The sequence below is a fragment of the Tenrec ecaudatus genome, chromosome 16 (assembly GCF_050624435.1).
Source record: "Tenrec ecaudatus isolate mTenEca1 chromosome 16, mTenEca1.hap1, whole genome shotgun sequence".
NCBI lineage: Eukaryota > Metazoa > Chordata > Mammalia > Afrosoricida > Tenrecidae > Tenrec > Tenrec ecaudatus.
The window spans coordinates 5,619,297-5,688,747 of record NC_134545.1 but is presented as its reverse complement, the minus strand read 5'-3'; the positions used below and the strand labels follow the sequence as shown (position 1 = coordinate 5,688,747).

At 53.8% G+C, this 69,451-nt stretch overlaps 2 protein-coding genes across 2 annotated transcripts in view; one reads left to right on the top strand and one right to left on the bottom strand.

Annotated features, from left to right (window-relative positions):
* Positions 1-29,293, top strand: part of HIP1R (huntingtin interacting protein 1 related) — a 37,668-nt gene extending 8,375 nt beyond the window's left edge. Inside the window, exons 2-32 of the mRNA XM_075534832.1 lie at positions 15,329-15,392; positions 15,872-16,014; positions 16,154-16,210; positions 17,073-17,153; positions 17,350-17,426; positions 17,529-17,590; positions 18,390-18,530; positions 18,747-18,804; positions 18,896-18,971; positions 19,053-19,193; positions 19,288-19,349; positions 19,504-19,576; positions 19,668-19,851; positions 19,927-20,015; positions 20,134-20,250; positions 20,323-20,424; positions 20,590-20,784; positions 21,564-21,711; positions 21,787-21,873; positions 22,341-22,448; positions 22,530-22,666; positions 22,751-22,861; positions 22,940-22,998; positions 23,131-23,161; positions 23,246-23,308; positions 23,445-23,545; positions 23,626-23,731; positions 23,811-23,934; positions 24,020-24,081; positions 24,166-24,372; positions 24,463-29,293. Coding sequence (XP_075390947.1) covers positions 15,329-15,392; positions 15,872-16,014; positions 16,154-16,210; positions 17,073-17,153; positions 17,350-17,426; positions 17,529-17,590; positions 18,390-18,530; positions 18,747-18,804; positions 18,896-18,971; positions 19,053-19,193; positions 19,288-19,349; positions 19,504-19,576; positions 19,668-19,851; positions 19,927-20,015; positions 20,134-20,250; positions 20,323-20,424; positions 20,590-20,784; positions 21,564-21,711; positions 21,787-21,873; positions 22,341-22,448; positions 22,530-22,666; positions 22,751-22,861; positions 22,940-22,998; positions 23,131-23,161; positions 23,246-23,308; positions 23,445-23,545; positions 23,626-23,731; positions 23,811-23,934; positions 24,020-24,081; positions 24,166-24,372; positions 24,463-24,507 — 3,111 coding nt within the window. The 3' untranslated portion in view covers positions 24,508-29,293. The remainder of the gene's footprint in view (positions 1-15,328; positions 15,393-15,871; positions 16,015-16,153; positions 16,211-17,072; positions 17,154-17,349; positions 17,427-17,528; positions 17,591-18,389; positions 18,531-18,746; positions 18,805-18,895; positions 18,972-19,052; positions 19,194-19,287; positions 19,350-19,503; positions 19,577-19,667; positions 19,852-19,926; positions 20,016-20,133; positions 20,251-20,322; positions 20,425-20,589; positions 20,785-21,563; positions 21,712-21,786; positions 21,874-22,340; positions 22,449-22,529; positions 22,667-22,750; positions 22,862-22,939; positions 22,999-23,130; positions 23,162-23,245; positions 23,309-23,444; positions 23,546-23,625; positions 23,732-23,810; positions 23,935-24,019; positions 24,082-24,165; positions 24,373-24,462) is intronic.
* A 10,464-nt stretch (positions 29,294-39,757) lies between these two features.
* VPS37B (VPS37B subunit of ESCRT-I) lies at positions 39,758-68,707 on the bottom strand. Its single transcript, XM_075534833.1, has 4 exons — positions 68,524-68,707; positions 42,363-42,534; positions 42,074-42,156; positions 39,758-41,672 (listed from the first exon to the last, which is right to left on the bottom strand). The coding sequence occupies exons 1-4, from the start codon at positions 68,698-68,700 to the stop codon at positions 41,199-41,201; spliced, it is 906 nt and encodes a 301-aa protein (XP_075390948.1). The 5' UTR covers positions 68,701-68,707; the 3' UTR covers positions 39,758-41,198.
* Between the last annotated feature and the right edge of the window lie 744 nt (positions 68,708-69,451).

Sequence of the window (69,451 nt, the reverse complement as noted above, 5' to 3'; positions counted from 1 at the left end):
CCATTTCCACCTATGTTGGCCTTAGGGGAGTCAGTGCTACTGCTTTGTTCAGGCTTTGCTTCCAAAGAACAAACCAATTGATTGCCACTGAGTCAGTGCCACCGGATAGTCACCCTACAGGACAGGATAGAACTGCCCCCAAATGTTATTAAAAGATAACATTGCCCCAGACTCTAAGAAGCCACCCCGAATATGTGCCTGCCACATAGTAGGTGCTGAGCCAGTACTCAGCAGACCTTTCTAACTCCCCACTCCCCAAAAAGATCGCTCTAAGCTTGAGCACTGTTGCTGACCTGCCCCTGGAAAGGGTACTGCTCTTTGAAGACTCAGCAGAGAAGAGGCTTGGAAGTTCCAAACAGGGATTCTGTGCTCTCCTCTTTCCTCCGCATCCTTGGGCTTCCGCCTCCCCCTGCAAGATCCCCGGTTGTGGTTGGGTGTGACAGAGTCAGTGTGACCCCAGGCGACAGAGGACTGCCCTGTGGAGTTGTCTAGGCTGTGTCATTGCAGAAGCTGAGAACAGGTCTCCTGCCTTGGGGGGGTTACTGGGTGAGTTTGAACCCTTGACCTTATGGTAAGTAACTGAGCGTAAGCCTCAGAGTCCAAAGGCCTCCTTTCAATTCAGGACGAGGGAAGAGGCCGCCAGCACCTCAGATATGGAATGCCTGTGTAAACCCGAGGGGGGCTGTTGGGGAGGTGGGGTGTGGGGGAGTGCTCAGCACAGCTGACTTCCTTTAATAGCTCCAACCTCCAGGTCAGTGCCAAGTCACCGGCGGCCTCAGGGGGCCAGAGCTTGGAAAGGAGCATTAACTGACACTCGGGAGTTGTCGGCCACAGCTGTTGCTGGGACAGGTGGAACGTGGACGAGCGGCCCTGGACTGGTTTGAAATAGTCTAGCAGCCTCATTCAAAATAAACCATCAGCTCTTCCCGTAGCGGCCTCAGCGGGTCTGCCAAAATGGTTCGCTGCTTACTTGACCCAGAAACCCCCACCAGATCATGCAAATTGAGAGGGTCATCTCTTAGGGTCCATTCAAAGCACACCTGTGGAACTGCGCAGCCATCAGGGATCTGCATATCCGAAAAGCCATCAGGTACCTGGAAGCTGTGCCTTTGCAGAAGCGGATGTGCTGCTCCACCTTTCTGTGGCAGACTAAGTGTGCGGGCCCAGGATGCAGGACGCAGGGGCCCATGTGCTTACAGCTGCAGAAAGTGAGGCTGAACGTAAGGGCTTAGATATGCCTCTGGTCACAGAGCACACGCAGGTGAGTCACCAGACTCAAAGCTCGTGGTTGGATCGACCCTCCCCCAGCCATGCTGAAATGATCCGTACTGGGAAGGACCAAATTGTTCTTAAACCAGAGTGAAGGCGTGGCAGTTACATAGTCTCCTGTTGACTTTTGAAGGGGTGGAGTCTACACTATCAATCAGGTCACAGCTTGATGAGCTCATTTGGAGGTGCTCCGGAGATAAAAAGCTACCCGTGAGATATTCTTGTTGACAAACCACATGGAGCTGCACTGATGGAACCAGAGCCCTGGAGCTGGACAAGCCACGTGGTGACCCCTCCCAGTGGTGAAAGGCTTCCACCGCCACTGGATCCACAAGACTTTCAGCCCACTGGCCTGTGATCTTCCTGCATTCAGCGTCATTGTATGTGTTGCGTGAGTCTGAAAGGAATTTATAAACTGGTTTCAGACATATGGATTAATATCAGACTAATGGACTTGATCTAGACTGGGCTGGGAATGTTTTCTTAATGTACAGTTACTCTGATATAAAACCTCTTTCGTATGCACATACGAATAACACAGAGGCTGCACAGAAGAAAAAGGTATTCCAGAAGAAGCAAGATATTTATGGCTCAGGAGTAAATTAAATTTAAAGCTTGAAAAAAAAAAAAAAGGAAACCACCGGCCAACGTGCCCCCAAATAGAAGGCACTCAGATGGCCTGGTGGTTAGCGCGCCACTCTCACTGAGAAGCCAGCAGTTTGAATCGCTATCCCCATTCCTGGGTAGAGAGACCCAGGCTGGTAAAATGGCAGTCTGGAAACTCGATGGGACAGTCCTACTTGCCCCCACGTGGTCCTTGTGAGTCACAATTGACTAGACGTCAGTCCCACCTCAGTTCCTAGCATTTCAATATGTAATCCCTGAAGAAGTGCTCCTCCTCTTCTTCAGCCTTTGAGTGCCTCACTTGTAAGTGGATGCTGTGGGCAGGCTGGGTCCCCCGTCCTGCCTCGGGTTCAGGAGGACCCACGGCCCTCAGGCCTGCGCCAGTGCTGCACATCGGCGAGGGGGGGGACATACCCACTGGGGGAGGAGCGGGGGGCGGGGTGGTAGGGCTTTTGTGGTGAAAATGTTCACAAAACCACCAAGTGTGGATGAATTCAATCATTTCCATACATGTATGGCTGTGACATTTGACGACATCCTTCAAGTTGTGCCCCCATTCAAGATGTGCAGACTTTCCAAAAAGCATCATTTCCCCCAAATAATTCCACCACCAGGAAGGCAAACCCTGTTCCACCCAAGCAAAGCTTGTCTCTGGTTTCTGGATTCCTTTGCAGCTGTCTTGTCTTGCTCAGCGGGACATCCCCCCCCACCCCCCCACCCCCCGCCAAGCTAAGCAGCAGGCTGCAGGTCACGGTTCACATGTTGTTTCTCCACCCGCTGGGCCTGGACATTTAAGTTGACTCCACCTCCTGGCCACTGTGAACCGTGCCACCAGGAACGTCGAGGTACAGGTTTCTGGTTGCGCCCCGCCTTCACTGCGGACTGTTCCCGGGCTGAGCTGGTGCCCTGATGGTGTACTGGTTACCGTCTGGGCTTCAGTCTGTGGTCTGCATTTCGACACCCCCAGCAGCTCAGGGGAGCGGGACTTTGTACTCTCATCAACAGAGGCTGTCTCAGCAACCCACGGGGCGGGAGTCACTAATGAGCTAGCATTGACTTGGTGGCAGTGACTTTGGTTCTGTGAATTTTTGGTTCGAATTTGCTGCAGCCCCCTGTGACAATTTGATGTTCACTTTGGGAGAAACCCTCAAACATTTCCCGCAGGGGCTGCACCGTGGGACACTCCGCCAGCAGTGGGTGAGAGTGCCAGTTTGCCCCTATCATCTCCCGCTTCTCCAGGCTTCGCCATACTCACCCACACTCTAGGAGCGGGCCATCTCTTGGCTGTTTCCATTTGTGGCTTTCTGCTGGCTGATGCACTCAGGTACCGAAGTGGTTATGCACTGCGCTGGTAACCGCAAGGTCAGTACTTCGAAACCACCAGCCACTCTGCCAGAGAAAGATGAGGCTGTCTGTGCCTGTAAAGAGCTGCAGTCTCAGAAACCCACAGGGGCAGTTCTACCGTGCCCTTTGAGGGTCGCTGTGAGCTGGAATCGACGCGGTGGGTTTAGAATGGCTACTGAAGACTTAGCCAACTGACCTGGCATTGGCTGGCAAACCCTCTAGTTGCTCCACGGCGCAGCTCCAAAGGTGAGGCAGCCTTCTTCTGGAAAGACTGACAGCCTCAGGTGCGGCAGGGCAATTCCACTCCACCCTCTAGGGTCACCATGAACTGGAATTACTCAGTGCTTCTGAACGGCCTCTTTGGGGAACTAGCTGTTCACGTCCTTCTTCTGTACTTTGATTGGATTGGCCTTTTGTTGTTTAGTTCCAGAAGTGTTTTGTTTACTTTCCATAGGAGACCTGTCATGGCTCTGTGCATTTGAAAGCAGTCACTGCTCTGCAGGAGAGAGCCTGCTGAGTGGGGACTGGGTTGGAGCCTAGGCTCTGATCCTTTTAAGAAGCTCCCCGCCAGCTTCCTCTCTTGGCCCTGCCCATGGCCCAGAGGAAGAGCTTGGCTGGCATCCTGGTTACACATGGGCTGCTTAACCAACAGAGACCATAGATCGAAACTACCAGCTGCTCCGCAGGAGAAAGAGGAAGCTTTCTACTCTGTAAAGAGTGAGTCGTCATACACCTTCCTCTAGATCTTTAATGCTTCTCCCTCCCCCCCACTACCATGGCCTCAGTTCTGTCTTACCAGTCTGACCAGACCAGAGCATGTACACCGGTACACATAAGAGCTCGAAACGCAGGGAACCCAGACAGATAAACCCCTCAGGACCAATAAGGGGAGCAGTGATACTAGGAGGGGAAGGGGAGGGAGGGGAAGTAAGGGGGACCCATCACAATCACCCACGAATGGCCCCATCCCAGGGGGACGGATGGCAAAAGAGTGAGTGAAGTGTAAAACATGAAAATAATAATAATTTATAAATTATCCAGGGGGTATGGGGGAGGAAGGGTGGAGAGGGGAAAAAGGAGGAACTGATACCCGGGGCTCAAGTAGAAAGAAAGCGTTTTGAGAAGGATGATGACAACGTATGTAAAGATGTGTTTGACAAGATGGATGCATGTGTGGAAGTGATAAGAGCTGTAAAAGCACCCAATAAAATAAAATTTAAATGAAAAATAAAAAGAATTACAGTCTTGGAAACTCACAGGGCAGTTCTGGTCTGTCCTACAGGGTTGCCTTGTATGAGTTGGCATTGACTCGGGGCAGTGAGTAGCCCGCAGGAGACACACAGACAGGTGTTGGGGAATGGGGGCCCGAGTTTCAGATGAGGAGAGGTGGTGAGGTGTTTCCGACTGTTCCAGACTGCAGCTGGCACCCGCTGCTCCCCCCTCATGCCCACCCAAGGTCCCCACCAGCACCTCTGCTCAGCGCCTCCTCCCACCTGCCTCCTGTGTTATGCTCTTACAGCCGTGCAGGGTCACCTGCCCTGTGCTCCAGCTCACCTGTCCCTGTCTGTCGGTGCAGTGGGGTGGTCACCGGGCTGCTGGAAGCCCATCGGCCGCTCCGAGGGAGAAGGAAGTGCGTCTGTTGCCGTGCTCGAGAGAGTGGACTCGTTAGCAGTGCTTGTTCTCTCTGTAACATTTCAATAGCCCTGGCTCCACAGTCAGCGGGCAGGGCCTAGTAGAACTATCCATTCTGTCCCCCCTTCACCCCTGAGAGTGAGGTCCATAGGGGAGGGTCTAGAGGACTTGAGAATGAAGCAGACAAGCCTGGGGGTGGGGGGGGGGAAGGCAGGTAAAGAGGAGCCTGTTCTTCGCAGGCCCCTTGGTGCCATTGTGTTCTGAGAGGACATCCCCCACACACACACACACATGCCCCCCACCCTGGGGCGACTTCCTTTTCAGTAGGGACCTTGCACAGGGGGCAGGCAGGCCTTGATGAATGAGCCCAGCCCCTCAATCCCACAGCTCACGGTGGACACGCTGGAATCGAGACCCGCTTGGCTGAGGCCCGGGGACAGCCAGCCAGGAACCCGAGCCGAGGGCCCCAGCCAGCAGCCCTGGGGTGGATGCCCGCCCGTTTCCAGGGCTGACTCAGATGTCACCCATTGAGGCAGCCCGCCACACCCCTCCGCACACTTGCTCCCGAGTTCTGATTACACTGAGTCTGAGTCCTCTTCTGGCCCCTGGCCCTCGAGCCAGAACCTGTAGGATTGTGGGGAGCGGGCAGGCGTGTCTGCCTGGTGTATCTCAGCTACAGCAGCCCAGCAGCTATAACCCCTTCCCCAAGCCCTCTGAGCCCCTTGTTCATAGCTACATTGTCCATCCTGAGCTCCCTTAGGCAGGGACAGTGTGCCCACAGACTCTGCATACGCATGCACTGAAGAGAGTGAGTGAGCGACTCAGTGAGTGAATGAATGAATGAATAAGTGACTGATTCAGGAAATGAACAGGTGAATGAACTCATGGGTAGGTGAGTGGGTGGGTGGGTGGCTATGTTGCCAGTGATTCTAGAATGACCTGGAAGCTGGCGACTCCCTTTCTTTGAGGCTGGGGGCGGGAGGGGGGTGCAGGGAGACAGTGACTCTAGTCACTCCAGTTGGTGACTGCCTGGGAGTGACTCGGCCCTGGGTTTGTCAGCTGGACAGGTTTTGTGGGTGATGTCACCGCCTGGGCTGGCTCCCTCCCTCCCATGAGTGACACAGCTGGCCGGAAGAGGGCTGAGCCCCTGCACTCCTCCTGTGTCACCCTCCTCTGGCGGGGCGGGGGGGGGGGGGGGGGAGAAGGGGAGATAGCAGTTGGTCGGCTGGCTGTGATTCTGTGAATGAAATCTCTGAGAGAGGCTGTCATCCCCCCTCGCGCCACCCCCCTGCCCCCCAGCTTCCCCCAGCCGCCTTTAAGGTACAGCAGTGGTTGACTGAGACCTCAGACAGCGCTTTAGACACACACACGGTAAACTGCTGTGTCCCGGGGCCTGGCTCTTGGAAGACACTTTTGCCCTGCAGATGCCACCGTGGGGCGCTGTGAGAGCAGCACAGCAGGTTGTGCTGAGAGCTGCCCTGGGTTTGCCCAGTCTTTCAGCGCCAGTTGTTCAGTCCCGGCTTGAGAGGGACCCTCGTGCCTTGGTTTCATCGAGTGTTCTTCTCTGAAAGCGCTTTTGTCCTTTTAAGAGCCCACACTTCCCACTCACCCATTAAAGATTTATTGACTACTGGGCATCCATAGGGCTGGAGATAGAGCAGAAACCTCGGCTGATAGGAACCCACCCCCCACCCCACCCTCGTGGTATACTTATGACCTCGGAGGCAGACACATCAGACCATTTCAGAGAGCAAGTGTTCCACGTGGACTGGGCCACCTGGCTCTGGAGCGGGGGATGTGTTGAAGAAACCCCCCAAGAACAGGATGTTCTCATGTGGAGTTGGGGGGCTGACGGTGACACTGCAGGGACAGCAGGAAGGTGTGAGTGGCTAGGATAAAGCTTCTCGAGAAGCCCAAGGGCCCTCTGGGAGCTGCACCAGTGCTGGCTGGAGAACCTGGTCCCGGCAGAGCTGCCACCTTGCCTGCCTCCTAGGGAAGGCGTTTCCGGTGACTGTGTCCTTCCTCTGCAGGCCCTGGGAGGCTCCCTGGGTGTTAACCTCAAGTAGCCCCACACAAGAGAGGCCTGGCACCTGGTTGTTGGGTCCCGTCAATTTGGTTCCGACCCATAGCGACCCTCTGTACAAAAGAACAAAACTGCCCAGGCCTGCACCATCCCCACGATGGCTCCTACAATTGTCCCAGTGTCCCAGCTGCCTTCCTCTCCACCTCACCCAGCAGGGTGTCCTTCTCTAAGAGCTGCCTCCCGAGATGATGTCTCTCCATCGCTGCTTCTCAGGAGCTCCCTGGCCATACTTCTTTTTTTTTTTTTTCCAGCTGTATGACAACTTTTATTTATTTATATTTATTTATTTATTTTAACAATTTATTGGGGCTCATACAATTCTTATCACAGTTCATACATATACATACATCAATTGTATAAAGGACATCTGTACAGTCTTTGCCCTAATCATTTGGCCATACTTCTTCCAAGACAGGTTGGCTTGTTCCTTTGGCAGTCCCTGGTAATTCTCAGTATTCTTCGCCAGCTCCATAGTCCAAATGCATCGGTTCTTTCTCATTCGGTGTCCGACTTTCACATGCGCCGGAGGCATTTGAAAATATCATGGCTTGGGGCAGACCCACCTTAGCCCTCAGAGGGACATCCTCGTTCGTCCACAGTTAAAGAGGTCCTTGTGCAGCAGACTCAGCCCGCGCAGCGTGTGTGTCCTATCTCTCTCCTGCCGCTGCGGCGAGCACTGACTGTGGATCCTGCCTGTGAAGATGGCAGCTTAGGAAGGCTGCTCTACTCCAATACCAGAAGTCACCATGAAGGGCGATGTAGGTGTTCCCTGCCTCACACAGCTCCTGGGGCTACCTGGTGTGGGTCATACGGAATGTCAGGGACAGAACGGACTGCAGTCTCCTGGGCCCGCTCTGTTCTGACCCCTCCCCGCCCCAGCGCTGCTTACCTCTGACTCTCCCTCTCCCTCTCCCCAACCATAACCACTCTTCTGCCTGCTGGCTCTTCCCTGAACCACATCTTCCAGAACATTCTGTGGCTCTCTACCTGGGGTCACTACAGGGTGCTGCAGTGTTTGTGCCAAGCACAGGAGGCCCTGCGGGCCGAGAAGGGGGTCGTGGTAGCATGGTGTGTCTGTTCCCTGGCTCCGTCTCTGTCTGCTGTGAACACCCGTCTGGCTGCCTGTGCCGCTCATGAGTCCCCTGTCTGAGACCTGGGTGGCAGGCAGCTCAGGGCCTTACAGCCCCCTCTGCCCCTCAGGACCGTAGGAGGAGGCTGGCCCAAGGGCTTTGCCCCTGGAGCTGGAGTCTGTGTGCCCAGCTTGATTCTAGCTTCCTGCATGGGGGAGGCGCAGAGGGGACCAGGATGTGGGCGGGACCTCACTGGCGTGGTGGCAAGAGGAGCAGGGCCTCCCCAGGAAAGGGGGTGGGGAGGGGAGAGGCCTCCCCCACAGGGAAGGAGTCCTGAGTATTGAGCTTTGTTCCCCATGGGTTTGAACAAATCCCGGATCCAGAACTGGCGTCAGATTTGGCATTGGGCCAGTCCTCCCTGAGCCCGGGGTAGTGGGGGTTTCCTTTCTCCAGAGGAAGGGGGTGTTGGTGTGAATGCCCAGCCTGGCCCCTGGGGAGCCTCCAGAGCCCTTCCCTTCCTGCTGGCCAGTTGCTCCCCACCCATGCCTCATGGAGTGCTTGTGAGGATGGAGTCTGTCGGAGGCCAGGCGAGTGCTCAGTGGCAGTGACCTTGGGCAGGGGCTACCATCTTTAGACCTGCTGCTGTCCTCCCCCTTCCCCTACCACTGGGTGGGCAGCGCCAAGAGCTTCCACCCCCAAGTGGACTGACCCCAGGAGCTTCCTGACACAGGGAGCCCCCACCGCTCCATCCAGTAGGTCGGCCTACTGGTGGAATAAGGGCCAACGGCAGAGTCTGGGGTGCTGTGGCCCGGGGAGGGGGCGGGGGGGAGGGTCAGGGAGACTGTACTTGTAGCTTCCAGTATAGCTAGTGCTCCTGCACAGTCTGCCCATCTGGCTGCCTGGCCGCAGCTCTGTGGAAGCACATGGGCAGGCCCTTCCTCCACAGCACAGCTGGGTCACCACAGGACCCACTTTAGCTAACACTTGGTAGCAGGGTTTCAAACAAATCACTTGAGCACAGCACACGCTCCTGGAAAAGGTGGGAGCACGCTGGCAGTCCCCAGGCAGGTGAATGGACCAATACTCATCTGTAAAGGGACACAATGTGAGGGAGGGAGCTGCTCTCTGTGCGAATGAACTGGACTATTTAGGTTGGGTACAGCCTCCAGAGGCTGCTACAGTTGTAGAGGCTGCTGTCACCTGGAACTCAGCCGTGATACCCACCCCACCCCCAGGACTTGGCTGGGGTTTCTGGCAGGAAGTGGGGGCCTGTGTAGCGGCCACAGACTCGCACTGTGTGAGCACTGAGCCTCCTTGTGCTGGGGACCCCGCCCACGCACAACGGGGCTGTGTTCCCCGCTGAAGGATCCCTTCTTTTGCTCGGGGCGGGGCCCCTGCCTCCATAGGTGCCAGCACCCTGGGAACCCCAGGTGCCGGTGGCTCGGGCGTGGCGCCATCCTCTCCCTGCACAGCCACGAGCACCCCCCCCCCATGGGAGCCTGCAGGTCCATACAGTAGTGATGGCAGGTGCCCAGGGAGGTGACCTGACAGGGGTGTGTAAGCAGGCCTTCTGAGCCCCAGCACCTCTCCTAACACTGGGTACATAGCCCCCCCCCAACAGGGACTGGGACATACAGGGCTCCGGGCTCACAGGCGCCCCCACCATTTGTTTAGGGGGGGCTCTCTGTTGCTGCTCGTGGCAGGGAGGGGGCAGCGCACAGGAAATGTAGTGAGGGAGGAAGCTCTGTATGGGCGGGGCTGCCCCTCCCATCTCCCTCGAAATCTTCCTGAGCAGGTGGCCTTTGTCAAGAGAGCCAGCTCTGGTGTCGGCCTGGGCGCCATTGACGCGGGGTGGTGGAGTGAGTGGAGTGTTGCCTGAGATGGGGACGTGTAAAAATGGAATTAAGATAGTAGACTTTTCCCATCAACTTTGTGAAGCCCCCCTCCTGCGACAGTTCCTACGTTTGTATTCTGTGACACTGGTTTTTCATGTTGTGACATTATTGCTCTCCTCTAAAACAAAGAGCCCTGATGCCATAGTAACTATGCTTTGGGCTGCCAACCACAGGTTCAGTAGTTCAAAACCACCAGCCGCTCCTTGGGAGAAAGGTGAGGCTTTCTACTCCTGTTGAGTTAGTCCCACAAACCCAGTTCTGTGGGCTGTCGGGCCACCATGCATTGGAATCGACTCGATGGCAGTGAGTTAGATCACTATTAACATTAGCCCACTGTCCATAGCAGTCAGTGCTCCCTCCACCCTGTATTGCTTTCCACCCTTGGGGCCACCAGTCAGCGTGGTCTCCTCAGGGTGTGCTTGTGCTGGGCCAGCATGATGGCGTGGTACTTGTCCTTTGGAGACAGGCTTCCGAGGGGGCTTGGTGGGGAAGTGATGAATAATTAAAAGAGAAGGATTTCTCCACGATCCTTGTATTTGGCTCCATGAGGTACTTTGAAGGGCCCTTGTGTGCATGGTAGAGTGGAAGTAACTCCCCTCCTCTGGATGGAGAGCGCACATCGTGTTGCTCCATCGTCTGTGGATGGAGAAGGTGGGTCGCTGCCACCTTTGGCGCTTGTGGAAAGTGCTGCAGGGAACACGGGTGGTTCTTCCCACCTCCACTTGTTGGGGTTCCACACCTGGGATTGGCCCAGCTGGTGCTCCGTGTCCAGGGAATGTTCACCAGGAAAACACCCTGTGTTTCCCACAAGGGCTGCGCACCCCCTTTTACAGAGGCCACATCCTCCTTCCCGTAACCCAACTTCTCAGATGCTCTGCTCAAAAACCCTGAGGCACACCTTTCCCCCTTGTTCTGTTCACAGCACTGCCTCCTGATCCTTGGGCCAGTCCCAGAGGAGGGAGTGCTCTGGAAGTCCCCTTCTTCTCAGGGATCGCCACAGTGTGTTTGGACCCACAGTCAAATGCCTTGGCATCGTCAATAAAACACATCTGGTGTGCTCTGCTCGGAGCCATGCTCCGTCTGACATCAGCAATGATGTCCGACTGCCTCAGTGACACCTGACCCCAACAACCTCAAGAAAGCCATGGAGGAAGATTCCAGTGTCTCCACAATGTCCACAACACTTGCTGAGTTTCCTTTTGTTGAAATCACTGGCACCCTACTAATGGCGAGATGCTAGCTCATGGTGGTTTTGATTTTCATCGCCGTACTGGCTCGTGTACGTGGAAGGCCGGCGATGAATAAGGAACACTGCAGAATGGACCCGTTTGAAGGATGTGTTGGGGGAGGATATGGAAAATACTGTGGACTGCCGGAAGAACACAGACATCTTTCTTAGAAGATGTACAGCCAGAATGCCCCCCACTTAAAATTTTTTTTTTAATTTTAAATTCATTTTTTAAAGTCATTTTATTAGGGGCTCATACAACTTAAAAAATCATTTTATTAGGAGCTCATACAACTTTTATCACAATCCATACATACATCAACTGTGCAAAGCACATTTGTACATTCATTGCCCTCATCATTCTCAAAACATTTGTTCTCTACTTAAGCCCCTACCTCCCCGTTCCCCCCTCCCTCATGAACCCTTGATAATTTATAAATTATCATATCTTACACTGTCCGACGTCTCCCTTCATCCACTTTTCTGTTGTCCATCCCCTAGGGAGGAGGTTATATGTAGATCCTTATAATCGGTTCCCCCTTACCACCCCCACCCTCCTGGTATTGCCACTCACCACTGGTCCTGAAGGGATCATCTGTCCTGGATTCTCTGTGTTCCCAGTTCCTATCTGTACCAATGTACATCCTCTGGTCTAGCCAGATTTGTAGGGCAGAATTGGGATCATAATAGTATGGGGGGGGGGAGGCATCGTAAGAGGATGTACAATTGCCTACAGATGGACTTTGGGTCTCCACCCCACACTACCCCTCATTCACAATGATAAGATTTTTTTGTTCTCTGATACCTGATCCCATCAACATCTTGTGATCACGCAGGCTGGTGTGCTTCTTCCATGTGGACTTTGTCACTTCTGAGATATATGGCTGCTTGTTTACCTTCAAGCCTTTAAAATCCCAGATGCTATATCTTTTGATAGCGGGGCACCATCAGCTTTCTTCGCCACATTTGCTTATGCACCTGCTTTGTCTCCAGTGATTGTACCAGGAAGGTGAGCATCATAGAAGACCAATTTAATAGAAGAAAGTAGTCTTGCATTGAGGGAGTACTCGAGTGGAGGCTCAATGTCCTTCTGCTACCTTAATACTAAACCTATAAATATAGGTACATAGATCCATTTCCCCATCCCCAAATACATTTGCATATGTACATGTCTCTATCTAGACTTCCATAAATGCCCTTTGCCTCCCAGCTCTTTCCTCTATTTCCCTTGCTACTGAGCTAGACGGCTGCTTGTTTACCTTCAAGCCTTTAAGACCCCAGAGACTGTCTCTTTTGATAGCTGGGCACCATCAGCTTTCTTCACCACATTTGCCCATGCACCCCCTTTGTCTTCAGCAATTGTGTCGAGAAGGTGAGCATCATGAAATGCCAGTTTAATAGAACAAAGTACAGAAGGCCCCTTAAAAGCAAGAATAGCCAGGCACTGTCTCACTTGCTTTGGACATGTTGTCAGGAGAGACCAGTACCCGGAGAAGGTCATCCTGATTGGAAGACCCTCCACCAGGTGGATGGACACCGTGGCTGCAGCAGTGGGCTTCCACGTGCAGGCGGTGGGGCCGCAAGGGTCCCGGCAGTGTTTGTTGTCCACGGGGTCGCTGTGAGTCAGAACCGACGGGATGGCACTTAACAGTAAGAACAAATGACTGATGAAGGGACCTTGGTGACAAACCACATGATCAGTTGCACTCATAACCCCTTCCAGCCCCTTTGCTGGATAAAGATGAGGCTGTCTGCTCCCGGAATGATTTACAGCCTCCTCGAAAACCCTAAATAGGGTCAGTGTGAGTTGGAATCATTTCCAGGGCAGTGAGTGAGTCTGCTCAGAGTGTATGTGTTTGAGCCATTGCATGGTGTGGTTCTGTTCTGGCCCATTACCACCCTGTGCAGCGGTATTCATACTTACTAGGGGTATTGGGGCCTTCTCCAAGGTTCCCAAAGAAGTGCTCCCAGTCGGCAGGTTGTCTGCACTGTGTGGATGGAGCCCCGTTGGTCAGTTTTGCCTTTGCTGCCCCAGTTTTACTCAGAGGTGATCGATCATCCACCATCAGCCACCAGGAATGTTACGCTCTTTTCAGCGCTGGGGCCACGGTCCATGTAGCTGGGTACGTGTGTGCTGTGGAGGAGGTTGGACCCTGCTTCTCTCTTCTGCATGTGGAGATCCAGCCTTCCCGGCACTGTCAATTGAGGAGGCTTCCCGCCCACTGAGTAGACTTAGCACCCAGGTTCAAAATCAGTTGGCTAGAGATGTGTGGGCATGTCTGTGGACTTTGAATTCTATTCATTGGTCGGGGGCCTACTGCCATCCCAGCGCCAGGCTGTTTTCATTTTTTGTAGTTTGTGAAACGTTTTGGAACCCGGACGCGTGAGCGTCAGCGCTCCAGGGGCCCCGCCTTCCCATGTCCATTTGAGGATTGTCATTCCCACGTCTGCAGACGGCTGTTGGGATTTGGAAGGGAGTTGGTATCCATCTGTAAATCTGCGGATTGCTTGGGCGGTACTGACACCTTAACGGCAGGAAGCTTTCCAGGGCCTGGGCCCAGCATGCCCTTCCATGTATGTCGGGCTGCCTTCCTAATTGATAGTTTCTGTGCGCCTGGCTTTCACGTCCTTGGTTAGATTCATCCCTAGGGATTTTGTGCTCGTAAGTGCTGTTGCAAATGGAATTAGTTCCTCCATTTCTTTTTCAGAAAGCTCACGGCTTATGGATAGAACTGTACCTGACATGGGCTGGACTTGAACTGGCCACTTGGCTGAATTGGTTGATCGTTTCCAGTAGCTTCCTTGTAGCCTTGGAGTTTTCTCAGGGGGGTGGGGGGAGGATCCTGCTACCTACACACAGGACCGGCTGCATTCCTCCTCCTCTGCTCCTTCCCAGCCTCACCGTGCCCAGGGCCCCCATGGGCCCTTTCTGCCCCCACATCTGCGGATGATGCTGTTCTACTCCGGCTGCTCCTCTGTAGTTGAGTTTCCTGGGTGTTTGGGAAGTGAACCCTACTTGATCAGAGGTGCTCCCTCGAGTTCTCCTTGCTGACTGTTCAGAAAATCGCCAGGCCTTTCTTCCGAGGTGCCTTTGGGTAGACCCCTCTCAGAAGGTTGGGAGCCAAGTGCCGTCACCATCTCCCTGCCTAGGGACTCCCAGGAGGAGGCGGTCCTGGCTGGGCTGTGGGCTGTGGGGCTGGCTTGTTCAGCAGTCACCATCAGGAGGGACACTCAGCAGGGCCCCCACCATGCCACCATGCTTGTCCTCTCTTCCCACCTTGGGAGGCACCCAGTCACCACTGGGCCCACAGGCCCTGGTGTCAGGTGACTCTGGCCTTGCTGCTTCCTGCTGCACAGACGAGCCTCATATGAGCCCTGACTTCCCCGAGCCTCAATGCCCGCGCCAGGGATGGGGTGGAAACCATGTCACAGGGCACTTCGTGGGGGCAACGGGCAGCGGCCAGACCCCCAGGACAGAGTTAGGCCTAAGAGGCCGTGCTGTCTGTGGGGAGGGCAGGTGTGAGACCAGCCAGAGTCTCAGAGACAGCCCATGGGGGGCCTTGGAAACAGGAGGCTGTAGCTGCCCACCCTGGTTCTCTTGATCCCCAGAGCGAGGACTTGCCCCTGCTGCAGTGGAGGGAGGCGGAGACTCCAGGGAGGGTCTGGGATGCAGAGCTGGCTGGCAGCCTGGAGGCCGGCTCCTGGCCAGGAGGGCAGGCCAGAGGCTGTGCATCTCAATGCGTCCAGTGACAGTGGCACTGTCTAGAAGGAGGTGATCTGAGGCCACAGCAGGGGAGTCTGGGCCACAGGAGAGCGTCTTCCAGAACCACTCGTTTCCCAGAGCAAGCGCTCTGGACTTTGTGGCCAGGGGTCAGTCCTGGCAGTTTCAGCTTCAGGTGGTGAGAAGGTCCATCTAAGGTTTGCTTTGCCTCAAAGCAGCTGCCCTGGAGTCATCTGCGGACCTGGCCTCCGTGTGCTGGCGCAGCCCTGTCTCCACAGGGTTTATCGGTTCACCTGCCCCTCCTTGCTGGTGCCTCCGGAACCACCAACCTCCTCTCCCTCCACATCCGCCTTGTTGCTGGAGGGGCGTCCTGTCTGCCTGTGGATCCTTTTTCCCCTGCGGGGAGGGGTGGGTGCCGCCTAAGTTGGGTCTTTGACCTCTGTATCTTTTGCCCCCTCACAGGCCATCAGCATCAGCAAAGCCATCAATACCCAGGAGGCGCCAGTGAAGGAGAAACATGCCCGGCGTATCCTTCCTGCTGCCCCCCAGAGTGGGGACTGGGCTGGGCCTCATGTTTGGAGCCCCTCCCCTGGTTTGTGTCAGGCCAGGGGTCACAGCCTATGGGTGGGACTGAGCGCTGCCTCTCAGGAAGTGAGGGTTGTCTTAGACCCCACTGCCACTGAGGCAATCCCAACTCATGGGGCTGCCCTAGAACAGAGCAGAACCGCACCCCTCGAGGCCAAGGCTGGGGCAGCGGGTGGGTTTGCAAGGCTGGCCTTGAGGATGGCAGCCTGGCGCTCACCCAGAAGTTATTGCAGGCTTGACCTCTCCTTCCTTCTGGTCCCCAGCCACACACCAAGGGCAAACCATCGTCTCTGCAGGGGCAGGCCTGGGGTGTGGGAGGGCGGGAGATTGTGAGGACCTCTGCCTGGTGTCCTCGAGGCTGCCGAGCGGGCACAAGAGGGCACACTCACCCTCTCCAGTCCACGGCCCTTGACGCAGCAGGCATCATCCTGGGCACGCACCACGAGAAGGGCGCCTTCACCTTCTGGTCCTACGCCATTGGCCTGCCGCTCCCTAGCAGCTCCATCCTCAGCTGGAAGCTCTGCCATGTGCTGCACAAGATCCTCCGGGATGGACACCCCAATGTGAGTGGGACCCCAACCCGAGGGACGCCCCCAGCAGAGCATCTGCCTGAGGAATGGAGACGCGCTGGCCCCCACGCCCCTCCCGTCGGCGCCCATGGTCAGGGTTCGTGACCCCTGCCCCTCTCCTTCCGTGCTGCAGGTCCTGCATGACTGCCAGAGGTACCGCAGCAACATCCGGGAGATCGGGGATCTGTGGGTAGGTGCTGGCTCTGGGTGGCCGGCATCTCCCCCTCAGGGCAGACTCTGGGGATAGTGGGACAGACAAGGGATATGAATCTCCTCTGGAGCGGGCGTCAGCCTGCCCCCTGCTGCTACTGGGAACCCCCTCCTGAGTGGACATGACATTTCCAGCAGCTTCGGCTGGAACCGATGTTTTCTAGTTGTAGGGAGCCTGGAGTCTAGCCCCTACAGGACTTCAGGGACGTACAGGAGGGAGGAGAGCCTGCGGGTGGGGCTCAGGGTGGCCAGCAGACTGGTGTCAGGACAGCATGGCAGGGCTGTGTGTTGCTGCAGTGGATGTGTGTGTGGACACAGCCCAGCTGCCCTGCTGAGACACAGCTGTCCCCTCCTGTAGCAGAGGGACAAGGAGGGAACCCGTGCTAGGCTCTGAGGCCTCCCGGGGATATGGGCCTGATAAGTCTGGACAAGGACCCAAACTGAGGGCCAGGCCATGGCTAGATGCTGCCTACCAGCCTGGAGGGGGCTCAAGCCCACCTGGGCCTGTCACGAGGAGGAGCAGCTTTCTCTGCCTCAGCAGCCAGCAGGGGCCAGCTTTGACTGGGCGGCATTGGGCTTGGCCTTTTGGTTTTGTGGGGCAGTTAGCCAGGACTTGAAAGTCTCATCGACGGATATGCTAAGGGCCCTAGTAGCGGGCAGTGGGGGGAGATGAGACCAGGCGGGTACAGGGAGCAGACGTGGAAGTGCTGAGCAAGAGGTCCCCAGGTGGGAGGGAACCCCGTGAAGAGGAGGAGACAGGTTGGAGGCCACAGGGGAGGGGGTTTCAGGCCATGGGGCAAGGAAGGAGTGGAGCATGGTTCTCCCCGGGCTGTCCCCCACAGGGACATCTCCATGACCGGTACGGGCAGCTGGTGACCATCTACACCAAGCTTCTGCTGACCAAGATCTCCTTCCACCTCAAGGTAGCCCCTCTAGGCCCTAGAGACCTGGCTCTGACACCTCCCCCACACCTCACCCAGGGATCTGCAGGACCCTCAAAGGCCGCTGCCCTGCAGACCTCTGTCCCTGCCCTGCCAGGCCTCCTTCCTGTGCCGAGCCAGGGGGCTGCCCCTGCTCCTGGGGACAGCAGGCGGCTGAGCAGGCATCTTCTCTCCACAGCACCCCCAGTTTCCTGCGGGTCTGGAAGTGTCCGACGAGGTGCTGGAGAAGGCAGCAGGGTCGGATGTCAACAACATGTGAGTTGTGGGGGTGGGGCCGGGGCTGAGCCCCCATGTCCCAGGCTGTCTGGGTACACTCAGTCAGCCGACACCCTCCTCCTCTTCCTCCTTCTCGTGCAGCTTCCAGCTCACTGTGGAGCTCTTCGACTACATGGACTGCGAGCTGAAGCTCTCCGAGGCAGGTGAGCCGCTCTGCTGGTGCCCTCGAGGCCCAGCCCCACCGGCCAGAGTGGAGGGCCCCTTCCGCCTGGCCCTGGGGGTGCATCCACAGGGAGGTCCAGGCCTCCCTGCTGTCTTCAGCCACACAAACCTTGAGTCATGCCGACCTTCCTGCCGGAAGCTGGATCCAACAGACTGTTGGACAGGAAGCCTCCAGCAACACACAACACACACACACACCTGTGTCTAGAGAGGTGACGGGCACAGCTTTAGAACAGCATGTAGGGGACTCAGCTCTCCCAGGAGAGGCCAGGGCCTTTTTAAGGACAATCTCCAGGCTTTGAGGTGGAAATGGGGCCTGATCTGGGTGGGAAGCAACTGAGGGCCTCCCTCCTCACTGTCCCACCACAGCCCCTGCCCCTCAGAAGCGTGCCAGTCGTCCCGCTGTAGGGATTGGGGTGGTTGGAGGGAGTGGGGCACCCCCTGTTGTAACTCTGGGTGCAGTTCCTTCCCCCAACCCACCCCAGGGCAGCTAGCCACCCTGGCCCGCTGCCTGCTGCCAGTCTCCCAGCCAGAGAAGAGGCAAGTGTGCCCGTCCCCTCCCCCTCGCCTGAGCTGCTCGAAGGCCCAGGACATAGCACATCCCCAGGAGCCTCTGGGCTCCTGATGGGAAGTCCACAGGCTGGGATCTCCAACACCCACACCCCCTTCTCCTGGCCAGCACGGGCCTGGGTTGATGGCAGCGTGGAGGGGGGGCCAAGGAGCCACCGCCTCCCAGACCCCCAGAGCACGCTTACCTCCTCCCACCGCCTTTCCTGGCAGTCTTCCGGCAGCTGAACACAGCCATCGCCGTGTCCCAGATGTCCTCAGGCCAGTGCCGCCTGGCCCCGCTCATCCAGGTCATCCAGGACTGCAGCCACCTCTACCACTACACAGTCAAGCTCATGTTCAAACTGCACTCCTGTGAGTCCGCCACCTGCCCCACGCGGCCGTGGCCAGCAGTGCCTGCCTGTGTTCAGAAATAAATCCTGAGGCTGTGGGCATGTGCTAAACACTTTGTTTAGGCTGCCCCTGGAGGGGCTCGGAAAGGGTGGGAGCTCCTTTGGGGCTGGTGTCAGGTGGGGCAGGCAGGCCTGTCACGGGACATCCGGTGGTTGACAAGACCCTGCTCATCCCCAGGTCTCCCTGCTGACACTCTGCAGGGCCACCGGGACCGGTTTCATGAGCAGTTCCACAGGTGAGGCAGCAGGCGAGTGGACTTTGGGCACTGTGGGGATGCCTACCATGCCGGCATCTCCTTGATGACACCCCGCCCCCACTCCCCACAGCCTCAGGAACTTCTTCCGCCGAGCCTCTGACATGATCTACTTCAAGCGCCTCATCCAGATCCCTCGGCTGCCCGAGGTACAGGTCCCCTGTGCCCTGGCTGTCCCCTGTGCTGCCTGAGCAGTGCTGGGCCTATGCTGAGCTGCTCCTGCCCTACAGGGACCCCCCAACTTCCTGCGGGCCTCTGCGCTGGCTGAGCACATCAAGCCTGTGGTGGTGATCCCTGAGGAGGCCCCTGAGGATGAGGAGCCAGAGAACCTCATTGAGATCAGCACCGGGCCCCCCGCCAAGGAGCCCACGGTAAGCAGACGCCGGCTATAGCCAATCAGAACAGGGGATGTTCCAGGGACCCAGGTGCATGGGCAGGCAGGTGGACACGGCTTTGCATTGGTAGGTGACGGCCGACCTCTTTGATCAGACATTTGGACCCCCCAATGGCTCTGTTAAGGATGACAGGTAGGGTCTGGCGGCTGCTGGGTGGGGCTCCGTGGAGGGTGGCGGGAGAGCTGGGGGGCCGATGGCCCTTCCCGGGAGGTGTCCCTCTGGAAGGCCTTGGCATGTGGACCCTGGGGAGCGTGAAGGTGCTCAGCTGGGTGCCCTCTGCCGCCAGGGACCTGCAGATGGAGAGCTTGAAACGCGAGGTGGAGGTGCTCCGAGCCGAGCTGGAGAAGATGAAGCTGGAGGTGAGGGGCGAGGGGTGAGGGGCTGGCTGGGGCTGGGCGTCTGAGGCGGGCTCTGCAGGGCCCCCACCCCACCCACCGTCCCTCTAACCAGGCGCAGCGGTACATCGCCCAGCTGAAGGGCCAGGTGAACGCGCTGGAGGCAGAGCTGGAGGAGCAGCGGAAGCAGAAGCAGAAGGCACTGGTGGACAATGAGCAGCTGCGGGAGGAGCTAGCCCAGCTGAGGGCGGCCCAGCGGGAGGGCGAGCGCAACCAGGGGCTGCGAGAAGAGGCCGAGAGTGAGCACCCAGGGAGGACGGGTGGGGCCGGGAGTCCCCCTGCTTCTGCCCCTGGTCACGGCCTCCCCCCCACAGAGAAGGCCAGCGCCACGGAGGCGCGCTACAACAAGCTGAAGGAGAAGCACAGTGAGCTTGTCAACACGCACGCCGAGCTGCTCCGAAAGGTGCGGCTGCCTGTGCCCCCCAGCGTCCCTCGGCCGGGGCGGGGGCTCTGGGGCAGAGCCGGGGCAGCCGAGCCGAGGAGCCAGCTGCAAGAGGTGAGCCTGCCCTCCCTGTGCCCAGAATGCGGACACGGCCAAGCAGCTGACGGTGACCCAGCAGAGCCAGGAGGAGGTGGCGAGGGTGAAGGAGCAGCTGGCCTTCCAGATGGAGCAGGCGAGGCGGGAGTCGGAGATGAAGGTGTGTTGGGCACCCTCCCGCCCACCTGGTGCCCCAGCCCCCATTGCCTGCCAACACGATGTCCCTTTGCAGCTGGAGGAGCAGAGCGACCAGCTGGACAAGCTGACGAGGGAGCTGGAGGCCCGGGCTGGGGAGCTGGGCCGCGCACAGGAGGCCCTAAACCGCCAGGAGCAGGTGTGGATGGGGCATATTCACATCCTCTTTCTGCCTGCTCTGTGTGGGAGGCAGGGGGGACTGGCAACCCCCGCCTGGGGCTCCGGGAGCTCACTCACTGTCCCTGGGGGGGGGGTGGTCGGCGGGGTGGACCCTGGGGGCCCCACGCACACCTGCTGTCCACAGAGCGGGTCGGAGCTGAGTGCACAGCTGGCCACACTGAGCGCAGAGAAGGATGCGCTGAGCCATGCTGTGCGGCAGCGGGAGGCAGACCTGCTGGCCGCCCAGGACCTGGTGCGCGAGAAGGAGGTGGCCCTGAGCCAGGAGCAGCAGCGAGGCTCCCGGGAGAGGGGCGAGCTTCAGGGGCAGCTGGCAGAGCAGGTAGGTGGGGAGGCTCTGTGTCTCTGGGGATGCCTAGCATGGAACGGCTACAACCTGCCTGCCGGCACTGCCGGCAGGCTGTGGAGCTGCCTCCCAGTGTGGCAGGTGGCAGGGCTTTGCCCTACTGTACGGCTGGATCACACTGCCCGCTCCTCCACTGCTGGAGCACGGCTGGTTCTGCCCCTGGTTAGCCAGAAAGGCAGGGCTCCAGCGCACTCTCAGCTTCAAGTATTTGAGTCCGTTTTCAACTTGGATGCACAAGGGGCTCAAAGGGTTCAGAGAGAAACAGAATTAGAAGAGTAGGATTTCCCATACTTCTGGAAGCCCCTTGTGCCCGGGGGTGGGGGTGGGGGTGGGCGGAATGGCTTTCAGGAACTGCCAGGGTTTTTTCATAGGGGCTGCACGTGACCCTTTGTGCACGTTGCACAAACCAGCATGCCATGTCTCTAGTTTCTCCCAGTGCCCCAAAGCAGCGACTCCCCCTTTCTTCACTCCCTGCTGAACCTTGCTTTCTAGACGGTTGCCTTTTCGCATGTGAAACTACCTAGCACGGGTCCCCTTGGCAACTGCTGGCTTTGCTTGGGGTGGGGGTCTAGCCCCTTTCTGGCCCTCGGGAATAATGCCGCTGTGAACATCCCAGCATGTGCTCTGCGGGTTTTCCTTCTTCCTGGCAGAGTAGAATTGGGGTGGGCTCACTGGACACAGGCGCCCTGGTCCCGCGCCCGACACCCTGGGTTTGAGAGGGAATCTCCCCTGCTGAGCTGTCTCCTCACTGGCAGGAGTCTCGGGAGCAGGGCCTGCAGCAGCAGCTCCTGGACCAGCAGTTTGTGGTTCTCCTGGGTGCCGTGGCTGCAGCCAAGGCCACCCTGCAGGACGCTGTGGGCAAGCTGGATGACCCCCTGCACCTGCGCTGTACCAGCTCCCCAGGTAGGGCTGGGACCCCCCGGGCAGGGCCCCGCACCGGCTCCCGGGGCCTCCCTTACAGATCACTTGTGTCTGCAGACTACCTGGTGGGCCGGGCCCAAGCTGCCCTGGACAGCGTGAGCGCCCTGGAGAGTGGCCACGCCCACTACCTGACCTCCATGTCCGGTGAGTGGTGGACAGGCAGCGTGGTGCTCTCCTGGCCCCAGCAGAGGTTTCCTAAAGTCTTGTGTCCTGCAGCCTAAACCGCTCCACCCCAGGGGTGCTCTTGCTAACGCATGTTCTCAGTGTGTGGAGGCCGGCTCTGTGCAGCTGCTCCTTCTGCGTCTCACGGCTACACAGCTCTGTCCACCATACGGCAACCAAGAGCACGCACCTGCACGGGGTCCCAGCAAAAGCTTGCAATTAAAACACAAGATGTTTATATTTTGGAGATACAATTTAATTTGTAACACCCAGGTAACAGACATCTGGTCAGGTGCCTAATGTGCTCCAACCAGGCTCTTTGGACAAAGGGGCAGGGGGGGTTTCTGCTGAGCGGCCTCTGACTGTACTTGAAGTGTAAAGGCTTAGTGACCAGCAGGGCTGGGCTGTCTACCAGCTCACTGACCACTATCCCCCCTTTCCCCGCCTAGATGCCTCAGCCCTGGTAGCAGCCCTGACCCATTTCTCCCACCTGGCCGCGGACGCCATCATCAATGGCAGTGCCACCTCACATCTGGCCCCCACCGACCATGCTGACCGTGAGTAGCCATGGCTTGTTTCCACACATGGGGAGGGTGAAGGCTGCAGCCTTGGGCACTCACAGTCGGCCCTCCCCTCAGGCCTGATGGACACCTGCAGGGAGTGCGGGGCCCAAGGCCTCGAGTTTCTGGGGCAGCTGCAGGACCGGCAAGCTCTGCCTCAGGCCCAGCCCAGCCTGCTACGGCTGCCCCTGCAGAACCTCCTCCAGCTGGGCCAGGTGAGCTGGTGAGGGAAGGGCCAGGGTGAGGTAGGGGGTGGATGGCCTGGGTACTGAGCCGCCTGCGCGCGCCCCCTCCCCCAGGAGCTGAGGCCCCAGAGCCTGGACGTGCGTCAGGAAGAACTTGGGGCCATGGTGGACAAGGAGATGGCGGCCACATCGGCTGCCATTGAAGACGCTGTCCGGAGGATCGAGGTGAGGAGGCCCAGAGGTGGGAGGCCCCGCCGGGCATGGTACTGCTGGCACCCGCTTATGGCACCGCCCTGGCCCTAGGACATGATGAATCAGGCCCGGCACGCAAGCTCAGGGCTGAAGCTGGAGGTCAATGAGAGGTGAGGCCCACTCCCCCATTGGCTGCTTGGTCTCTAAACCAGGGTACTGGCTGAGCTCAGGGTGCCCTCCTCAGGTGAGGAAGGGGCAGCCCCCCCTCTGCCCTCTCCTCACCTCCTCCTGCTCTTTCCCAGGATCCTCAAGTCTTGCACAGACCTGATGAAGGTGAGTGATGGAATGGAGGGCCCGGGCTTGATGGGCTGTCCCAGATGCCTGGCCTCTGGGTGACGCTCATTCTGGTCCCTGTAGGCCATCCGGCTCCTGGTGACAACGTCCACCAGCCTGCAGAGAGAGATTGTGGAGAGTGGCAGGGTGAGTGGCGGTGCCCCTCCAGGTCCCCTACAAAGCCATTCCCAGTTTTGGCAGGATCCCTCTGCCATGACCCCTCTGGGAGAGATTTCTACCTGGGGAGCCTGAGCTGGCCGTCCTGTCCTCCCATTGCCACTAGGGGGCAGCCACACAACAGGAGTTTTACGCCAAGAACTCACGCTGGACCGAGGGCCTCATCTCTGCTTCCAAGGCAGTGGGCTGGGGGGCCACGCAGCTGGTGTGAGTGTGCGGGGAAGGGGGCCATAGGGGGTGGGCATGCAATAGAGCCCCAGGCCCCTAACTGCCCCGCTGCCCCGCAGGGAGTCAGCTGACAAGGTGGTGCTCCACACGGGCAAGTATGAGCTGCTCATCGCCTGCTCCCATGAGATCGCGGCCAGCACTGCCCAGCTGGTGGCTGCCTCCAAGGTACGCATGCTTGGGGGGGCACCCCACAGGGGGGTGCAGGGCGAGCTGGCCCCTGAGCAGCCCCTCCCGCCTTCTCCAGGTGAAGGCTGACAAGCACAGCCGCCACTTGGGCCACCTGCAGGAGTGCTCCCGCACCGTCAATGAGATGGCCGCCAACGTGGTGGCCTCCAGCAAGTCGGGCCAGGAGCAAATCGAAGAGCGCGGTGAGTGGCTGGGCCCCGGGGTTCCGCTGGGGCTGCCTGTGCTGTCGGGCCCAGCCCGGTGACCCGTGCGCCCTCCTGCCCACAGAGACCATGGACTTCTCGGGCCTGTCGCTCATCAAGCTGAAGAAGCAAGAGCTGGAGTCCCAGGTGGGCAGTGGGTGGAGGGGCAGCCTGGTAGGTGGGGAGGCTGGGTCCAGCCGTGCATCCTGACGGGCGGCGCTGGGCCTGCAGGTGCGCGTGCTGGAGCTGGAGAAGACCCTGGAGGTGGAGCGGGTGCGGCTCGGCGAGCTGCGCAAGCAACACTACGCCCTGGCGGGCGGCACAGGGACCCCCAGCGAGGAGCCACTTGGCAGGCCCTGCCCAGCCCCGCGCCCCTCAGCCTGCAGGAAACCACCCCTGGCGCAGAAGCCCAGCGTCGCCACCAGACAGGATGCCCAGGTAACTTACCCCTGGCCAGGCTGGGTGCGTGTAGCCTGGGAGGGCGGGCAGGGGCCAGCCCACTGAGCTCCCTCTGTGTTCTCCCAACAGCCGGACAGAAAGGACGGCGTCCACCCGGCTCAGCTGGTGAACTAGGCGCCGGCCAAGGAAGGCTCCGCAGCAGGAGTTTCTGCGGGCAGCTGGCACCTCTGTGCAGGGGGAGAGCGCGGGGCCTCGGGCGCTGCTCTCAGCGCGGGGGGTGTGAGGGCTTCACAACGTTTATGGGAAATTCTAGTCTTTTCATCCCATTTTTCCGTGCAGTTTTTGAAGCTCACTTGGAAAGAAGCTGAGAGTGTGAATTCCATCACTGCGTGCGAGGGAAGGGCTCTCCATGTCTGAGGGAGGGCCCTGGCGAAGACAGGCGGATGTAAGGCAAAGGCCAATGTGCAAGATGATTGTGTACGTGAGGAAGAGCGAAGGCACACTGGAGAACGCGCGTGAGTGAGTGTGTCAGGCAGACTAGCGGAGAGGCAGCAGCCAGTGTGTATGTGAGACTGCGAGTCAGACCGTGGATAGGAGAGAGACCCTTGGAGAACATGAGGCCGTGTCTGTGGGAGCAGCGTGTGTTGGAGAGCGAACAGAAGACAGTGCATGGGTGAGTGGGTGTGCAGGATCGAGGGGATGAGGAGGTGTGTATGAGGACGTGGGGCCATCAGCGTGGTATTATGTATGAGGGAGACGCTGCTTGGGAGTGTGCCCTTAGGAGAGTCTGTGCAGGGTGATCCTGTCTGAGCGGCACGGAGTACGTGAGGGAGGGCAGTGTCGGAGGGAGAGTAAGAATGGGGGGGAGGGGCTGCGTAGGTACGAGCGCAAGGTGATGCACAGGAATGCCAATGTGTGAGACCGTCTGTGGGAGATGGCATGTGAGATGAACTGTGTGTGTGGCATGTTGTGTGCAGGCAGGAGAGCGTGTAAGGGAAGGGCAGTGTGCCGGTGTGGCTGTGGGAGCACGGAGGCAGACAGTGTTCGTGTGTAAGGTGATGGACACAGATGCTGTTTATGGAGGGTGAGACACGAGGGGGCTGCTAACAGTTTGGGAATTTGAGATGAGACAGACTGAGACAGTATGGAGTGACATCGCAGGCATGTGTGAGGGACTGCCAGACAGGCCAGATCACGTATGTAATCGGGATGAGGCAGAGGCAGACTGTGAGGGGTGGGGGGTCCGTGAGAGAGGGAGGCAGGTGTGGTGTGATGGAGGGCATGGCAGCGTGCAAGGCAGAGAGTGTATCTCAGGAGAACCCGAGGCAGTGCGTATGATGGATTGTAACGTATGCTATGAATGAGCTGTTGTGTATGTGCACGGGGAGATATGGGACCATGTGGGTGAAAGTGTTTAAAGAGAGGAGGAGGAGATGGTGTGTCTGTGAGACAATGTGAGTGAGTGACACAGTGGGAATGTCAGAATATGGGAGTGAACGTGCAAGGCAGAGACAGTGTAACAGAGTGTGACACTGTACCATGTACGGTGCAAGGCAGGGACAGTCCGAGTGAGCGGAGGTGCATGTGAGGCTCAGACTGCAGGGAAGAGGCCATGGGTGTAAGTGGCGTGGGGTCTCCCTGTTAGAGAGTGGGTGAGGCAGCATTTGAACAAATACGAGACCCTCTGTAAGAGGAAGCCGAGATGCTGTGTGTGTGTGACGCACTAGAGAGTACGAGTGGGAGGCAGAGCCAGTTTGTCGGGGGGGAGATGGTATGAATGGGCGGAATGGCATGGTCCCTGGGTGACCGAGTGGGACTGTGAGTCGGTGTGTGTATGCCAGGGAGATTTGAGATGGGGACTGCGCAAGGGAGTGGTCCTGCGGCAGAGAGAGGATGAGATGGAAGAATGGGACAGTGACCTTGAGCGCCTTGGCCAGATGATCATCTGTGTGAGTGACACAGTGCATGCGAGTGAGAGGTGGTGTGAAGATGACCAAGAATGTGAGAGACGGTGCCCAAGTCAGCGTGAGACTTGGTGTCTGGAGAGAGAGCAGGAGACTGAGCGAGGGACGCGGTGTGGCTGAGCCGTGAATCTACGAGACAGGATCTGAAGGAGAGTGGAAGACGAGCAAACAGGACAGCCAGAGGTTGAAACTCCAGCGAGCTGCTCCAGGGGAGGAAGATGGGGCTTTCTGTTCTCATCAAGTTCTTCTCTGAAACCCCACAGGGGCAGTCCTACAGGGTCCCTGTGACGTACAGTGTCCTTGAGAGAGTATGTGTAAGACCATGTATACGTGCGAGAGACTGTGTGAGAGTGGGGGAGCCTGGGAGCAGATGCGACAGAGGCGGCCACACTAACCTGGGGAGTGGTTGGCAGTGGGGTCTCCGCAGCAGTCCGCCTGTGGCGAGAGTCCTTACTGGGCCCACAGGGAGGCAGGAGCCTCCTAGCTCCTGAGCTGCAGCCTCACCGTGGCTCCTCGGCACAGGGCAGTCCCTTCTGGTGGCACACCGAGCCCTTCACTCCTCCCTGCCAGGCCCTGGCCAGGACTCGGCTGCAGGGCCACCTACGTAACAGCAAATTTGAGACAGAAAAACTGGTTAGTGCCGCTTCTGGTTTTGCCATAGCCCCCATTGTGGCCTCTCTGCATCATTTGTGGACCAAGGTCGTGAGACTGCTGCCCACGTTAAGTTTGCACAACAGAGAGGGCTCCTTCCAGCAGCAGCTTAGGGCTCTCCTGCTGAGGCCCCTTTTGCCCAGCCTGGGTTCCATGCTCCTCTCTCCCACATGACCAGGCCTCCAGAGAAGGAAGGGGTCGGTCGGCCTGAGTGACCTATAGTCAGGAATTTCAGGTTACATTTCTCCTGATGGGTCTGAATTTGACCTGGCCACTCAGCATTCCTGCGTCTGAAGCCAGATGCCACTTGCCATTCCAACTTGTGGGACCCTCCGACACGTGGGAGTAGAACATGCCCCAGAGGTTCACAGCGTCAAGTAGCCTGGCCTTTCTAACACGGAGCTGCTGGGAGACTGGAACTGGCCTTAGGGGTGGCATCAGCCGTGGCACTGCCTGGGGACTCCTCATGTAAGGGGCTTCAAAAAGCCAGTGGGAAATGGCATGATCTTTCCATTCCATTTTGTCGTCAACTTCCTTAAGGACCCCACCACCCACATTTCTCAGACAACTGAGTGCAAGATGACAGCGAGATCAAGGCTAGGTTTCTATGCGAGAAAGGGCCCTGCACTCCACCCTGTGCGCAAGAAGCTGCAGACGCTCCGCTGAGGGTGTGGCCAAAGTGGAGTCCCACTGAGGGGGAGGGGCAGTTGGGTTTCGGAGGCCAAGTCAGGGCCGTTTAAGCCAGGTTAAGAGGTTGACTGGAAAGGTAAGCACAAGGAAAATATCAAACTTAAACAGGGAGAAAGCAATCAAAAGCCAAGCCACAAAACAAACTTTGTCAAAGTTAGAGAAATCAAGGACAAAGGAGGTCTGTGGCACCCCACCAGTTGGTCCTTACAGTGCCAACGAACAGACTAAACTGTCTGATCAACGGCAGGGAGAACGCGTTCAGCAGCATGATCGAACGAGGACTGGTGGGGGGGGGGGGTGCAAACATTCCTGCAGTGGTAACTCTCAGAACTATGGTGTTGATTTTAATATAAAGGCAAACTGATCAAGTAAAAATCTGTTAAAGAGACAAGGAGACATATAATGATTTACCAAAGAGCTAGAACCATTATAAATGTTTATGCACCTGAAACCAGAGCTCAAACACTGATAGAACTGAAGAGAACTCATCACTGCCATCACATTGAAAGCCACCCTCTAGGGGGCCTCCGAGACTAAATCTTCATAGGCGCACACAAGCCTCATCTTGTATCCACAAAACAGCTGGTGGGTTTGAACTGCTTATCCCATCGAGCCACCAGGCTTCCTGACGGCAGAAACACCTCTCAATCATAGGGACTGCTTCAGTACACCACCCATAGTGGACAGCTCTCTAAGGGCCACTGAGGACAGAGAGTACCTGAACTTGACAGAACCATGCGCGCACACACTGCCCCAGGGCTCTGCCACATGGCAGGTCACAGAACAAGTTCCAATACATGGAAAAAGACAAATCATACAGGGTCTTCTTTCCAACCACAATGAATTACAAATACAAAGTATGAAACTAGAAAATACATAAATACCTGGAAATCAAGACACACTATTATAACTGACTAATGGGAGGGTTCAGCCAACCTGCAGGGTAGAAGTTCAACACACCCTAACAGTCCTTGTGCCCCAGTGTTGACCAGAGTGGGCAACAGTGCGCCCTGGGACTCCCTCTGGCTTGGTTCAAGGGCGGGGTGTGGTTGCCAAAGCAGATACCTACACTTTATAGTGAACAAGAGGTTATAGGACTAAAGGTGTTAGCTGTCAGGGCAAGTGCTAATTTTAATTTTTTGATGAAAGGGGATAGAACAAAAATAAATTTGGGAACTCAGACCCTCTACTAACAAGAACGCCAAAAAGTAATTAAAGAAATGCCATTCATGAGTGCAGAGTGGAGACTCAAAGCCCATCGGCACCCAACCAGACACCCCCTTACTGAAGGGTTGTGGGAGGAGATGAGCCAGTCAGGGTGCAAGGTAGCAACGATGAAACATATAACTTTCCTCTAGTTCTTAAATACTTCCTCCCCCCACTATCATGATCCAATTCTACCTTACAAATCTGGCTAGACCAGAGGATGTACATAGGTACAGATAGCAACTGGAAACACAGGGAATCCAGGACAGATGACTCCTCCAGGACCAGTGGTGAGAATGGCGATGCCTGGAGGGTGAAGGGAACGTGGGGTGGAAAGGGGGAACTGATTACAAGAATCTACGTGTAGCCGCCTCCCTGGGAGATGGACAACAGAGAAGAGGGCAACAGAGACATTGGACAGTGTAACATGACAAAATCATTTATGAATGATGAAGGGTTCATGAGGTAGGGGGGAGTGGGGAGGGAGGGGGGAAAACGAGCAGCTGATATTAAAGGCTCAAGTAGAAGGCAAATGTTTTGAGAATGATGGCAACAAATGTACATATGTGCTTGACACAATGGATGGATGTGTAGATTGTGATGAGAATTGTACGAGCCCCCAATAAAATGATTTTTTAATGCCATTTACAATGCCCCTCCCATGAATAAATTAACCCAGGGATGTAATAAAAGACATGCCAGGAAAACTACAAACCACAACAGCAGGAAACCTTTATAAATGGTAAAAACGCTACTACACTCCGATTGGAAGATAACACTGATGCTAGTACTGCCCAAACACCATGAATAAGGCACTAAAACACCCAAAGTTGATTCTGACTCGGCAACCCTTTATAGGGTTTCTGAGGTGGTACATCCCTAATGGGTGCAGGTAAGTTCACCTCTCCCAGGGAGCAGCTGGTGGCCTTGCCTTGCTGACCTGCAGGTAGTAGTGCAATGCTGGGCCGGCAGTACCGCCAGGGCGCCTCTGGAGAAAAGACAACCCCCGCAGAAGCCCAGTGACATGCTTTAATGCTGTGCAATAGAAAAGGCCGTCAGCATCATCGAAGGAAAGACCCTGAATTTGTTCCAACCACAATGGACTATAAATCATAAAAACCAGAAAACATACAAATGCCTAGAAATAAAAACACTATTAAACAAGGAAGCCGACTTAACACACCCACACAAGCAAACCAAGAAGGAAAAAGGGACAGTCGGCCTAGATTCCATATAGGCACACCAAGCCGGAGGAAGAGGTCCCTGCACAGAGAGGACTGTAGGAATGCCAACAACTGAAGGCATGTCCCTAACGAGCATACAGCCACGGGACAATAATGGGGACGCAAGGCAGGGAGATAATGTGGCCTGAATTCCCCGCAGCTGGACAAACCAAGAAGGGAGCAATTGGATCAGCAATTGGAGCAAAGCCCCTAAAGAGCCCCCAGGCTGAGGGGCAGCCCCCGGAACTTCCCCAGGACCAGGAGGGAGAGACTCACAAAGGCCAGCAGACAGTCCTAGAATTATATGGGAACAGGGGTTGTTTCAACCTTTTATTTTCTTATTTGGACTAGGACATTGCTGGTTTGCTTACTTATGTAAGACAGACAAGGGAAGCAAGCTCAGGGAGAAAGCAATAGGGCCAACGGTCCCAGAGGGTTTTGTGGGGAGAAGGTGGCAGGGGGAAGGGTGTGGTGAGCAAATGATGCCATTGACAGAGGAACAACTAGGGAATTAAAACCAACATCTAAGAGGTTGTAGAGATCCTGTGGGTATTAGAGCAACACCAATCTAGCTGAGAGGAAGGACTAAGGTGGAAGAAAGGAGTGATGGTGGGGCAGGAGGAGGCAAAAGGAAACAGGAAAGCTCTAGGAGGCAAAGCAACAAATAGGAGTTTGTAACAGATGTGTGTACTTACGTAAATACAGTACTCCATAAAAATAGAGGTACTGGCCTATGTAGATATATTTATAAGGCAAGACACGGAGGCTGAGCACAGGCTTTGGGTCTCGGATCATATCCTCCTTCATACAAGAAACACTTTGTCCTAACAAAATGGCATTTTGTGATGCTCAACCCCGGCTCCCCCCCCCCACACACACACACATGATCGTTGAAGACCATGGGTGCATAAGCAAATGTGAAGACAGTAGATGGTGCCCAGCTATTAAAAGTTTTAGTGTCTGGAGTCTTAAAGGATTGAAATTAAACAAGCACCATCCAACAGTGAAGCAACAAGCCCACATGAAGCACACCAGCTGGTGCAATCAGAGGTGTTCTCAGTACCAGGTAACAGGCATTAGAAGATTCATAACAAAAACATGTTGGCAAGAATGGGGGGGGGGGTCGGAGCAGAAACCCAAAGCCCATCTGCAGACAATGGAACATCCCCCTACAGAGGGGCAGCAGGGGAGGGATCAATCAGGGTGCAGTAGGGCACCGATGGATCACACAACATACCTGTGATCCCTTGGGGCCTCCTCACCCCTACTATCATGACTGGACTGGACGGAGCATGTACATGGGTATAGGCAAGAGATAAAGCTCAGGACACACAGAACCCAGGAACAGGAATGGGAATAATGATGGGAGAGAAGCGGGGAGGAAGGGGTGCTGATCGCAATGACTGGCACATAACCACACCTGCCTCCAGGGAAAACAACAGAAATCAGAGGGAAAGGGAGACAGTGTGAGAATTGAAAACAGTAACAATCTATATCAAGGGGCTACAAAGCAGGGTGGGGAAAAGGAGCTGATCCCAAGGGCTCAATAGAAAGTAAATGTCTTAGCATCTGGGGTCTTAAAGGTAATCAAGCGGCCATCCAGCTCAGAAGCAACAAAGCCCACATCGAAGAAGCACACCAGCCTGTGCGATCACGAGGTGTTGAAGGGATCAGGTATCAGGCATCATCAGAACAAAAATCTTACTGTGAATGAGAGAGAGTGTGGGGTGGAGACCCAAAGCCCATCTGTAGGCAATTGTACATCCTCTTAGGGAAGGGTCTCAGGGAGGAGACAAGCCAGAGTTCAGTGCAGAAACGAAACATACAACTTTCCACTAGTTCCTAAATGCTTCCTCCCCCCCACACCATCATGATCCCATTTCTATCTTACAAATCCAGCTAGACTATAGGATGTACACTGGTACAGATAGGAACTGGAAACACAGGATCCAGGGCAGATAATCCCTTCAGGACCAGTGGTATGAGTGGCGATACTGGGAGGGTGGAGGGAAGGTGGGGTGGAAAGGGGGAACCGATTACAATGATCATATATAACCTCCTCCCTGGGGGACAGACAACAGAAAAGTGGGTAAAGGGAGCCGTCAGACAGTGCAAGATATGCCAAAAAATAATTTATAAATTATCAAGGGTTCATGAGGGAGGGGAAAAATGAGCTGATGCCAGGGGCTTAGGTGGAGAGCAAATGTTTTGAGAATGATAATGGCAACGAATGTACAAATATGCGTTACACAGTTGATGTATGTATGGATTGTGACAGTTGTATGAGCCCCTAATAAAACAATTTTTAAGTAAAAAAAAGGTAAATGTCTAGAAAAGAACAATGGCAATATATGTACTAATAAGTCGGATACAATTGATGTACAGACTAATGAATTATAAGAGCCCCCAATAAAATGATCTTTAAAAAAAAATTCCAAGAGGGCAGAAAATAAAAACAAGGAAGAAACAAGAAAAACGAGTTGGATGAAAATGGAGAAGATAAAAAGCATTATTGAACAAAGCAGGCCTCACAATTCACCATCTCAGGATTTACTCTCCAACCTCATGCCACACACTACTAACTACAATTCAAACTTGGTCACATACTTAAATATAATACCTAAAATCATAAGAAAAATACCAGTGACCCTAATTCATGGCATAACTACACTACCGAACATAAAATTGCACAAACAGAAGATACGGTCAATAAGTAAATTAAATACTTACACTCATCCAAACAGACCTGGTATCACAGTGGGTTACTAGATTTTCACCAAGGTTGGCAGTTCAAACCTACCAGCTGCTCCACAGAAGGAAGATGATGCTGTCTGCGTCCCTGAAGATTTGGTCTCCAGAAGGCTACGAAGTCAGAGAACATTAAAAAGGAAAACGGTTATCTCCTTCAACAAAATTGGATTTCCATCTGTAGACTGAAACAGGGCCTGTGCCTCATGTATAAAAACAAGCTCAAGATGGGTCAACGGTCTGAATGGCAGTCCCAGAGCTCTAAAGGTGATCAATGAGGAAAGAGGGACAAGCTTAAGGGCGCTGTTGCAGGGCTTATGCACACCATCAACTACAATGGCGGGAACACCCTCAGTAGATGACAATACAGATCTGGAATCTACTAGAAGTAAGACTCGTGCAACAAGAGTAAGGAGAACCAATAGACGGGAGAAGGGGTTTATACAGATAAGGAACTAGTCTCTAAAATCTGCAGAAAACTGACACCTCAAAGCAAAACAAAAGCCTGATTAAAAGTGAGCAAAAGACATGAAGAACAGAGTTCACCAAAGATGACATCAGACAAGGTGCTTACGACCACCAGCCATTCAAGAGATGTCAACCAAAATCACAGGGGGGCGGGCAGCAGCAAAGTGGGTGAAATGAGACAGTAGTGGGTGTAAGACATGGGGGAGGGGGAGTTATAAACTATCAAGGGGGCATGGGAAAGGGAGGTAGGGGGAAAATGAGGAGCTGATGCCAGGGGTTCAAGCAGAAAGAAGATACTATGAAAAAGATGACAACATATGTAAAGATGTGGTTTTTTTTAAGTTTGATAAAATGGATATATGTATGGAGTGTGATAAGAGCTGTAAGAGCCTCCAATAAAATTTAATTTAAATTAAAAAAACAAAACAATGGCAACACCACCTCACATTGGCATTCACAGCAAAGTTCACAGAACCCAAAATGACAATGACACCTGCTAGAGAGTCTTCAGAGAATGGAAGCCTCAGCACACAGCCGCTGGGACTGCAAATATGTACAAGGAAAGTCACTGCTAGTGAGTTGAGGCTGATTCGTAGCAATTCCCAATTCATAGTGACCACGTAGGACCCAGGAGAACTGCACCTGTGGGTTTCCAAGACTAACTCTCCAGGAGTAGAAAGCTTGGTCTCTCCCAAGAAGCGCCTGGTGGTTTCAAACTACTGACCTTGCAGTTAGCAGTCCAATGCATAACCAGTATTCTACCAGGGCTCATGCAAATCACTATGATGCCACCACAAACAATTCATTCACTGCTATCAAGTCACCCGACTCATGGTGACCCTGCAGGACAGAACTGCCTTTGTGGGCTTCTGAGACTAACACTACGAGAGTAGAAAGCCTTGATTTTTCTCCCTCAGAGTGTCTGGTGGTTTTGAACTGCTGACCTCACTGATAGCAGCCTGACGCATATTCACAGACACTGGGGACCCTTCCCTCACTCAAGTAGGAATAGGAATTTCCTAAGCTCCAGCAGTTCCTCTCCTAAAGAAGTGAGAACATGAACAGTCATACGCATACATATGTTCAGTACAGCACTGTTCACAAAACAAGAACACAGAAACCTAAATGCCCATCAGAGTGGATAAAGAAACACTGGTAGGAACACACAATCGGATTCTGCGCATCAGTGAAAACAATGGTGACCTCACTGAGCATCTCGTGCGGTGGACAGACCTGGAGATCCTTATGCCGAGGGAAGCTAACCAGCCACAAAAGTACCAACAACGTCCTAGACCATCATGAGCAGGATACAAGACAGACTTGCACACCAAAGGGAACAGACTTTGGAGGTTCCCAAGGGAGGAGGGAAGATGAAGCAGCAGACTGACTGGACCAGTGGTTCTCAACCTGGGGGTCAAATGACCCTTTCACAGGGGTCACCCGATTCATCACAGTAGCAAAATTACAATGATAAAGTAGCGACAAAAATAATTTTATGTTTGGGGGTCACCACAACGTGAGGAACTGTATGACGGGGTGGAAGCAGTAGGAAGGTTGAGAACCGCTGGACTAGAGAGATGACAGGTGAAGAAGGATAGAGGACCACACTGAGGGAGAAGAGAAATCCAGGTGGTGGTGATGAGTGGTGGAGTTGGGGGGTGGTTGGGTGGTTGAAATTGCTGAATGCAGTTGGTGGTCTGAAATGTAAACCTCCCCATGAAGCAAGTCATGGCAAGGATGGACCTAGAGAAATCATGTTGAGTGAAATCCGTTCATCACAGAAGGGCAAATGTTTACCAGAGCACTGTTATCAAGGGGAGAAGTTTAAAAACAAAACAAAACAAAAAAAAACCACACAAGACAAAGACACAGCAAATAGAACAGATTTTGGAGACTACCCAGGTGGGGAGGACAAAGGAAGGACAATAAAGCAACCAGCTAGGTTGAGGATGGGTGTTAACTGGGGTGAAATGGAAGATTTCCACAAGTGAGAGAAGTGAAATCAAGGAGTGGGTGGGAGGTCAACTAGTGGGTGTGGGGGTGAGAGCTGATTAAGGCATTGAATGCAAAGTTGGTGATCTGAAACGTCAACTTCCATGTTATTTCTACCTCAACATTTGAAACAAAACCCTAAGCAGAGGTTCTACTCAATCCTACAGAACTGTCCACATCAACTCAATGACAGTGGGTGGGTATAAGAAGAAATGACCTAGCCAAATACACAAGTGGGCAGAAAATCACCATCAGTAGCATCAGCTGGCAAAGGCAGGTGCGGCTGATGTCAGACATGCCTCCATCCTCCAACCAGCCCTCCCAGAGCACTCCGCTGGGCTTGATACTATATTACAATGGCCACGTAGAACCCACAGACCATACTCATGGTTATGGGGCTTACTAAGGAAGTTAACAGGTTACAAATGGTCAGGATGGGGGGACAGGCAGGACAGCCTCTCTCTGGTCTCCAGCCACACGGCCCACTGGGCTCTGCCCTACTCCTGCTATGTATGTCACAAAGCTCTTTCAGGACTACCAATAAGGGCACAAAGGGCACGCCACTCCACAGAGAGCCTCGACCCTGACTCTGGGTCAGCACCCCGTGCCTGGAAGCACCCCCTGCGGCAGCCAGCCTCCTGGCCACAGGCACTCGACTTACCTTGCTCTGTGGGCTGGAAAGTGCTGAGGCACTCCTTGGTCGTCAGAAGTGGTCGTCTGGAGTTAGGAGGCCCAGGACAATCAGACCTACAGGGCTCAAATGACGCCCTCCTCTCACTGGCAGTGAGCGCCCTTCTTCCTGCTCCTGGTGGCTGATTTTATGCTCACCCGGATGGCCAGCACAGGTAGCTCTGATAACAATCACACACAGGTGACTCAATATGATCAGCATCTCTTCCCCACCTGCTCTTACCCTGAAAAAGCCAGCTGCAGTTGTCACCAGACTAGCTAAAGGAGCCACATTCGATGGGAGCTCATCAAAGGAAAAAATGAGAGCCCATGGGGCAGGGAACAGAAGGTGGGGGTGAGTGGCAGTGAGGGGTCTGATAAAAGTATAAGCAAGCCTGAACATCTAAACAACAAGGCAATCCAGTTAAAAATGGGCAGCGGACACAAACACGCTTCATTAGATATTCAGGTGGTCAGCAAACAAGTGAAACAAATGAAAACTCAAAAGCCCCCCCATCGAGTTAGTCTCACAGATGCAAATACGAGTCAGTGAGACACAAGAATGAGACAGCTCACCTCAGCATTATCAACTTAAAAAACCCTCAGCAAAACAAAGGCGGGATGTGTAAAGCTAGACGCTCAGACTCTGGAACCACCACTGTGAAAAGTGGTATGGCACTTCTTGAAAAAGGAAAATATAGCTTACCACATGATGTAGCAAGCCCACCATTGGGTCGACAGCCTAGAAAAGAGCCGTGCCGTGAATAGAGACGTACACACACACGTTCACTGAAGCACCATTCACAAGAGCAAAAATAGAGACACCTCAATGCCCACAAGTGGAAGAATGGGTAAGCAAACTATGATGCTGTGTGAGGCAGGGCTCTCTAGAGAAACAAAACCAGGACACTAATAATCTTAAATATATTTATATAGATAACATAAGAAATACACAGTTAACTAATCTATAAAGCAGTACAAATGGCTCAGTGCAACTCACTTCCATGAGACAGCTAGTCTGCTGGCAGTCCTTCAAGTCTGGAGGGCCGCCGGGTAGTCCTCCAGGGCGCAAATCAGGCTCTCCGGGCACAGGCAGCAAACAGCAAGCAGGTCACCAACAGTCAGCCAGATGACAGGGTCCGACGGTCCCCAGCTCGAGATGTAAATTCCAATGGTGTGGCGAAGCAGGTGTTGAAGTAACTTCAAGTTACAGTGACACAGTCCATGGGTAGGTGTCCCACAGGTAGTGTAGCTTGCAAATGGAGGCACGGAACAAGCAAGGCTGCACACTCGTCCGATGGTCAAAGAGCAAGAGAGAGAGGCGAGGCTGGCGGAGCAATTTACCTCCCGGCCCTTCAACCAATCTCACATGTGTTCATCGGCCTTGTTGGCGCAACAAACCTATCACAGGTGCGCACACACAGTGGGACACTCTGCAGCATTTAAAAGTTGTAACTCTGCAAAACACCTCACCGCATGGATGAACCTGCAAGACGACATGCTGAATACTAAAGGACAAGCATTTTATGAGGCCATTATAAAAAGTCAAAGGTGTTCACATTAAAGTACTCTCCGATGCCCCAAGTGGGAGGTTGGGAGGGTCAATTACTAACTAGAGGGTAGATATGTTAACCTGAGTCAAGGGGAAGGCAGGACACAGCAAGAGGTTAGCAAAGGCAAAAAGGGCACTAGAGAAAGAGGAGGGAACAGAAGAGAACGTGAAGATCCAATCCTGCAATCCTCCTGAGTTGGTGCTGAAGAAGTGGCCCACAAACATGTGGGTCTGACACAGGGTACTCTGTGTATTCATCTATTTCGCGCATCGGTCCTTGAATACGGCACGGGGTTCACATTATGGAAACTTCTGGACCTAGCTCAAGCATCTTGAGGGGAGAGTCACTGAGCCTGGGATTTAGGCCAGCAGTCTTCAGGGACAGGCACCAAGGTCCATTGGCAGACTGATACCCACGATGACAATATTCAACATCCTACTTTGCTGAGCTGCAACTGGGTCTTAAGCTGAACAGCCATCTAAGGTCCATCTCAGCGGGGGCAGTAGCCAGTGCTGCAGCCCCTGCCTGGGGCCTCGAAGGACAGTGGTGCTGTCCTTCCAGTGGCAGAACTGTAGGCACTGCCCTTGGGCATTGGATGGAGGACATACAACTATAAACTGATTCGTGAACTGTAGCCAATGGTTGGGCTGGATGGTCAGAGACTTAAACTGGTGACAAGGTTAGGTGGAGTTACATGAACACACCTCTCTGGGTCAAAAAAGTGAAGATGTTTGTGATTCATGGGAATGCTCACCGAAGGGTGACCCCAACAGAGGAGGATTTTCACAATCAGGGGGCTAGGATGCCATAGTCTACGAAACCAACTTTCCCCAGCCATTCCTGCTACTTTGCGTGAGCTCATGAGCCAAGTAACCGTGCTTACAAGATGGTTATGCCAGCAACGTGGGCTTCTGCTCACCCAGGACAGCCACTCTCCCAGCAGCAGACCCAATACTGAGCCCGAGATGGGGAGCCATTCCTTGGGGGTGACCAGCCAGCAAGCCACGCGCGGCAGGTTGATTACACAAGATCACTTCCATTACAGAAAGGGCAGTGCTTTCCTCTTGCTGCCAGACACTCTGGATATGGAACTGCCTTCCCTGCCTGCAATGTTTGACAGTGCTACAATATGTACTTAGAGACTGGCTCACCCACCGGCCTCTGGTGGTCCACACAGCATGGCCCTACAGCCAGGGACTCACTTCACAGATGAACTGCGGACATGGGCCCGTGCGCAGGGAACCCATCAGTCGCATGCTTCCACTGTCCTGAAGCAGCTGGTTTGATAGGATGGAATCATCATCTAAGGATACAATTCTAAATAAGGATTGGGGGTGGAGGGGAGGGTTGGAATAAAGAGGAGCTGGTATTAAATTCAAGAAGAAAATGTTTTGAAACTGATTGTGGTAGCAATCGTACAATCCTGCTGGATGTGATTGAACTATGAAATGTTATCTGCAAGAGTTCCCAATAAATGATAAATAATACACACTAAAACACAATTCTGGCACCAGCTAGGTGCGACAATACCTCATAGCCCTGAGACAGTGTTCTCCAGGAGGCTGTGTATGCTCCCAATGTGTCCAATATATGGTGCTGTGTCTCCCAAGGCCAGGGCTCACGGGTCCAAGAACCAGAGTGCAAGTGAGGGACATTACTCCCATCAGCACCTGCTCCCCCACCCAACCTGTCTTGGCAGGGCTCACTTTGCACCTTGAGGCACATGTCCGGAGGTCCCTAAGTAGAAACACTAATGCTGTAAGGCAGATGAGGCAGAAAGGGCAGGACGTCAGCTGAAATAACAGCCAACAGGAAGCCTATAGGAGAAGAGGATCACCATGAGTTGGGGGCCAACTTGGTGGTAACAATCACCACCGACCTCTGCTGCCAGCCTTTCCTGCCCCAAAAGGGTTTACACTTGTTCCTCCCGTCCTCTGTGTTGTGCTGGTCACAGACCTAGACATCACCCGGTGCCCTGGCATTACAACTCACGATCCTGCCAGCTCTGCCTTCAAAACACACCCCATTCTGCTGGGACCACTGGCAAGTTTTGGAACTACAAGGTGATAACCATACAATTCAGTGACTGCAAGGGGCTTCAAAGAGCTGCAGTTCCCCGTGTACTTTTGGCAGCCTCCTCGTACAATTACCGTCACTGGGTGACAGACAGAAAAAAAAAATGGTTAAAACTGCAGCTTTCACATTATATGTGCATTTTACAATAAACAAACACACCACTTGCACACACAGGAATCAAAGCTGTTGGGATTCTACATTTATTTAAAAGACCCACAGAACATCACAAGCGGCTTCCACTGGTCGGCCAGCACATGGTGGTGGTCCCACTGTCCTCCATACGCTTGGGACCGGCGGTCTTCCCCAGACAAGTCTCCTGCACTGCTGCTGGTGCCGGGCAGAGACTGAGATGTGCCCTGCAGCCACCTCCAGTGCTTTTCCCGGAACCTGTTTTCTGTGGGAAGTCTGGTCTCTGTACTTGAGAGCCCAGCCTGGACCTGGATGTGGACGGGCAGCCAGCCTGGGGTCTTTCACAAAGCCAACTGCCTCGTGTGTGCTTTTGGCACCGCTTCCACTGCCAGGCCGGCAAGGAGTGAGTGGCACCGACTGGAGGGTGGAGGCTGGGTTGGCTGAGCCCACCCAATTGGCATGGCAATGACTCATCCTACAGAGGTTTATTTGAAAAAGTGACACATGATACAGCAGAGCTCAATTTTCAGGGGCAGGCCAGAGGACCCTGCCACCTGCCCTGCAAGAGCCTGTCACTCTGGACAGTGCCACCCAGATGGAGGTCACTCAGATGCTGCCTGCTGGGTGGCAGGAGAAGGCAGGTAGAGATCCCACCACTAAGTATCCAAGTGTGGGACCCCCTGAGGGGGAAGTCTGGGCATCCTCCGATCCAAAAAGTATCTCAGAGGCCTCCCCTGTCCCCTTCCAGCCCACTCCCCAGGGCCAAGAATGCTGACTAAGAGGATCCTAGTTCACGGGGACAGGGCAGGCCTCCAATACCACCCAAGGAGCACATACCCAGGGCACCTTCCCTGAAAGCAGAGTCCCCCCACAAGGCACTGGGGGAGGGGCCGCTGCTCCCAGGCCGAGGCGGCACTAAGGCACGGCACAGCCCACTCCTGCCCCCCCCTCCGCTGCACCTGTCTGTGCAGAGCAAGAGCTGCACAGTTAATGAAGTTTCCCTGAATAGTTGTGTCAATGTCAAAAAAGTTGGTTTGTCCACCAATACAAAAGAGGAAGGGACCCATGTAGTAAAAATATTTAGGGAGTGTGTGTGGCTAGGAGTCAAAAGGGCACCCATCTGTCCTGAGTCCAGCTCGCACCCAGCATGAGCTGCCAGGGCTCTGAGGTCTCGGATAGTGACCGGATTGGGGGGTCAGGAAAGGAGTGGCTGAGGGGCCCCTGCCAGGCCAGAGACACTCCCCGAATGGCTCTCCAGGAAGCAACCAGGAAAGGAGCCAAAGGCAGGGCAGCGCCCACCCGCCCCCAGCTGCACAGGCACCAGTCCACTGGGAGGGCACAGGGCGGGAGCCAGGCTCCGTCAGGATGATGTCCAGACGGCTCTGCAGCCGGACAAGCCCAAGTGACACCAGCCCGCACAGTCGTGAACAGAAACACTGCCCACAGACCCACCACTCCACACCAGATGTGCAGCCGGGTCTTGGGTAGGCTGGCGCTCACTGCAGGATGAAGCCCGGCCGGGGTGGGGGTCGCTGTGGGAGGGCTGGGGGGTAGGGCGACACGTACTGCGGTGAGAAGCCCTGCTGGGTAGGGAGGCCCACTCGCGGAGGCAGCGGGGGGCACTGCAACCCAGGATATGGAAGGGCCTGTCCTGAGCCCGAGGCTGCTGTGAACGGGGTGGCCAAGCGTCCTGCCAGCACTGGTGGCGGTGGAGGGGGCAGGCGGCGGGGAGCCACGGCAGGCAGCCCACTGGCGTCGAGCATGGGGCAGGACAGGGGGGTGGCAGGCGCAGGCAGCCGGGGGGGCGGCAGAGGGGCAGAGGCTGGCGGGAGTCTCTGCCCCTTTAGCACCAGCTCCTGGAGCTTCTCGATCTTCACTCTGCGCATGTGTGCCAGTTTCCGTCGACTCTGATAGACATCGATGAAGGAGTCCAGGGACACCTCTCCGTCCAGAAACTTCTCTGCCATGTTCTGAAAGACACAGCAAGGTCAGGCAGGCAGGGAGAAGTGGGTGGGACCGTTGGGAGTCCTTTCAATGCAGGGGCTCCCCAGCCCAGTGGGCCCGCTGGTGTTGCAGGGACCAGCAGCTCCAGCCAGGGTTCTTGGGGGCTGCGGCATGGCGGCCCTGGCTGGGGGAGATGGGGATGGGTTCATCTTCTAGAGGCTCAGTCACATCAGATGGCATTGTGCCCACCCTTGGACTTGAACTCAGAGCAGATGGGCATGAAGCCACCAGCTGTGAGACACCACATACACACTCTCTCTCTCTCTCTCTCTCTCTCTCTCTCTCTCTCTCTCTCTCTCTCTGCCCCAGGCCCTGCACAGACCCTGCTCACTGCCCAGGTGACCCAAAGTTCAGGTACTGGCCTTACCTCCGTGTCTTCCTCAATCTTGGCCCCTTCGGCTTGAAGCAGTGCCAGGAGGGTCTCTAAGGAAGCGCTGTTGGACTGTCTGTCTGCAAGAGGCAGGCAGAGTCAGGGGAGGGGGCACCTAGACACAGCCTCCCCACCACAGTGCTGGCTGGCTGGTCACCAGCAGGCTACCCAGAGAGCCACAGGGAAAGGCATCCCAGAAGTGTCCTGGGCCTGACACTGTCCTGTGGCACTTTGTGTGTCCTGCCCTGGCTCTCCTGTTCCTGGAAGGCCCTCCGGGGAAAGTTACCTAGTTTGGTCTTCTTTATCTGATAGGCTTCGCAGAGCAGCTGCAGCTCCTGGTATTTCTGGGACAGGCTGGCTCTCAGTGAGTCCAGCTGGGGCTGGTACAGCAGGTTCCCTTCGGCCAGGCTCCGGTTGCTGGTGAGTGTCATCTCCTTGCTGAGCTGCAGGTTCTGCGTCTGTGGAGGGTGCACACAACGAAAGCCAACAGTGGGTTAGTTCGTCGCCAGTGCAGAGGTCCCTGCTCCCCTGCCTCAGAGCCCAGCCACACACGGGGCCGGAATTCCAGGACTCCCAGCTAGCACCGTGTGTAAGGTAGCCGCTCCCGGGCCGACTCTGGCCCTGCAAGGCCTTGGTTCCGACAGACCCCTCTTCCTGGGGAGTGGGCTCTCCACTGCCACTTTTCTCCCCAAAGTAAACAGTGAGAGGGTTCCAGGCTGGACAGGCTGAGGAAGTTACTCTGAGGAAGTCGGAGAACACTCAAATCGGGGGGGGGGGGGTAGGGGGGACTGACCCCAGGTGTCACGATGCCAAGTCAGACTTAAGCTCCCGGCTTAGAAACTGTGATAGGTTTTTTGGGGCCAACATGGCTCCCTTAGGAACATGTGGGCTGATTTTAGCCTGTCAGTAAGGTTGTTGTTTGGTTATATTGGAGGCTGGCCTCTTTCTCTATCTCCCTGGTGATCGGACCAGCACGCTGCCCCAGTTAGCTGCTCTGCCTCAACCGTGTGTCGTGCTCCACATGGCCAAGGTTCCATGTCGCTGTGATGCTCCCACCCTGCCGTGTCTGCTGCGTGGGGGCTGGCACCACACCTCCAGCCCACCTCTCTGAATGGCTGCATCATGAGACCTGCTTGGCCACACTGGAGTCCTGCCCTCCACTGCACCCTGCCCCTTCCTTCAGCTTCCCCGTCATCTTCTTTGCCCTTGAGCCAGCGGCCAGATAATGTAGAAAGACCTTCCGTCTATTCAGTCCCAGGAAAGGGCGCTGGGCCGAGCCCTCTGTACTGCTGTGTGCACTAACTTGCTCCTGTGTTCCTTTTTACTATATAAACCTCCCCTTTCCCATGTAAGCCTAAGTGTCCTGGTCGTGTTTCTCTAGAGCCCTGCCTAACACAGAGATCACGGGAGAAAGCCAGTGCCCTGGGACTGACTCCACTCAGAGCCTCCTCCTCTCTTCCCCCCATGCTACAAGTTGACTGGCTCCTGGCTAGTGGTCTGACACAAACCTGAGCCCAACGCCCCTGCGGCACATGGATGCCAATTCAATGACCCCACACAGCAGAGCAGAACTGCCCCAGAGAGTTTCCAAGGCTGTCATCTTCACAGACACAGACTGTCTCTGTTCCCAAGGCACGGCGGGTAGGCTAGAACTTCTGGCCTTTAGGTTGGTAGCCGAGTCCTTTATCCAGGGCGCTACCAGGGTCCCAGCTGACAAACCACGTCCAGGGAGTTCAATCTGACGCCTAGGGACCCTGCACGGGGTTTCCGGAGCCTGTGCTCTTGACAGCAGCAGACAGCCTCCTCTTTCTCCCCAGGGACCAGGGGTGGGTCTGCAGCCCCAGGCTGAACACCCACAGGGCTTTCTGGGTGTTTCCTTCTTTGTCCGTGAAGATGGTGCCCACTCCCGAGACCTCAGTAAGCGCTGGGGGCCAGGGACAGGTGAAGGGCAGCGCTTAAAGAAAACCACAGGTGTAGCAGCCCCCGCCACCCCCCCTCCCCAATGCATCTCCATCATACAGTCTAGACTTGGGTTTCTGCTGCTCCTCGCCTGCTCTTCATGGGTGCTTCTTAGGACCTTCAGGAACTCCAGCCCAGTCCACTCCGCTCTCCTCCCACCTCTGCCCGGTTTATCTTAGGTGCAACTTCCTTGCACTGCATGGAGCAGACTCCTGACACTCACACTTATCCATACTCAGGCGACTTGCAGCCAGGCCTGGAAGCCCTGAGCTCAGGGCTCTGCTCATGAAAACCCATCTCTCTCCTGGGTTCTAGGACCCCTGGGGCTCAAGGTCAGGATGAAGCGGCTGCTCGCAGAGCTGGAAGCTAAGTGTCCTGTCTGTTCTTCCTGTGGCTTGAGGGGTGAAGCTGAACTCTGGCTTCCAAGAGGGCAGTCCTACCTCCTGCTTCACACAGCAGCCACCTCCGAGAGCACACAGAGCAGGGCAGCAGGCCTGGGCGGGCCATGCCATACACCAGGGTTAGCATCTGCACCCAGCACTTCCCAGGTGCTAATAGCAGCTTGTGTACAAGAGCCAGACCCTGCGAGCCAAAGGGTGAGAAGTGGCACACACTGCTCCCCCACAGCCAGGGACACTGCCCTGCCATTCTGACTCCCCGCGGCCCTCCAGGGCTGAGGAGGAAGTCCCGTGGGCTCCACAGGTTGTGGTTTTAATGGGAGTCGCAGGATGGAGAGGACTCTCCCGCCGCCAGGCTGGGTGACGGCCCGGGGATCGCCACCTCACTCCCCAGCACTCTGGGTGACTCCACAGTTGGTGCCCAGTAAGAAGCTGAACTAAAAGAAAGAAACTGGCTGCTTGTCACTGCTCGCTGAGGGGAGGGGAAGACACTGCTCAGGCCCCTGGGCCCAGCATTAGCCGGACCTCAGTGAAGTCTTCCTTCCAGAAGCATCTTACTGAGAGCAGCTGCTCACTGCCAGGCTCTGCATGGGGCACAGTGGCACCCCTTGGGGCCCTCGGGCAGGCTGAGTGAAAGTGGTACACCATCTGACGAGGGCATTCTTGCCTGGTGCCAGGCTCACTTTCAGCTCTCCCCACGGCAGCCCCCCTCAGGCACCTGCCAGGCATCAGACCCCAGCCCCACCACCTATCCACAGTGGCCCTCTGTCTACCCCCATCGCAACCTGAATCACAACCAGTAAACATGAAGTCTGTGTCTTGCCTGGGCCAGAGCCCTGGAGGGCAGGGCACTGCCCTCTTTTGCAGGAAAAAATCCTGGTTGGTGCTGGCCACTCAGCCAGACACCAGACATAAAGACATGCTAGGATTCACTCAAAGCCATGTCAGGTGGGCATGGTGAGTCATAAAATATGGAATAACAATATACTAATACACTGTGCTGTTTAGCCATTAAGTGCCCTGAACCCCACACACAATGGGATCGCTGTGGCCGTGTGGTTCTCCCTGAGCCTCGCCCAGGGCCAGTGGGGCATTCTGAAGAGGGGTCTGCCCACGTGCCCTGCAGGCAGCACCTGTCTCACTGACAGGCACACACTCCAGCAATGTCACCAAGTACTACTCCCTAGCTACCTTCTAGCCATGTCACCTTGCTAGAATTGCTTCAGGTCACCAGACCGCTAACCTTCAGCCTGGTCGGTCACAGCGGCCCCTCAGAAGCAAAGGCTGTTCCACCACTTCTGTGATGACCTCACTGTGGTCTGTCTGATCCCAATGCAGGGACCAACCTTACAAGACAGGGTAGAGCTGCCCAGAGGGCTTCCAAGACGGTCAATCTTTCTGGAAGCACATCACAGGTCTTCTATGACAAGGCACAGTGGGTGGGCTCGAGTCTCAGTCTACCTGAGAACATTCCCGGAGATCGGCCACCCTGCAGGTCCCAGCTGACTGAAGTCTCATGCTTGCCAATTTCTAGTATTCCCCCCTCCCCCAACCTCCTTCCAGGTGATGGCTGAAATTGAAACCCAAGTCTCGGTTTCCTGGTGACTTTCATACTCTTTGTTCTGTCTGTGGGAAACCACCACCCTTAACCATCAGAAATCACCTCAGTGGGAAAGAAACCTGTATCAATTCAGCAACACAGTTGGTTTCACTTCAGTTTTTCTGCCCTTGCTGAAAGCAAATCCAGATGTGGGGCAGCAGCATGTCCGGCAGGTACATCATTCTCTCTGCCCAGCGACCCACATGTAGAGAGAGATTGCCGGAAGGATGTCTGCCTAAAGCCAGCAAGCGCCATCTCTGAAGCGTGTATTTCTGCTTGATTCATTGTAACCATCTCTGAAGAGTGTATGTCTGCTTGATTCACTGTAACCATCTCTGAAGAGTGTATTTCTACTTGATTCGTTGTAACCATCTCTGAAGAGCACTTTTCTGCTTGATTCATTGTAACAGGAAAGCACACCGGCTTTGTTTCACATTTCAAGGTCTCTCCTGCGTCAGTAGGCAGGTGGAAGTCAGAGCTCAGATTTCCAGTGGAAGCTGCTACCCCGGAGCCTGGCCCCTCCTTCTGTAACTGCACTCCTGCCTTCCTAGGCAAAGAAGTCAACATTTCCCAGCTGAGTCTTCACTTTTTTTGGAAAATACTCACAGCGGTCCTCATTACACTAGAATATAATGCTTCCCATAACAAGGGAAATGATAGGATTGAATGATGTTAGCGAATTTAAACTAATGGATGGAAACTCTTCATGCACTTGGAAGCCCGGTTAGTGCCCACAGCCCCATCTGTCCTCAGAATCTGGGCCGAGGGCTGGGGATAAAAACACCACCTGCCCCTTGCCCCCACGGCCTCCTCCATCCTAAGAGGGCCTAAGACCTACCTACACACAACAATCAGACTGGTGGGTTGTTTTGAAGTCTACCCAGTGCTGGGATTAGATTTCATTGTTATCACTTCACTTGCAAGTGCAAGATGTTTTCCAAGGCGACACCCACCCCCCTCCACCCCACACAGCATCCCGGGTGCAGTCAAGTATCTACCATGACACTGTAAGTCCCACCAAGTGACAAGGTGGGGCCGTACAGAGAGGGTGCAGGGGCCTCTAACATGGACATGTCCCTGGGATTCAAAGAACTCCTATCAACAGATGAGATCAACTCTTGTTGATCCCATTAAAGCCTCCATATATATATTTCTCTTCTCTCCTCCCCTCATCTCTTCCTCCCCCCTCAATATCCTCTCCCTTTCCTGCCCCTGCCTGCTCCTGACCCCTCCCTGGCCTCCTTGTAGTCATCAGTCTTCTCTTTGGGGTAAAAAACATGTTTCCTTTCCTTTGTTTTTCCTTATGATAATGATCTTTTAAATGTTTGTCTTTGTAAGACTGGCAAGTTTGTTAAGTATCATGTTCTCTAGTTTCTGGGCATGTCCTGCAATATTTAGAGAGTTGTCGACGAAATAATATGAGCAACATATAATTGGTCAAGTACTCACAAGGGTGGAGGGTGGGGAAAAAAGGAGGAGCCGATAACAAGAGCTCAAGTAGAAAACGTTTTGGAAACGATGATGGCACCATAGGTACAAATATGCTTGACACAATTGATGTATGGAATGTTATAAACACTGTTAAGAGCCCCCCACAAAAATGATTTAAATAAATAAATAAGAGTCGTCTTTTTTCACTAATGCGTAATACTCCATGGTGTGAATGTACCCGAGTTTGTTGACCCATCCCTCTACAAGCAGAGTTATGGGTTGTTTTCATGTTTTTGCTGTTATGGAAATTGCTGAAATAAACAAACATAGGTGGACATAAAAAAATAAGTAAACCGAGCCATTTCAGAAACAAGAATGGGGGCTATCATTACCTTCAAGAAAGAAGACCCGGGAGTGGGAGCATGGGCCCTGGAGCCCAAGGTCCTTACACAATGAACTTCCTCATTCCGAGGACAGGGAGTGTCAGAGGAGTGGCGGCAGAACCAGGAGCACCACAGAGCACCACAGACAGGGCAGTAGGCTCTCTGGCACAGTGGAAGGTAACCAAACCAATAAACCAAACTCGCTGCTTGAGTCCAGGCCGACTCACAGAGACCCTAACGGCACAGGCAGTTAGCCGTCCAACAAGTAACCGCGGCGCCACCAGGGTTCCCAGGGAAGCAACAGGCACACACAGTTACATCAGAAATGCTCATCCTGTTCCTTCTCTCCCTCGGCCTGGGTCCTGCTCAGGGACAGTACAAAAGAGCTCTCCACGCTGCTAAATGCCTAAAGCGCACTCTACTCGGCCTTCAGGCAGCCTCAATCAAAAGGGGTTTGCCTCCAGTTCCCCCAATTATGTGCCTACAGCTATCCCACTGAGAGTGAGCTCCTGCCCAAAGGCACTATCCCACTTCCTCCCTGTGCTTTCTCTTTCCATTTCTCCTCCTTTCCTGACCCTTCTGAACTGTGTCCCTGGGTAAAGGCTGCCCTTTGGATCTCAGAGGGTTGCCTATTCTGTGGCTCAAGTCTCCTCGATCTTACGGTCCCCTGGTCCGTTGTTCAGGTGGAATCTGAGTCGCCTCCGGGGTGAGTTCAGTTCCAGGCCCGAAGGGAGAGGAAGGGGAGCAATCTCAAGGGTTCCTCCAGTCTCTATCCAAACAGTAAACCTGTTTTCCATGATTTTGTGTTTCATTCCACAATTTTCTCCCACTATTTCCAGGTTCTTCCAGGGATCCCTGAGAGCAGTTCTGGTGCATTTGTGTGTTTGTTTCAACAGAAGGTCAAAGGCTGCAGAGTTTGACATCCCAAATCTGGGCTTTAAAACCCAACCTGGGCTGGGCGAAGTGCAACAGAGAAGGACTTTAAAAAGCTACCCAACAGCCTGCCCCACACTGGACTTAACGCTCAGAGACACCCATCCGCTGAGCAGATGAGGCCCCTATGGTTCCTCTGTGCTGGGCTGTAGCTCCCCCTCTTAACACAGCCCACACCCCTCTGGCGTCCCCAAGCTGGTTCAGGAGTGCCCCAGAGACAGGCTTTTCCGGAACCTCTGTGCTGGCTCTGGGTGGGGCGGGCAGGGGAGCTTGCCTACTGGGAGTAACAAATTAAACAAGAGATTCACACAAATCACCCGTGTGTCAGGAGGGGACACTAACTACCCCGGAGGGTCAGGCTGCTCAATGGTGCTGTCCAGAGATGCAGCCACGCCCCAGTGCTCAGCCCTGAAAATATGGTCTTTGCAGAAGTGATGACAGAACTCTGGCTCTCGCCCGCATCAGGACACAATCGGATTTCGACATGAAATATCTAGAAAATTTTGCATTGGAGCAAGAACAAAACATCGGAATCGACCCAACCCACCACCCGAATTTTGTAAACAAAAACATTTTGTAAACAAAAGCAGTTTCTGTTTCGGTCACTCGGCGTTAGTTGACATTGTTAGAACGTGTTTGTCTAAACCTTTTGCAGCTGTGTTCCAAGCATTTTGATATAATTTTCTTAGTTTTTGTGGCTTTTTGTACTGTTTTTAGATAAAAAAAAAACATGGGGCCTAAGAAAGTTTTTGGAAAAGAATCATCATGATAAGGAACTGGTAGACCGTGTTATCGATATTACTGATGATAATTTAGTAAACCCTTTTAGAAAACAGTTAAGGAAAATGTCAACAGCAGACCACATTAGACAGGTTTTTTTTTTTTTGAGATAAAGACAGCCAGGTCCTAGTGAAAAAGGGCAAAGAAGGGAAAAACCTCCTAAAAAGCAGCTGCCAGTAAATTTGATGGAAGGGGATTCCCCTTCTACACAATGACTCTCTCTCCATCCCTCCTCTCCACATCCCTGTCCACAGATCCAGTTCCTCACCAGTCTCAAGGTATGGGCCATACTGTAGTTGTTAAAAACTTATTTCAATGTTGTGCTTCCTATTTAAATTATATTAGTATAACTTGGAATTTATTTACTTTGAAATTTCTGTGCAATATATTGTATAAAAAGTTAAGGGTAGGGTAAAAACTTGGTGGTCGAGAACAGATTAATCCATTTTGTCATTTCTTATGGGAAAAACGGACTCAACTCGCCTGTTATCACATCTCGGCGTTCCTCTAGAGTAGATTAGTGTCAAGGTCCGGGGTCCTACTGTACTCGGAGGAATTAAAAGGTAGGCCCCCCCCCTCTCAGGACAAGTCCTCCTCCAGTGACAAGTACCCACAGAGATGTCAGATACAGAGGAAGTGGCCACTGCTAGGAAGGTGGAGCCAGGGAGGCCTGGGAAGGACTCCTGCCTGAAGCCTGCTGGCTCCCAAGACAGTGAGAAGGAACTCTGGCCGCCGTCAGTCTCCAGGCTGGCGGGATTAACACAGCGCAGGAAACTTCCACGTGCCCTTAGAGCCAACTCTCCACCCTAACCACCCAGCTGCCTGCCCACTGCCCTCCTGTTCAGGATGGATCGGGTGGAGGGGATGGGGGTGGAGGAGTGGGAAATTGGGAAGGGGCCTCGTTCTACAGGTCCCCTGCGCCCAAGCTCATGAGGCTTCTCTCCAGTCCCCAAGCGGAGTGCCCCTGTGTCATGCCAGAACCCCTGACCTACTGACTCTGTCCGCGGGGAACACCTGTGCAAAGCAGAAATCTGTCCAAAGGGGGACAGGAACATGGTGGCTGCACCTGCAGCAGTGGAAAACTCACAAGACCCGGAAAACCAAGGCCGACCTGTCCCCCACCCCTCTTCCAGCTCTCGCGGACCTCACAAACATTGCTTCCCAAAGTGGGGCGCTAGAATGATCAAGGGAGGCTGCAAAGCAAGGACTTATGTGCTTTATCCTGGTTTAAGGGTTTAAATTGCCAGGGGGTGATGAGTACCTTTCTTGTTTGTTTTTTTTGAAAAGGGGTATCAGACCAAAAATAATCTGGGAACCTACAGTCTAACAGCAGTTCTCAACCTGTGAGTCATGACCCCTTTGGGGGTTGAACGACCCTTTCACAGGGGTCACCTGATTCATCACAGTAGCAAAACTACAGTGATGAAGTAGCAATGAAAATAATTTTATGGTTGGGGGGGGTCACCACAACACAAGGAACTATATGAAAGCGTGGCGGCACTGGTCTAACAGGAAGTTTGCTCAATGGAATGACAGGGCATTTGGATGCACACCCATTCTTCTGATGAGAATGTTAAATCCCTGAGAGAATGTTAAATCCCTGTCTCCCTCACTTCCCCATGCCAGGATTTTTCCCGTGGCCAACGGCTTTGTATTTACTCATCCTCATCGGCAGGAGTCTCACTGGCAGGGCCTTGGGACATTGTTAAAAACTTTGCCATTGGCCTTTTGCAATGAAAGGCAGTTAAGTGAAATCTGGGAGCTGAGAGGACTTCCCTGCCCTGAAAACCCGGCGGCCATGGCCGACAGCATGCTGATGTCCTCCTATCTGGGCCGGGGCAATGAGAGCTATGCCTTCAGTGACCTCATGGACATGGCAAGGCGCTTCCGGCAGCACACGGACACAGATGGTCAGGAGCCCATAATCACCTGGATCTTGCGGGTGTACGACCAGGGGGACCAGGTCCTGTCCCTGACCTCAGCAGAGCTGGCCACCCTGGGGAACCTGACCAGTGACAGCCTCTTTAACTATTACCGGCGGACTCTGCAGGGCAGCTGCCAGTCACTCCTCACCTGGCTGCTGAGAGCCTGGCGCCAGCACCGACCAGCTCTCTCAGACTTCCGTGCTAGTGAGATGGACTTCCAGCCTTGGGCCACGCTGGAGGGTGGCACGCAGCTGGTGCGTGAGCTGGGCATGTTCAGCTGGATCTATCAGGACCCACCCTCTGCTCCATACCCCGAGGACACAGCCCTCACCCTTGACCTGCAGAGGCTCCTGCTGACCACGGGCCCGGAGGAGCTGCGGCCTTCACTGCTGGCCATGGTGGCGGCGAAAGGCCAAACGATGATGAAGGCAATGGAGGCCCTCCAGACCTGTGTTGAGGTGGACTTGCTGGCACGCAGGAGCCAGCCCCACTGCTGCCAAGGCCTGCTGGGGCCTAGGCCCACTCGCAAGGAACTCATGGGCTGGCTGCTGGGCCAGGGTATTCTCTGAGGGCAAGTGGAGAAGCAGCCCACCCCAGTGTTCCTGAAGAAGTCCCTTAGGGAGGCCAGGCTCAGCGGAGGCCAGCCTGCCCAAGGGCCATCTCAGGAGCAGTTCCTGCCTGTGACCTTTGGGGAGGAGCCACCCAGGAGCATCAATTAAGTCCCACCCATCCAGGAACTCAGCTCTTGCCCTGCTGGTGGCATGCCTGTGAAGGGAGGTAGATAAGCTGGGGATGGAATGGAAGTGGTGGGGGAGACACCCTGGCAGCCCTCATGGATGTCCTCAACCCTACCGCTGGGGTCACTTGAGGGCAGCAAGCTTTGCGAGGTGGGATACGGGAGTAAATCACTTTGACCAGTGTGATACTGCCTCCTTTAGGCCAAGAGGAGCCACTCATGGAGTACTTATTTTTAAAAAGCAACTAGTACCTTAAGCACTTTTGTCCCTATTGTCCCCTGTGCCAACATAACGTCCCCCATGGGGACTTGAACCCAGTGCCTTTTCCTTGGCACTGGGCATGTGTAGAAGTGATTGTAATGCCACACTTGGATGACGGGGATCAGCTCAATGGCCACCCTGTCTTGTTCATGTTTTGTATAATAAAGGCTTGTGTCTGCTCAAAAGCAAAAAAAAAAAACTTTGCCGTTACCAAGATGAGCTTCTTGAAAAGTTTATAATAAATAGCTAATCAGGTTTCTGCATAGATTAATGTTTATTTACTAGAGACAATGGGAATCTTGACAAGGAAATTATTCGTACGGTTAGTTTCCCACAGTACTGATTATGGTTTGGCAGTAAAGACTAAGGGAAAAACAATCTGATTGTCAGGCACATTGAGACATTCAATGGAGCGCATGTGGATAAACATTAGACAACCCTGTGGAGACATTACATTTAGCACACGTGGAGAGGCATTTCACATCACATGTGGACACAACCATATGGAGGTGTTAGACACACAACTTATTTGTGGAGACATGTTAGACACAGCATGTATGGAGACACATTAGATACAAAAATATTTATGAAGCCATTTCACACACAGCTCATATGGAGACAGGGCTGGATGTATAATACATGTGGAGATGTGTTAGACATAAAACTCACGTGTGACTTGTTAGAAAGCACATATGTGGAGACATATCAACCTTGAGCTGGCTTCCGTTAACCCCTTTCTCTTTAACAAAGCCCTTTCCCCCTGACACTTTCCTTTTTCTGATACTTAGAAAGTCTATCAGAATGTGAGTGTAATTACTATTGTGACTGCCATGAATCCACTGTAATTTATATATTTTTTAAAATCACACTTTAGTAGCTCAGCCATAGCTCATACCAGCCATTATGAAGAAATCTCTATGAAAGAGTAATAAAAATCAAAGACCCATGGAAACAATGAGCCCAATGGACTAACCAGACCACAGAGACCCCAGTCTCCACGACCCTGACACAAGCACCCGATACCCAGCTCCTGTGACCAACTGCTCTGAAAGGGCTCACATGAGAAGGTCATGCATAGAATGAGAGAGTATGTGGTGATAAGCCTGAAAAAAAAAAACCAACCCTAAAACAGACCCAACTTACTGGTCAGAGAGATGAGTGAAATCCCTGGACTCTCCCCCTTAGTCACCCTTCACATACTAAGAACTCTCATTGGAAAGTGAACCCGTGACTCATTTTCCAGCCCCAAAATAGACAGGTCTATGAGGAGGGACCAAAGGAACTTTAGTGGTCCAGTGGTTGTGTTGGGCTGCTAAGCACGGGGTCTGTAGTTCAAAACCAACCACCGCTCTTTGGAAGAAAGGCAAGGCTTTCTACTGCTAAAATTTTACAATATCGGAAACTCAGAGGGGCAGTTATACCCTGTTCCATAGGATCACTATGAGTCAGCATCGACTTGACTTTGTATTCTGAGTTATAAGGAGAACCAGCCCTAGTGGCACAGTGGGCTATGCAATCAAGCTGATAACCAAAAGGTCAGTGGTTCAAACCCACCAAGTACTCTGTGGGAGAGAGAAGATGAGAGGAAATGTTCTGTCTCCATAAAGGCTTACAGAGTCTTGGAAACCCAAAGGGGCAGTTCTACCCTGTGCTATAGGGCTTCTATGAGTCAGAATCAACTCGATGGCAGTGAGTGTGGTTTGGATAGGGGCAGTAACAGTAACATTAGGGAGGCACACAATCCTTGCAATCATCAACTCCTTGAGATCGAAAGGGTAGCATGCACCTACAAAGTTCAGAAGGGTTAGGAAAGAAGTAGGCATGGAAACAGGGAAGGTGGGTTAAGTGAGTACATTGAGGGGATTGTAATGGATGAGTTGAAACAGCACATATATGAATGGATATAAAACTGATGATCTGTTGTTAATTTTCATCCAATTCACAATTTAAAAATCATTAAAAAAAAAAAAGCTCTGTGAAACACCCTGATTGATCCAGGCTCTGGGGACACAGCTCAGAAGCACTCTGTCCTTGCGGGCCTTCCAGGGAAGGAGCACCAAGCACAAAGATCCACCCCAGGGGCTCCGTTCACTTGATACTGCAGCCCCGAGGCACACAGACTACTGGGGCCCGTTATGTACACACTTGAGAGAAAAACAAAGCAAACTTCATGTGGATGCAGAGTCTAGTGAGACAAGCTGCTGGTGGTGATCTGAATACACCACTAGGGTCTCACCAACACTCCATCAGCTCCAACAGATCCTACAGGAAACAAAGAATAAATTCCTGACTGGCCTACCTTTTTGTTTTACTCTTTTAATCATTTTATTGGGGGCTCATACAATTCTCATCACAATCCATACACACATCAATTGTATCAAGCACATTTGTACATTCGCTGCCCTCATCATTCTCAAAACATTTGCTCTCCACGTAAACCCTTGGCTTCAGCTCCTCATTTCCCCCCTCCCTCCCGAACCCTTGATAATTTATTATTATTTTTTGTCTTACACTGTCCGATGTCTCCCTACACCCACTTTTTTGTTGTTAGTCCCCCAGAGGGGAAGTTATACGTAGATCCCAACCACCTTTTTTTTTTTAAACAAACTTCTGAACTACTGAGTTGGTGTCCTAGCAATCTTCAGGATGAAACAATAAGATTTTGGGGTAGCATTACTGTTCCATCAAGGCACAAACAGTTTGGCACTCAGCTGGCAGCTTGAATTCACACAGCAGCTCCGAGGGCAAAAACCCTGGTTGCCCACCCCTGTAACGGCGGCAGCCAAGTAGATCCTCCCGGGCAGTTCTCCTCCAGCACAGGGGGGCTGCTATGAGCCAAAGTCCCTCACGGCCCTCACCAACAGACCTCAATCAGCAGGTCATCCCGCTCCGCTGATGTATTTCAGTTCCCAGTCGTTCGGATGCACCATCCACACGTCCAGCCGGCCCTTCCAGTGGACACAACTTTCAAGCTGACACAGCACATCCCCACCCCCACTCCTGACAGCTGCCATGCCCTCAAGCAAGACCAGCTGTCCCCAGCTCATCCTGGTCACTGGCTGGCCCAGCTCCGGGCTGACTGTTCTCCAAGGAGCACTGGGGTTCCTTTGGGTAGGAAATTACATTTCATTCTGATCCATCCTCTCCAGATAAAACGAAGCTGAATGGAACCTTAACTGACTAAGCAGGAAACAAATCTCAGTGTGGGGACTGTTCTACAAGTAGCAAGTGGAGATTACATTAAGACCTTGAGCAGCGCCTGTCAGGGATTAGGTGACAAAGGAGGGCTGGCGTGCATTCGGCCAGGTTGCTCAGGTCTCCTCTCACTCTAGTAACTTGCTTGGCTTACCTCAACGGCAGCACTAGGTAAGAAAGCCTGGGCTTTAGAACGGAGAGGTTTAGAAAGGCCAAAGCCCTCTGCCCTGCTGCCCTGATCCCAGGCGTTCTGGAGAAGCCTGCCAGCCAAGCTGACCAGTCCCAGAGGGAGGGGAAGAGGAGGTGGGGGTGTAGACAGAGTAGAATGTGGCAGAATTCAATTCAAGGTTGCTCTGAGTTTTCCTTGGAAAACCAAACAGCTGCCAAGGTGAACGGTTTTCCATGCTCCGGTCAAAGAGCAGACTGAAATAGAGTGCCCGCACTGTAAAGATCACACGATGACAATGTTCTCAAATACAGCAGCTCTGCCTGCGGGCATGCAAAACCATCTCCCAGGCTAAGGCCAACTTGTGAGAGGAAACTACCAGCTGCTTATCAACTGCCCCCCCAGGACAGCCCACTTGACAAACAAAGGACAGATGGCTTCCCACCCACAGAGCAGACTATGCAACCTGTTTCTCTCCTCCCCCCCCCGCCCCCCCACCCTCCCGCAAAGCTGGAGGTGAGGGAGGAGGGTTGCCCTAAGTGCAACCGACCCCTGGGACATTCAGCCTGACAACTGCCCGGCTCTGGTGGGTGACACAGGGCAAGGGTGTTTGGTCCTTCTAGAAGATTGGTTTCCTAGCATTCCAAGAAAAAACAAGAGCTGTCTCCTTAGTTCCAGGACAGAGTATTTAGATAACATCTCAATAAGGAAGCAATCATCGTTGCGAGGAGCAGCTGGGAGGTTCACCTCACTGACCTTTTGGTTCGCAGCAGAGTGCTCAATCGAGGGGCCACCAGGACTCCCTTTGCACGCTCCTACTTTCGTGAAATATGGGAGAGGCATGGGTCAGGGTTGCATCGTCCCACCACACTGATTCACTCTGAGCAAACAATTCGAGAAGCGGGTTATATAGAGGACAATTCCAGAGAGAAGAAAGCTATCGACAAGGTGCATTATGCGGATGACGTACATAAGCTTGCGTGCTGAAAGTCAGGACTTGAGGCCCTTGCTTAGGAAGACCAAGGTTTGCCGTCTTCAGTGTGGATTAAAACTCAATATAAAGGAACAAAAAGCCTCACAACTAGTCTGATAAGGAGCACCTGCGAAGCGGAGAAAAGAGTGCAGCTGCCAAGGGTTTCATCGCGTTTGGATGCTCCCTCTGCTCGTGGAAGCAGCAGTCCAGCGATCAAGCCGTGTGTTGCATGGGATAAAGATGGTGCACAGTGCTGAAAAGCAAAGAGGTGACTTTGAGAATGAGGTATGCTTGGCCCAAGTCATGGTCCTTGCATTGCCTCATATGCACGCCGAAGTCGGACAATGAGAAGAGAAGGAAGTCAGTGAGTTTACACTGCGGTGCTGGAGAAGAAGACTGAAGGCACCAGGGGCTGCCAAAAGACCAAATCTGCCCGGAAGAACTAAAACAGGGATGCTCCTAGAGTAAGGGGACCAGACGTCCCAATTTTTAACAATTTTTCCTGTGTCCCGCGGCATTTTTAAAAAATCCTGCTTTTTTGAAAGAATGCACGACAAGCTAGGGTATCGGTTTTCGGCTGCCATGTGGCTATTTCGCCAGGATATGAGTTTTATCAATGGTGTCCCGCTGGTGTCCCGCTTTACCAGTGTTAAAATCTGGTCACCTTATTCTAGAGGCAAGGATGAGGAAGTTTATCTCGAATCCTTTGGACACATTGTCAGGAGAGACCAGTGGCTGCAGCAGGACACTGTGCTTGGTAAAGGTGAAGGCCAGTGAAAAGGAAGAAGGCCCTTGACAAAATGGACTGACACATCAGGCTGAAAATATGAAAAATTGTGAGGATTGGGTAGGACCAAAGTTTTGCTCTGTTTTACATGGGTCACTGAGTCAGAAGCGACTGAAAGGCATTTAACAACACACATATCATATCATATAAATGAAAAGAAAAATGTCACTTGACTTGTATCATTGGTATCTTTTAATAACTGAGCAGTCAGGGTGGAGGAGAGGAGGTGTGTGGCTCAGAAGACAGAATGGGTTACCCTGACTAATTAATGCTCAATGCCATGGTCCCCCTCTCAACTGTCTCAGTGCCTCGCCTCCCTCCTGGAAGCATGACTTCTCACAGGTGGCCCTCCTGGGAGATCTGCGGCATCAGACCCTCAGTCACTGAGGCCTGGGGACTATGGGAAGTTTCCCGGCCCGCACCCCCCTCCCAGTCAGAGCCAAATAGCGCTGGCAACTGAACAGCAGCAGTATATCACCTGAAAACACACACATAGACACACACCTTAAACATGCTTTTTATTTTAAAAGTATACATTCATCAACTTTTTTAATTCAATGTAAAAAGGTCATCTCTTAGAGAATGGGCCCACTAACTAGTTGCAAATTTTTTTCTCTTTGGTTGTTTTTGTTTTCTTTACTTTTATTATTGGTTGGGTGAACATTTACACAAGCAAATTTGTTTTCCATTCAGACTTATGTGCTTTGTGACACTGAGGCAACCCCTTCACTGTACCAGCAGCACTCTGCCCACTCCTCCCTGGGTTCCCCATTTCCATTTGCCCTTTGTGCCTTCTGAACTTCCTATTTGGACAAATGCTGCCCTGTTAGTCCCAGGTAGCTGGCTGTTCTGAGAAGCATGTCCCTCAGGGGTATCACTGTGTACTTTCTAAAGCCTGCTGTTTGGCTGAACATTGACCTACAGGGTCGGTTCCGACCAGGCTTGAAGGGTGTGTAAGGGCTCCCACCACCAGTTTCTCTAAGGGCGGTAAACCTGGTCTTCTTGATGATTTTGAATTATGTTCTTCCCTTTTCTCCCATGCTGCCCTGGACCTTATGTTGTGACCTTGATCTGAGCTGTCAGTAGTGGCAGCCTGCTGAGCGCCATCTATCTAGAGCTTTCGGTCTCAAGGTGCCAGAGGCTGTGTATGCGTTTAGATAAATCCCCTCCTTTTATACAGAATGAGAACTGAGGCACTGGTCAAGCAATCTGAGAATAATATCCTTCTAGAGTCCATACCTAATTCACCAGCATTTGCCCCCTAGTGAATCTACCTTATATAAACTGTTTCCAAAAACACCAATCTCACAGTTTTCTCAAGAAAAATGCTTTCCCTTTTCACTCTCCTGGTTAATCAAGTGTCCACAATGTTTAATGAAATTATATAATCATCATAACAAATAAAAGTCATAATTATCGTAATAGAAAAAAGGAAATAAACAGATCCAGGAACAAACACATTGAGTGTAAAGTCAAGGCATCAGACACACACACTGAGAACCTGGTGGGAGAGAGGATGGAGGTGGGACCAGTTACTATGATCGACGGGGCTGTGAATGACTGGAACCCTCAGTTTGGTGAAAGGAGGTCTGTACCAACTTCTGCCAAACTAAAATCTACATCAACAATATAGATAGATAGATAGATAGATAGATAGATAGATAGAAACCTAGCCATCTATGGGAGACAGCATTTCTAAAGTTCAATTTTTCTACAAGCCTAGTCAGCCAAGAGTGGTTGCTGAGCAAAGACCAACCACTAGCATGTTCATCTGTTTGACAAAGTTAGGTCCACCCCCACCCGCCTTTTCAGTTTCCTTTTAACCACAATTTACAAGAAGTGCATGTACGAGAATTTTCCAGGCTGATCTTTTTTTACACAGGTGCAAAGGTGGAACCTGGACTTCTGTTTCATAAAGTCACATGTTTGGGGAATTTTGCATTTACTTGGGAAAGGCACCACATTAGAACCTTTCCAAACCGGACTGGAGAATCCAGCTTCCTGGGTGAAACTGACTCTCACGCGGCTGAAGTCGCTCACTTTGGTATGAACAAGAAAGTGCTATTTTTTTTTTCTTTCCCAGTCCACAGGTAAAGAGATTAGTCAAAGGAGAATCCGTTACTATAGATTGTTCTACTATATCAGTTACACCCCGAATTAGCAGTCCAGTGTCTAATTTAGTTATTGATTGACACCAGGGCACTTTAGAATCCTAATGGGGAGAGAATTCTTGGGAAGAAACCTCCTATTCTATGACTAGTGTTTCTTTCTGGGAGGAAGCATGGGATGTGACTGATTGCTTTTTTTCTCTTTATAGCTTTTGGTATTTTCTATAAACCAACACTACTTTAAAAGGTTCCTTTTAAAGATGTGCTCAGTTGGAAACAGGGTGGTGTTCCTGCCTTCTCCAACAGGAACACTTGGAACCCGGTGGCTTTTCCTGGATGAGCAAGCTACAGTCTAGGCTCGAGACAGCACTCCCCCACACCTCGTGGGCTAGGGGAGCAGATGGCACATTGATCCCCTACACGGGCATCTGCCAGAGTCGCTGAGGCCTGGCCCCATGCGATTTCCTGCCAAAAGTCCTGCGTGAGGGAGTGTTTCTGGGACCTAGACTGCAACTCAGGGGAAAGAAACAAAGCAGGAAGCCATTCCACCCTGCGGAATCAGGGCTCCAAGGCACATCAAGGGAAACAGCCTGGAATGAGTTGGCCGCGGGGCACCTCACTGGCCGCCAGGCACAGTTTACTCTTCTCAGAAACCATTGGGCGCGGTGACCACCTTTCTTCCCACTTGACCTAACAACTCAGTAGCTGGAATGACTACAGCGCTGGGGAAACTGGCATGGAGGAAGCGTACATGCTTGCCCCTAACTTCTGAACAACTCCCTGTCCCCAACCACTATATTTACTGGGTGACTTCCCTCAGCCTTTGCTTCCTCTTTCATTACCTGGCTCTACTGGTTTGCCTCTTCATCCTTCAAAACTCGACCCTGGGCCAAGTGAGGTCCCTAGCCCTCCGGACAGACTCCGCGCTGGGTCCTCTGGGTCCTGAAGCCTGGCCACCTTTGTCAATCATCTTCCAACTGGATTATAAAAGCCTTGGAACCATCTCCTGCTTCCTAGTTGCTTCCTCTTCAAACCCATCCTCCCACTGGGTACCTGATAAGCTGTAATCCTCCCCCACTGGCCACAGGGTCAAGTCCAAGCTCTGTATCGTGGTGCCTGAGACATCTGGCCCGCACTCTGGCATGCCTGTGACACTTCCGTGCTCGGTGCCTTTATTTTCACAGACCTGTCCCAGTCTGTCTCCCTTCCCCCCCTTCCCCCACCTGAGCAACCCACCCTTCCTGCATCAGAGCTCATGAGTCATCACCCCTGAGAGCTGCCCTGTGACTTCCCTCCACAACTCTTCAAAGGCTTGCTGCACATGTTTCTCTCCACAGGGCGGGTCTCCGTCACGTGGATACAGGGAACTTGGCACACCTGCAAAGCTTACAGACAGGAGACTATGGATGGGAGGGTTCACAGTCTCCAACGCAGTGCGGGATGGGTGGCTAGGAGGGCTGGCTCATGACTACACTGATCTCAACACAGTGGCTACCGGGTGACTATTTCTCACTCTGCCCTGCACCCCGCTAACTAGACTGTGGCTAGGACCTGGATACCACGGTGCTCAGTAGATAAAGAAAGGGCTTAAGGGTTTGATCTAAAAGAAACAACAACTGTGACAACACTAGAAGTAGGAAGGGGTTTTCAAAAAGCTTGTGGGCACTGGAGGAATGTATGGATTGTGATAAGAGATGTAAGAGTCCCCAAAACATTTAAAAAAAAAAAAAGTTCGTGGGCATGCTAGCTTTCCCTGACTAGGTCTTGAAAGTCGTTGACGACCCCAGCTCTCTCCCCTTGGACCCCTCCCTCAGAAGACCGATCCAAGAGACGCTGGTGCCTTTACCAAAGGAATAAGGAATAATGATGGGTCCTGAGACCCCAGGCAGCTGGCCCAGGGAACCTGCAGGCCCCCACTAGTAGGAGCAAGTTCTGACAGGCGGGTCCACAGCCTGTGTCCCCATAGCAACGCTCAGCTACAAATACCCAAAAGTCAGCCAACTAAGCAACGCTGCTGGCACTGCTGTACAAGGGGTGGCATGCAGACTGGCACCTGACGCAGGAGTCCAAACAGGTCAGTGGGCAGACTTCCAGGTTCCCCTTTCAGTTGTCCCGACAGTCACCGTCTGGGGAATGAGAGCCCCATTTCAGTGTCAACAGAAAACAAGGCCAATGGATTTGTTCTTCTGGGTCCTCCCAGGGCCCCTCTTTCTGTCTCCCTACTCTTAGGGAGGGGCCTTTCCAACTTCTACATCCTCCTAGACTTCTACCAGCCCCTGGAGGAGCCTGGCTCTCACATCTGTATCTCCAAGAGGGCCCCCGAACCGAACCTTGTGTCAACCATGCCCCGTGACACCCTCTCCCACCCTACTCAGCTCCCTTCTAGGTGTCGCTTCCTGACTGCCACCAGAAGCCCATGCTCTGCCTACTCCCAACAGCACTAAGCGGGTAACTGCTGTATGCCAGGCAGCGTGCAGGGCACACTGCGCCAACACAGCCCGAGGGCCCAGGCTGCATGGAGGCGCTGCAGTGGCTTTCTAAGAGGGGGCCACCGAGGAGGCTGAAGGACCATCGTCTGTCTGGGGAGGTAGGGAGACCAACTGGGAAGGGAAGCTGCCCAGGTTCCTCAAAGAGCAAGGTGGTGGGGGTGGCGAGCCTCTCCCACTCCTGCTCACACCCTCCTTCCTCCTACCTGCGCAACAGTTAAGCCTCCAACCTGGGCTTCCGGCCTCTCTCTCACCAGTGCAGCCCACTCTGCTGCTCAGTCACCCTTCCCAAAGGACACCAGGGCCCTCAGCCACCCAGTTCTAGATGTGCCCTGAAATGCCCCGTCCCCAAGTCTCTGACCACCCAGCTGATACTGGGCAGAGCTGCCCTGTGCTGGTGCTGGCCGGAGCTCTTGTCATGCCTCATCAAATTAAAACTCAATCTCAGTGCCATGAACTTGATTCCAACACATAGCAACCCTACAGAACAGACAAGAACTGGACCTGGGGGTTCCTGAGGGGCTGCAACTCTTTAGGGAGCAGATGGTCTCATCTTTCTCCCATGGAGCAGTTGGTGGGTTTGACCCCCCAACTCTGTGGTGAGGAACCCCGAGTAGCCCACCACATGCCCAGGGCTCCAGGTGTATCTGTATACACCCCATCTGCCCTCCTGCTATTTGCTCCTGCAATCACTGCCTCTTGATCTCCAGTGAGGGGGGTTTATTTTTCTTTCTTTTTTGGCCAAAAATCCTACTTAAAGAAATAAATTACCTAATTCAAGACAGTGGCCCCTTGCAGGCCAGGAGTGGGGGGAGGGGAGCCCCAGCTCAGCAGTGCTCCTTCTGATTCAGCTACCCCGCCCCGCGTGATAGAGGGTGGGCGATCCTCAAGGAGAGGCACTGACAACGAGGGGGCAAGGGCTGTGAGGGTGGGGCCGGGCAGTGTTTTCAGGATGCGCACATGGGATAGGGCCACAATGCATCAGCAACTACTCCCTGGCACCTAACCACCACCCCCAACCCTCCCTGGAGTGGGTCTTACTGTGATTAGTAACTCTCACGTCTGTCCCTCTCAGGCACTGCACATCAGTGTATCTCTGGCCTGCCCAGGTACCTTACCCACGGTCAGCGCCTGGTCGCACTGTGAGCCAACAAAGGGCTTCCATCGGGGCAGCCAGACCACGGCACCGAGTGGTGGGCAGTAATGGGAAGAGTAACTACTGACCCGAAGCAAGCACCGTATGCACTTGGCCTATTTCATCCTCCCAGCTGACCCAGGGAGTTGGTGACTGTTACTATCGCCTCCGTTTCCAAGGGGTGAGGGGACCCTTCCCAGGGGTCACCCTGCTGCTAAGAGAAGGCGGTCTTTCAGGAAGAAGCAGCAGCAGCAGCAGCGCGGAAGATCCTGAGTTGCCGAGGATGTGGGAGAACTGGAGGATTCGTACGCTGCTGGTGGGAAAGGGTGCAGCCACTATGGAAACCCGGGAGGGGCCAATCATCCTCCCTCCTCCTGGGTAGACCCCCCAGAGAGTAGAAGACATCGTGTTGACATGGAAACTTGGCTGCGAAGGCTCGGAGCAGCACTCTTCACAAAAGCTCCAACAACTCAAGCAAACGTCCACCAGCGGACAGGTGGAGAAGTCAGAGGGGTCCGTTTCGGGAGGAAGGGGAGGCTGCGGGCTCCGGTAAAGGTTTACAACCTGGGGAGGAGGGGGATGTTCTCTTAAACTGATATGGTAATGATTGTACAATTCTCCTTGCTATGAATGAAGGATTGAACTTTTGAATTGTATACTATCTAGATTATATGCCAACAAAACTGTTTAAAAAGTTTTACAACCTTGGAAATCCTAAAGTCACTGTGAGTGGAAATGGACTCGATGGCAGTGGGTTTTGGGGTTTGCTCGGTATGCACCAAGGAAGCACAAAGTTCATGGAAAACTGGAATTAAAAGACCCTGGGAACCTTCACCTAATTCACAGGTTAAAAAAAAAAGACAGTGGAATTTCCCTACTTTACAGAGGAGGACATAGAAGCACAGCATTTAAACAACAAACAAGATCAATCGACTCTGTTAGGGTCTTGCCCCAAGATCCTGAGCTCTCCTTTTCACAAAAGAAAGCTGTCTTTTGGAAAAGGTTCCTGGATGCAGGAGGTGCTTTCCGGAAGAGGTGAAAGTATTGGGCCGGCGGGAGAGGAGAATTAAGCACAAAGAGGAGCCCTTTACAGGCACCATACTGACTGCATCGCCTGCAGAAGCCAACTCCTGTGGTGGTCAGCCAACTCAACCTCTGAGACGCTGTGGGAGTCCTGGGGGCTTGCAGGACCCCAAGAAAGACTGGTACATGTCAATTAGCCATTATGATCAGGTCCTGGCTTTGCAGCCCCACACACAAATCACACAGAACACGCCTTAGAGAAACACTGTCTGCCAGACCAGGGCTCCCGACCTCCCACAAACCAGTCTTTCAGACCCTGCTTCCCATTTTTCACATGTGGGCACGTCGGGCTGCCCCAGCAACAAAGATCCCGAATTTCAATCTTCGGGCAGCCTCATTAGCTCCAATCAATCAGCATTACCCAGAAAGCACCCTTGGATGAGTGACCCGTTAGGCCTGCATCAGTGGCCAACTCCCCTCAGCCCAGGGTCCTCACTGCGAGTCCACAGGAGTCCCTGCAAGGAGCAGGGTGTGTTCCAGGGCGGTGTAAAAGTAACTTTCCATCCAAATGAAAGGTCTGTACTCATGCAGCTGGCCCACAGCCGACAGGGAGCGCAGAGGGTCACTACCGTGAGGGCGCTGCCCAACAGGAAAAGGGAAGCACAGGCCCCAGCCTGGAGAGTAAGGGCTGCAGTGAGGCCCCTAGAACTCCGACTCTCACACCACAATTAAACTCACACCACAATTACACCCGTGAGTGAGGAACAGGCTACAGCTGTGTTCACCTCCAACTGCGAATGCCTGCAAAACCTCGCCACACTTTCCACTCACCACTAAACATCCCCTCGGGCAGGGAGATGCTTACCCTACAATTTAAAGCACTTTCTTCTGCCAATTAAAAAAAAAAAAAGCAGAAACAGAAGCCTAAGGTTTAAGAGCTTCTGTGTTATCCACGGCAGGTTCCACCGACTGCCTCGTTTCAGACCCTGTGGGATACATCATCATTTTGGCCACAAACCAACACCAAACACATGATCCCAACTCATAGTGACGCTGTCGGACAGGGTAGAACTGTTCCACGGGGTCCCGGAGCCATACGTTTGCCCAGGGGCAGATTGCCACATCCTTCTGTAACTAAAAGGCCAGTCGTTTGAGACCAACGGCTGCCCTTTGGGAGGAAAATGAGGCCCTCGACTGCGTGAAGGATTCGATCCCAGAAACGTACAGGGGCAGTTCTTTCTCCCTTGTCTTAGAGGGTTGCCGAGTCAGAACGGCGCACCGGCAACCAGTCTGGTTTTAGTTTTTTCTCCCCCACAGCAGCCAGTGGATCCAAACCATTGTCCTTTCTTGTCACAGCCAAGTGCTTAACCAGTGCACCACCAGGGCTCCTGAATTTTGGCCACAGAAAGGTGATTTTTCTTTTCTTTAGGTTCATGACAGACATTCACTCAGGAGTCCTGGCGTGACGTAGAATGTTGAGTGATCCTGTGTGCTACGTTCAGTACTGCACATGCTGTTCTCCCTCACTCCTGTTCACGCTCTGAGAGGCACCTGTGCCGTGGTCCTTCCCCAGCACAGGCTCAGAGAGGCGAAGTGACTTGCCTGCAGTCATATGACTGGCAAGTGGCCAGGGCCTCGCTGCTCCTGAAGGCCACACCATCAGTGTTCCATCTGGGCAAGAGCTGGCAGCCCCCAAAGCAGGTGCTGCTGTGCTGCACTGTCACCCAGAAATAACGCAAGCCACGAAGTTACCAGGTGAGTGAGGCTACCCAGCCAAAGGTTACACCCATTTCTCTAGGAACGCCACGCCCAGGGCAAGAGGATTTGCAGCATGTGACCCTGGTAGGGTCATTTGGCTTTCATGAGAAGTTTCCCCTTTCTAAGAGCCCTGCAGTCAGAGGAACAAACTACTGCTGAGTAGCTGAACTGCAAGTATGTGGTCTAGTAATCCAGGGAGGTACGGAAGGTACTCGGGAATGAAGGTCACCTTTACACAAAAAGCAAACAAAAGCATAAAAAACAAACAGAAGACCCTACCAGGCTGTATCTTTCCTGTAAACTCTAACTTCAAGGCTCTCAGGGCCCTGGTGACACCGCTGGTTAAGTACTTGACTGCTACTCGAAAGACCCTCAATTTGACCCCCAACAGCCACACCGCAGGAAAAAGATGCGGCTATCTGCTCCCATCAAGATTACAGCCTCAGACACCGGATGGACCTGTTCTACTCTGTCCTGCAGGGCCCCAGGGAGTTAGAATCCACTGCCACCAGGAACTGGTTTGGTTTAGGGTTTCGATAAGGAAACTGTCCCCACCAGCCTCAAAGTCAGCAGAAACTAACCTCAATCGTCTTTCCACTGAAAGACCACATTTCTACTGACACTCCACCAGTACAGCTACAATACTATTTTCACTGTGCGAGAGGAACCACGCTGGGCAAAAGAACTTGTAGGAACTGTTACCCATTGGGAAAACACACCTATCATTTTCTCATTACACCAGAAAGCTGCCCCGCTGACAATCAGCAAGAGGTTTCCCTGGTGACTGAAAAGCAGACAAAGTAAGCAGAGGTTTTCTTTCTTTGGCGACATGAAACTCCCATTCATTCTGTCAGGAAAGATGGATTTTGTCACTTCTCCTTTTCCAAACTAGAAAGTGCCATGCAGCGCCCATACACAGGGTGAACTGGGCCTCCCAGCATAGTTCCTTGTGCCAAGTTACAAAGCCAGTGAATACAAGGGGGGTATTAATGGAAAAACTGATAGTATCTTACTACAGTGGCCTCTCTGTGGCTGGGGACAAAGATCTGTTGAGGGCTTTCCAGTGGTTTTGAATGTGCAACCTCCAGACAAGCCCCTCTGCAAGGGGGCTGGCTCGGTCCTGAACAATCCCTCTTTCGGAAAGAAAGCCAAAAGTCCCACACGGGCTTCTGGGTGAGAGCCTTGGCACCGTAGGCGTGGGAAGGCTCAAGCTGGGGAGACAAAGGCGCAGGAGTGGTGGACGACGGCTGGGTCCCCCTGGGTTAGGAGGCCCAGACCCACAGATTGGACTTCCAGCGAACAGTCTAAATGCTTTGCGGCAGGGAAGGAAGGAGGGTAAAAGAGGGAGGGAGGCAGGCAGGCAGGCGGGCAGAATATGTTGGATTCACTGCAGAGCCAACTCCATGGCTGGGGACTGAGTGAGATAACTGGAACCAGGTGAGGCACCTGGCTCAACTTTCAAAGGGGATGGAGGCAGCAGGCAGCCCCAGTCTCCACTGTACCTTCGCCCAGAAACCTCCTGCGGGTCTAAGACAGCGTGGAGCAATGCCAGTGGTACTCTAGCACCCAGATCTTCTACTTCCACCCCCAATTCAAAACACAAATCAAAAAACAAAAACCGCCGGTAATTCGATCCCACTCAAAGCGACCTTAGAGACCGGAGTGGAACTGCCCCACCGTTTCCAAGGCTGTCCTTTTTTATGGGAACAGACTGCCACTCCCTCCTCCTCCTCCTCCTCCAGCCCGGCAGCTGGTGAGGTCCAACCACCTACCTTTCGGCTAGCAGCCAAGCGCCTTACCCGCTGAGCCACCAGCGCCCCTTCCCACCACAGAGGTTTCTTCTGTCCCCCTTCGGTCCATCGGAAGAAACCCTCAGACGCCCATTCCCCACGTAAGGCAGACCCTTTACAACTTCTGAACTTTGGCGCTTGCCACCCAACTGGAGGTTGGTGGCCACCCTGCCTAACTCTGACACCCGCCTCCGCCCCGCGGCCCCCGACAAGCCTGCGCCGGGGCCCCAAGCACTCCGAAGGTTCGCATCCAGCCTGCCCCCCCCCAAGTCCCACCCAGGCACCCTCCGTTCGCTCTGACTCGGCCACCGTCGCCTCCTCCCCTCCCAAGCTCAAGCTCACCTCGGGGCCCTCCATTCCCTCGAGGGCCCCAGGCGGCACCCGGTACGCCCCCAGACCCCGCCCCCAGATTCCGCCCGGGGCTTCAGCCCGTCGGCCTCGCTTGAGGACCCCCCTAGGCAGCTCCCCAAGCGGCCGAGAGCCCGGCTTCGGTCCCCTGGGCGCCACCGCCGCGTCTCCAGCCCCTCACTCCCGCCTCGGCAAGCTCCTCAGAAGTCGGGGCCGCGGCCCCCGGCGCGCCGAGCGCCCTCCCGGCCCCGCGGCCGCCCGCCCGGCTCACCTCCTCCATCTTCTGGACCATGTCCGCCAGCTGCCCCTCGTCCTCCAGCAGCTCGTTGAGCTGCACCAGCGACAGCCCCGCGAAGCGGGCCTCGCTGCCGGCGCCCGCCATCCCCGCGCCTCGGCCGTCGGGCCGCTTCAGCCGCCGAGAGCCGCCGACCGGAAGCACCGCCCTCATGGGCCCGCCCCCGGCGGGGCACGTGACGCCACTCTGGGGCGTGACGTCATCGGCGCCCGGGCGGGGAGGAGGAGGTGGTGGAGGAGACCCGAGGGGAGGGAAGAAGGCGAGGGACCAGGGACCCGGGCCGGGCTTAGGGATGGCGCGGCAGTCATGACGTCACTCCAGCCTGGAAGAGTGCACTATGAAGTGTACAGAGCCCGTTTCCGCCCTGAAAAGGAATGCTTCAGTCGAAAGTCCGGCAGTGGGAGGGAAGTTTCTACAGCCCGATCCAAAGAACCCCAAAGCAGAGGAGCTCTGGGGGGAAGGGATGGCACTCCAGGCCTCAGCCTCGTGGTGATGCAAGAGTCATTTACTTAATAAAGTTGGGCTGGTTAAGCATGCAGCTGGGGCCACAGCCTATGGTACTAGTCCTGGGGTATATGGATCCTACAAAAAAAAAAAGGAGCCCTGTCCATGGGGAACTAACAGAGGAGAAAGGAAAACAAGAAAGAAACAAATGGTTAAAAACCCATGAGACCGCAATGGGAAACAAAAGATGCTGAAGAGAATAATACTTCTAGAAAGTAGTACAGGATGGCCTGCTCCTAGAAGGTGACATCCCAGAGGGGAGCTAAGGGATGGGACGCCCCTCGGGCGGAGTGGTCATGTGTGGGCTTGCAAGATCCACAGTTTGAAGAGAAAGACGGGACTTTCCACTCCCGTAACGTGACCGAACTCACTGGGGCCGTTCTACCCTGTCCTGTAGGCT

Excerpts from the sequence above, each read along its gene's own strand:
- VPS37B (XM_075534833.1), bottom strand. The coding sequence starts at position 68,700 with ATGAGGGCGGTGCTTCCGGTCGGCGGCTCTCGGCGGCTGAAGCGGCCC. Across the intron at positions 42,535-68,523 it reads TGGTCCAGAAGATGGAGGAG|ACGCAGAACCTGCAGCTCAG; the intron begins GTGAGCCGGGCG and ends CACCCTCCACAG. Across the intron at positions 41,673-42,073 it reads AGATTGAGGAAGACACGGAG|AACATGGCAGAGAAGTTTCT; the intron begins GTAAGGCCAGTA and ends TGTGTCTTTCAG.